This window comes from Populus alba, chromosome 18 (genome assembly GCF_005239225.2).
Source record: "Populus alba chromosome 18, ASM523922v2, whole genome shotgun sequence".
In the NCBI taxonomy this organism is placed as follows: domain Eukaryota; kingdom Viridiplantae; phylum Streptophyta; class Magnoliopsida; order Malpighiales; family Salicaceae; genus Populus; species Populus alba.
This window is the reverse complement of record NC_133301.1, coordinates 7,593,289-7,665,377: the sequence shown is the minus strand read 5'-3', so window position 1 is coordinate 7,665,377 and position 72,089 is coordinate 7,593,289. Positions and strand designations below refer to the sequence as shown.

Sequence of the window (72,089 nt, the reverse complement as noted above, 5' to 3'; positions counted from 1 at the left end):
AAGCTTCATCAACATACAACTTTGAGAACACAATGGAACAACTTTTTTTATATTTAAAAGTCTATATTTGGCAACTTTTTTCATTCTTTTCATCAAGTATCACTTTTTTTTTCATATAATTTCCAACCATAATCACATGAAATATCAACAAATATATGTTTTACCAATCTTTGGCCATGAGAAAAAGAAAACATGTAAAAAGTTAAGGCTTATAACATGGGTAAAGCAAAGAAAATATAAACAAGCTCAATAGGGCTCATTAATGATAATATGCTTCAAGTTGGATTTTTTGCTCAGTGGTTAAAATTTCTAATATCTTTATCATCTTTATGCACATATGTAATATGAATATAATCTTAACAAGACATGAAGAAAGTTCTAGAGATACATATCATTGAAAGAATACACACATCAAAGAATATATTGTTGAATGGTCAAAAGCTTACATTGACACAATACTATTAAGGCAACATGATATATTTTCAAACTCAATCCCTAAACTAAATAAACTTTAAAACTTGTATGCACACTCATTCATTTGATTTATATTTTCATCGATCTCAATAAATTCTCATATATAATATTTATATTCTCATTATCAATGAGAGTTCAATAGATAAAACTTAATACTTAAGGTTTGAAAACATTTTTTTTTCAAATGTTAATGGGTTTTTTTTCAAATAAAACATAGAGAAACAATAAAGAAAACCAAAATTCCCACCCCCACACTTAAACATAACATTGTCCTCAATGTTGAAATAAAAGAAAAAAGAGTAGAAAAGAATGGAAAACATAAATTAAAATATGAAAAATAAAAGATAAAGAAAAAAGAAAGCAAATCTGAATTTTTTTATATAAGTCAGGTTGCTTCCTAATAAGCATTTTTTTCTTATGTCATTGGATTGACTTATTTCATACTCATAGCTCATATATTGGTTCAACACTCTACAGAAGCGGTGAGTTATGTCATCTAAACTTCATAAAAAGTTTTCAATCAATGCCATTGACCATGAGCACTTTGTTTGTTTCTACACTTATAATATCAACTGCACCATAAGGAACAACATTAAAAATAATAAAGGGTCCAATCCAACGAGAGCACAACTTATCAAGAAAAAATTTCAAATATGAATGATAAAAAAGAACTTTGTCTCTAACATGAAACACCTTTTCTGTAATCATTCGAACATGAAGACTTCTGGTCTTTTCTTAGTAAATCCTTGTATTCTTATAGGCCTCATTTTGTATCCCTTCCAACTTTTACAATTAGAACTTCCTTGCAATCTCAGTAGCATCATAATCAAAGACGTCCTCATTTCTTTCTTTTTTTCTTTTTTTTTTTTCCCCTTAGCTATTGGATGGTTCATAACACCTCAATTAGAACTTCTCTTTCTTGACTTAGACTAGATTAACTTTTCTCATCTTAAACTCTCTCTCTCTCTCTCTCTCTCTCTCTCTCTCTATATATATATATATATATATATATATATATATATATATATATAGCTCAGGTATTTTAGATCATTGACCCGATTTTTAGTGTTATATATATATATAGATCTAAAATACCTGAAAATGATCTAAAATATCTGAACTATTTTTGTTATATATCATTTTCAGGTATTTAGATCATTGACCCGATTTTTAGTGTTATATATATATATATATATATATATATATATTGGCATTCTCTCAAGCTTGGCTCTCATTGTTTCTTGCCTTACCCCTCTATTTATAAGCAAGGATGAAAGCTTCTAGAACCTTTCTTAGTGGAATGATCATGCATGTTATTCCTTTTAGGTCAATCTCAACCATTCACTTTGATTTTACGCTTTGGTCAAACATCCTTCTTCTTTTAATTTATGTAATTGATGGATTTTGAGTTATATCTATGAGTTAAATAATTGTGCTCATATCTAATTACATTTGTCTGTGAATTTATTGAATGAGAATTGAATAATCAAGAACTAAATTGTATGAATTAAACTGTAAAAGCTCTATTTTATTCTTGAATTGCATGGTATGGCAAGTGGATATGGGCTTAAAGTCAATGTTTTCATTTATTTTTAGATTTTATGTTTAAAGTTTTTACACTTGCATTTAATTCTATGGTGTGATAGTTGGGTATAGACTTAAAGGCCAATATATTTATTTTCTTGGATTTTAGGTTATGTATTTTTAAATTTGTATTTTTTGGTAAGTGGTGTGAGCCTAAAAATCCAAGTTGAAATTTACTTTTGTTTTCTTGGATATGGGTCATTAATTTGGTAATGGGTTTCAAGTCTAAGCTGCTTCCTTCTCAAATGGATTGTAATGATCCAATGCTTTTTTAAATTAGAGATTGAGATTTCTTCAATATCAAAATCAATATACCTAGAATTAATAGAACAGGCCTGCCAATCAACATCCAAACTAGGATAGACAATTGAACAACACAATAAATTTTCTAGAGTTAAAAATAAATGGTAATTTCATTATGAAAGTATGTTAGAATAAATGTGATCTTTATCCTAATTGTACAATCAATCCATGGCCACAACTCTTACAACTAATGTTAGGTTTTTTTTTTTTAATTTTTATTTAAGAAAAAATAAGCGCTAATATTACTTATACGAACTATCTTTTCAGCAAGTGAGATAATGTTAATAATCTCTTAAATTTAGTGTAAAAGAATATTTATTAGTTTATTAAAATAATCACTAATAAATTTATTTTATTATACTATGCAAAACTAAGAAGACAAATAATCATATCAATAGGTTGACCATGCTTCAAGCGAAAGGAATGGTCATCTTGATAGACGACTAAAAAGAAAAAAAAAAAAGAAAAAAGGGAGGAAATAATCATCTTAACATTTTGACCATTTGAACCTATTGTTTTCACCGCTTAAAAAGGTTCCTTTGTGTTCATAGACGTGTAAATCATTTTTTAAATCTTATTTAAATTCATTATAACCCATCGATGTGAGACTTGAGGTAACATTCTTCCCTTTTAAAGACGACACATCATTATCACAATCAAGGATCGAGCCTTGGACGACGAAAGATTCTAAAGAAGGTTTCCATCGGTTCAAGAGGCAGTTCTCACTATTTCCCGGCGAGGGTTCCTTTTGAAATCGTAATAAAATTGAATATAAAAGTTTTTTGGGCTTTTGCATTCATTCTGTGCAAGAATCGATAAACAAAATAATAAAAAATTGGATCCAATGGATCATCCTAAATATTTAACTTTATGAAATCTAACCCTAGAATCCCTCTAATCAAACCCCATAAATCAATATTCTAATCAAAATTCCATGGATCGATCGAATCTTACTATTCCATAACACAATAATATCATATGGATAGTCTTACTATATCATAACACAATAATCTAACAATTATTTCAATAGTAATTGCCGGCAAAACTAAAAATAAATAAAAATAAAAATTGAAAGGGTCATCTCTCACTATGGTGAACAACTGCTAAACTAAAGGAAATGAATGGTCTCATGATAGGGTCACCACCAATAAAAAAAAATAAGAAAAAGAAAAAAAATAGTCATTACATCTCCACATGTAAACTACTTGCGAAACTAATGTCATCTCAACTCTGCAAAGTTTAAGATGAAGAATGATCATCTAAATAGTATGATTGCCTGTAAGACCGTCAGCTTCATAGGGTGATTGATTATCTATGATGCTAAAGGAAAGGAGTCGTTATCTCGACAAAGAGACTATATATGTAGAGTATTTTAAAAAGAAAATTCTCATCTTGACAGGGCAATATCTTATAGAATATTCTGAAAATTAAAGTTTATTAAGTTATTAAAATATGCCCTTAGTTTTAACAACACTTGTACATAAATTCGAAGCTTGATGAAAGCTTCTTGGCTCTATATAAATTTTCTTGAAATTTTGAAAGATATGTTTGCTACCAGAATTTCTCTATTTTATCGATGAAATAATACGTCGATATTTAGATATTGATTCTGTCAAAATAACTTCTAACAATAAAATCACGTAAGATTATTGTTTGTCAAAAAACTTATTGCCAGTGTTTTTTATTATGTCAATCATTTCATTGATAATATTATCAATAATAAAATTATAGTTGTTGGCGTCATTCTGTCCGTAATACCATCGATGAGCATATCATATTACCAACATAAAATATTGTTTGTAACTTTGTCGGTGAATACATGTTGTCAATGACATTTGCTATAATTTTTTTTCAACTCTTTGGAATTCTCCGAGGGATTTATTTCATTGATGATTTTGTCTATCATATTGAGTGGCATTTCAAGTAAAGTTTTTTCAACTTTCTGGAACTTTTCGATAGAATTAGTTCATTAGTAAGTCCATGAATAATCTATTTAAATTTCTTTAAAAAATATGTATAATAAACAAAGTAGAAAAAATTAAAATAAAAAACCAAATATTTATTAGAGATTTTAAAATCCATCATTTTAAATAAAATTCAACTAAAAGAGAGGTTGAAAGAGAAGGAGATGGTGGGTCTTTATCCAGATCAAAGGGGGTAATGAGAATATTTATTAGAGATTTTTAAATCCATCATTTTAAATACAATTCAACTAAAAAAAAGGGGTTGAAAGAGGAGGAGGTGGCGAGTCTTTATTGAGATCAAAGGGGCAATGAGAATATTTATTAGAGATTTTAAAATTCATCATTTTAAAAACAATTCAACTAAAAGAGAGGAGTTAAAAGAGAAGGAGGTGGCGGGTCTTTATCAAGATCAGAGGGGGCAATGAAGTGGACCACATACACCACCCATGTATAATTTCAATTCCATGTACAATTGCTAGAGTTCAATTGTCACAATACTAAGTCATTTTGTCTCAACATTAAGATGGGTCGTCTAAAACTTGTTGGTTAAAAATCGCCTAGAACTGATTATAAGCATCCAACGATTGAAACAGTATGAGTTATCTACAAATCCTCGGCCGTAGTGTTTGAGATACTATAAACTTAATTTCTATTTGGTCCACCAGATGATCCTACCTTTAACCACAAATCCGAATCAAGTTTTGGATGGGTCGAGGGATTGACCCCATATCTCTCCTACAACCGAGTGTTATATGTTTCCTGGAAAAAAACAAAACAAAACAAAACAAGTTAACATTTTTTAAAAAAATAATAACTTAAGAAAAAAATTGTTAAAATCCAACTTGCCACAAACTTGTGAGCTCAATTATCCACAAGTTGTTGCACCCCTTTTCGATGGTCAACATTTCATACATGAGTTTCTACAAAAAAAAAAAAAAAAAAAACCTTGTCTTGGTTTGCATTCAAGAGTCGAAGCCTGCAAAAGGAAATCGCTATTTGTTAAATATTTTCATATAAAACAACAATATAAAAAAATAGATGTAATAAAAATAGAGTCTTACAATCCGCTTCGCATGTAAAATGAATAGAATGGATTCACTAGTGTGTGTGTGTGTAGGGTAATTAAACCATGAATGTTCATGTTTTGGTTATCCTCACCGAAATGCAACCACCACACAAAACACTTGGACATCACATGCTGGATGTAATTTGCCCATATAGCCTCCAAGACATGCAATGGTCTGAAATATCTCCAAAAATAGCCAAAAGACATTTTAGTATATATATTTTTTTTTTTTTCATCTCATACAAAAAAATCACACAACTTATATGGTAGAAATGAATTATAAGTTAAGATAATTAAAAATAAATTTAGTATTTAAATAAAAAAATAAAAAAAATTAAATTCAATCTTACCTAATTGCATTATTCTCTCAAACCCTCTTAACAACAATGTTGTCAACCTTATCATTGCAAAACCTTTCCTTGCAAGTCAAATTTTTAAAAGAATTAGTTCATTAAAATTAATAAACTAACTGAATTAACATAATAAAAAAAAACATTTAAGTATATACTAACCTTAAACTTTCTAAATATTACATCAATCATGGGTTTCCATTTAAGGTTTTTAGGAATCTAACTCTATTGAAACAATGGCACTTCCATCAATGATTTCATCATCGATGTTATCGTGTAGGCACCCTTGATATTTGTAAACCTAAAATTCAATTTATTAATTGAAATTAATTTTTCAAAAACTATTAATTGTTCTTTATTTTTTTTAATCATACAGGAAAGGCAAAAAAAACTTAAATTTTGTGGTCGGGCTTCCATTGGGCAATGTACTTCCTAGTGTATACATCTCACTCTAAATAGACCCCCCTCGATAAAGCACATCGCACTCGATGAGCCTACATCAAGAGAGGTTATTTGCGCCTTAGGTGTCTATTCATGGTTGGCACCTAACGACTCATGGTCATTAAAATAACTGTTATAAGAACTAGTAGTGCTCTTATTCGTATGATACATAAATAACTTTTTCCTTTGTATCTACTCAAATTAAAGGATTAAAAAAAGTAATAACATTCCTATTTAAAAAAATGATAGCACATTCTTTATACGAGAGACTACTTACAATTTAACAACTTGCATATACGCCTCATTAACATGTAGTCACAAACTGATTAATTTTATTTAAAACAAGTCCTTCTTCCAATCGATTTCTAAATAAATAAATAAATAAATAAAGCCCCATAAAAATATAAGGAATTAACCAAGGTATTATGTTTTCTAACAATTTGGCTAATTTTCTAGAATTTCCTATAATTATATAAACTAACAATCTAGCCAATTTTTTACAAAAATTTTAAAAAAAATTCATATCTCCATCACACAAATTTTATTTTGCATATTTATATTTTCCACACACATGTTGCATTACAAGCAACCTGCGACAATTTCTATTGAATTTCTTACAATTTTAAAATAAAATTGATTTTATATGAGTAATTTTAAATTACTTTTAAAATTAACATGTTTTCTACCAAGTTATTTGTATATATATATTAATTTCACAACAATATAAATTACCGTTTTAACCAAAAATAAATTACATAACTAACATAAATTCAATTTACAAAATAAAATATTTAATTAAAATTTTACATTAATGAAAACAAAATTAACTCCCTATAACAAATAAAATATATATAACCTCAAATAAATTTTACATAATTTAAAATAAATTTATCTTTTACCCAATATGCATTTCCCTCCTATAATGACAATTTATATTTCATAAAAACATATTGACAATATTTTTTTAAAAAAAATAACCTTACTGGTGTTGATGGAGCGAGAGAGGAAGAGATTGAGAGTGGAAAAAAAAATGATCAACCCATAAACCTTGGCAAACAAAATAATAAAAAAAAAAAAAAAGGAAATTTACCTGGTATGGAGTGTTCTCATGTGAGGATGGAGTGAGGAAAAAAAACAAATGAGATGGAATAAGGAGAGGATGAGAATGGTGATAGAGAGAAAATAAAGGGAGAGGTTATAGAGAGAGTTTGAGAGGAAGAGAGAAGATGGGTTGGTGTTTTAAAGTAAGGGATTCTGGTTTTTTAATTGGGGCTCCCAACAGAATTATCGATAGACATTAAAAAATTATATTTTTTTTTAATTTCCATCAATAATTCTATTTATAATTAAGAATTAAACTTTCAATTTAACCTGAAATTTTCCAAACCCCTAAAAAAATATTCATCAATGAATTTTCAGTCTGCTAGTGATTCATTTAGTAATTGTCAATGGTATAGGGGTGTAATTTTTTTCTTACTCTCTGGAACTTTCCAACATAGTTAATCCATCGGTGATTTCATCTATAATTTTGTCATCATCATGTCCATCATAATCTTGTACATTGAGTTGTTGCTCATCCATATCATCATATTCATCAATTTTGTAAATCCACTAATTATCAATATATCATTCAACTCCTCAGCATCAACATCAATAAAAGTATTTTCAGCGATAAGAAAACTTGAATTTTCTTTGAAGTAGGTAGATGAAGCAACTCAGTATGGATTAACTAACTCATCAAGTTGAAAAATATCATCTCTCACATTAACTCCATCATTACCATCATGAACAACTTGAATATGACCCCTAGGTTTGGTTTTCATTACAAACAATCAATCAACCCTAGAATGATGCTTTCTAAGAGAAGGAGTGTTTATGTTATAAACTTGTTGACATTGCTTGGTGAAAACAAAAACAACATCAATATTATGAAACTTGACCTTTGTATTAATTTTAACCAAACCATGATGGGGATCTACTCTGATTCTTTTATCGGTGGTATCATACCAATAACATTTGAATAAAAAGATTGTTTTGCTTGCTATGATATTGCAATTTAATCAACTTTTCTAACTTCTCATAATAATTAACTTCAAACTCATTAAAAATCGATCCCTTAACACAACCTCCATGGTTATGTTTTTCTACCCTAACCATACTCTTCAGTACGAAAGATATGCCCATTGATGAAATACTCATTTCAGCATTTCACTTTTCTTTCAGGATCCAAATATAGTAAATTCAAAATACCAATATCATTCCCTCCCATTTAGGGGTGAGCAAAAAAACCGAATAACCGATTAAACTGAGAAAATTGGAAAAAAATTAACAAAAACATCAAACCAAAAAAAAAAAAAAAACTTAATTAACCGATTAGAAAATCACAAAACATTTCCAGTTTGGTTCGGGTTTAGTTTCATTTTCCAAAGTCTGAAACCGATTGAATCGAACCAAACTGGCCCAATTCAACTAGGCTAGCACTTGAAAAAAAACAAGTATAGGTAGCATACTTTCTTTTAACCCTAAACTTAAATCAGCATTCTCAGTCGCCCCCTCTCCCTGCTCTCTGTCTCTCATCTCTCAAATTTGTCTTATTCTTCTCAGATAACAAAAATCTCTCTTTCGAAAACCAAATATTCTATACATCTTTGCAATCAGCCAATCTTCCTAGCTTCAAATCAATTAGTGATGAATCCTGACTATTAGATTCCATAAGAGAATTCGAATGATTGGACCTAGATTCCATTGATGAATTGGAGCTAATCATACAATTAGAAGAGCCTACTACTACGTTACTTGAATCAATACCAACACAACTACCACCAAAAATCCCTAGAACCGTTTTGCTACCATAAAAGGGTTTTCTTGGGATTTTAAAGATACCAAGATCTAAAGACTCTGCACTCTCAACCGCTTCTGTATCAAATCCTATCGATGCTTTTCTTGTCTCATGCTTTATCTCTCATCTCTCAAATCTATTTTCTTCTCCTCCATGCTCTTTGATGATTTTACATTTCAATAACTTTTGATTTTCTCTTTGTTTTTTTTGCAGTCAAATTACTTCTTTTCTTTCCTTTCCTTTTGTTTTGCATATTTTTTCGCTAGGTTTAACTTCTGGGTAAGGATCTATCGAAACAAAAATTAGAGTTAATTTTCTGGAAAATGGAAGAAAATACAAAAATAAAAATGTTAGAAAATGTGGTCAATATAAAACCCATAAAAAACTCAACCAGAATAATTTTAGTTTAAACCGGTTTGGAAACGAAAAAAAAAACAAGTCAAACCAAGATTAATCGGTTTGAACCGGTTTTCGGTTCAGTTCGGTTCAAAAACTTTAAAAAAACAATAATTTTGGTTTGGTTGTTTATTTTGGTCCAAAACCAGATCGGACCGAACCAAACTGAAAATACCCAGCCCTACTCCCAATTGATAAATATTGTACAGGATTACAATCGTTAACATTTTAATAGAAAGGTGTAATGAAATTAAGTTTTATGAGATAAGAATAATTAAGCATCAATATCAATAAATTAGTCATCTTGTAATTAAAAAATCTGAAATTCAGTCAAGTGTGAGTTTTGAGATAGTAAAAATTGACGATGTTGCCTACAAAAAATTCTTCAATATATCATTTTATGAGAGTATAAGAGAAAAAATGTTCAAAAATAATGACATGTTAATTATTATATTTACTAAATAAAAGGTCTAAATAGCACATAATTGTGTGCTTATCTAAATTTGATTTATGTTAAGTATCTTCTCCTCACTGCATTTTTTGGTATAGGTCATCCAAGATCAAAAAATATTGACAAATTTCCACTTAAAAGACATTTTTCCACTGTCATCATGTCTTGAAACGCGTTTGATTCTTGCTTCAAGTGAAGCTCGAAGTAGCACGAGATAAATATTGAGATCTCTTTAATAATATAAGCCTTGTATATCGAAGCCTCAATATGCACATTGATTTTTACTTCTCTCTTAAGGTTGAACAAGTATCTGCATGGAATTAAATGAATGTTTTAATTTTTTTTTTTAAGACAATATAAATTTATTTAGGATGCATATATAATCCCTAACCTCTTGAATAGATACATCCATCTGTATTGAACAGGGCCTTCAACGTTTTTCTCAAATGATAAATGTATGGGTAGATATTACATTGAATTGAAGAAAGATGGAGAGAATATCATCTCAAGTTTGCAAATTGTCTAAATGATATTCATTTCAAACCTCTCCATGTGTTGAGTATGCAACCTGTTATAGCATATATATCTCTAAAAAAAATGACTGGTCTTTGTGAGTGCATCTCATATCCCTTTTAGCAATAAATCCCAATAAGCAAGTGAAATAAGTGCTTGCATAAACACTTGGCAGTCATGACTCTTTATTTTATAAAATTTACAATCCTTTAAATTCATCAATCTAGATATGTTTGAAGCATGTCCATCAGAAAAACATGGACTCTTAAGTCATTGGTAGACAAAGTAATTATGCATTCTTATCTAAGGCGAAGTGGGCTTAATTTGGACATGACGACTTATGACCCATCATAAACCAACTTCATATTCTTACGGTAACAAAACAAAGGTATATTTATTATAGCCTTCATGTTGTCATTTGCCTTTCCTTTCATGTTCATAATCATGTTAAAAATATTTTTAAATACGTTCTTTTTAATATGCATAACATTAAAATTATGGAAAAGAAGATTATCTTCCAATAAAGAAGCTCCTAAAAACACTTTACTTGATTTAATTATGGGTCACACCAAAGCTAAGAAACTTTTATTTATCGGATTGAAAATCAAATATAATGTCATTGTATTATGACACTATGTCATACAATTCTTCACTCGACAGTATTAGCGGTGCAACATCCCTTTCAACTTTACCAACAAAGAAGTCATTTTTGTTCTTTTTATACTTGAGATTGGTTGGAAAGAACAGCCATTGGCAATTAAAAAGAAGAAGAAGAAGCTTTTACCACTATTTGTTAATGTGAAGGCCTTGTTTTTTTTTTTAAACAGTATGGACATACTAACTTTCCATGCATGCTCCAACAAAAAACCATTCAATACATAGAAAAATGATTGATAGTCCACATCAAAGCTGCTTTTACCTAAGAATTTTGTTTCCTCGAGATATTATAAGTCAAAGTCATTGATGACCATAACTGCTTCAACTTGTCAATCAATGATCGAAGACAAACATCTATATTCTAACATCGACTATTAGGATCAGTTATAACCACATATAAAAATATAAACATCGGTCTCATACATATCCCTAGTAACAAGTTGTAAGTTATGAGTATCATTGACCAACAAGAATAAGGAGTAGCAAATGGCCCGAATGGATTGAATCTGACTGTATACAAACCAAGACACGTGTTCCTTGATTCCATTGAAAACTGAGGATACACACTATTAAAATGTTTTTAGGCTTCACCATTGGAAGGGTGCATCATCAATCCATCCACCATATCATGTGAATGATGTAATGTCATGTGTTCAACTGTCTTTGGTGACATAAACAACCTTTGTAGCCTAGGTGTGGTTGGAAAGAGAAGTATTAAGTTTTCTATATGCGACAAAAGTCATTCCCCTACTAGTTTTGAGTTTATAATGAGCATGGTCACAAGTTCTACACTCGGTCAAATATGTATTTTCAAGATAGCACAATGTGCAAAAGTTTGGACACATGTTAATTTTCTGTTTTCTTAGGTCAAGAGGTTTTATCATAGATTTAGCAGCATAAAAGTTCTAGCCTATTCCTTTCAGGTAAAATGCTTCACACTCATTCGACAATTATATCGTAACTGACCTCCCTTAGCCCATGCTCTGACCTAATGGTGAACACATGTCTAATGACCAATAATTTATTGTAATTTGTGCACCCATCTCATAATGGTTTGTCAAAGTCTTTCAAAAGATCAAAAAACATGGTCGTGTCTGCATTTGGTTTTTCATCCATGATTGAACATTCACTTACATAACTTTCATTCATTCATATCACACCAATAACAATATTCCTGTAAGGACTACCATTGTCATCTACAACTCCATACACATTGTTAGAACTAGAAGTTGACTTGACCATACTTTTTATCATGGTCTCGTAAGAAACATATGGTTCTCCATGTGTAAACCAACATAAGTACCTTAAATCTTTTTTTGTAAAAGATGCATCATTATAACATCGGATTGAGAAAAATTTTATTTTTACACCTCTTACACAAACATCTAATGCCGCCTTTATTGATATTTATTGGATTAGATAGTGCGTAATTAATAAAACTCTCAACTCCATCACAATAATCCATCCTGCGTAACCCTTTGGGTGAAACTCGATATATCAAGAAAGATCATCCATTACTTATATTAAACTCATATAGAATATTGATGACAACATGTATTAATTATGTGAACTAAATAAATTAGCTAACATTAGTTTAACTCAAACTTCTTAAATCAATTTTAATAGTACTCTTAAATCATTATCAATTTTCTACAAAAAATTAAATTCCTCCATATTTACCAAAATTTTCAACTCAACAGTAATTGACAAAATATGAAACATACTCATTAAATAAGTCATTATTTACTTCATTACAAAACATCTAAGTCATAAAATCAAAATCAATTTCATCAAATTACAACTTTTTAAAATCCCAAACAAACCCTAATATGTACAAATCATGCTTTTATATAGCAAATCTATATGGGACAAAGCTATAATACAAGTAAACACACAAAAAAATACATATAGTACATCAAACTGCCATAAAAATTCAAATTGAGTTCAAACAAAAAATGAGTAATTTTGCTTACTTGATGTGGCGAATCCACAAAAAAAAAACAAAATTAAACTAGAACAAAGATGCTGACATACAGAGTGTTGTGATGACCGGATTTGTGATGATAAGAGTTTGATTTGTGATAAAATGAGGGGTTTTGTTGTTATTTACAGGGGAAATGAAGGGAAATGGGAGAGGGGAAGAGGGGGGTTCACCCACCAGGTCATAACTTAAATATTATCATAGATATTAGCGACGTGTTTATTTTATCGGCAATACCTTCTATAAGCATGACACATCAATTTTATTTTATTTTTTATTTCTTCGTTTCCCACATTTTTCATAACTTTTAACTAGGTAATGTTTCGAGTTTTATCCCACGCACTTTGCAAATTTAGACTATCAAAGAAGAACCTGAGAAATAAATAACTTGGTATCGTGATTACTAATTTTTTTTGGAAGATAACTGATTTTATTAAAAGAAAGCTACCACTTTTATTCTAGCATTTGAAATACACTTTTGTGTTGGTGTGAAAAGCGATCCAAGTCTTGGATTATAATAAATAAATTGTAGTCGTATTTAAGAATTATTTGATTTGGAAATCCCAAGGTACTAGTAATTAAGAAGAGGTGGGGGATTTGGTTGATAACCTTGATGTGTTGCTCATCATTATTTAATAAATAATCCATTTCGAGTTGTTTTTTCTTCTCACAATATTATTTTATTAATGTAGGCAAGAGCATCCTCTCACATCTTGCAGGAGCTTTTTAATAACAAATAAGAGACCATCGGATCCAAGCATTGCATTGAATGGGTACAGAGACCACTAGAGTAGTTTCTTTTTCCCAAGAGACAGACAGTCGTTCTTGCGCATGTCATAAAGTAGTTAACTGTTTAATGGTCTCTGGTTGAGTCAATCTCACTTGCAGGGTGTTTTCATATAAAAGTCACATTTCTTATTAAATGTTAAAGATGCTGATTCAAATCATTTGAACATGATCATGTATTAATTGAATTTTCAAAAACTAAACGTATAAGAAAATAATATAGGAAATTCAAGATCCAATATACCAAATTAGTTATTACAAAAGCTACTAAAATTCTTTACTCCAAAAGGCCCGAACTCAAGTTCAAGTTTTTTTTTTTTTTTTTCTCTCCTACCTGATTGAAAGATAGTTTAATATTATATATAAAAAGATTCCAAGCATGGGGCTGACAAAGAAAAATAAAGGTTAGGATTTATGTCATGTTTAACAATAAAGATGTTGTGAGCATAGATGGTAATAATTATATTTAGAGTTTTTTTTTTTATTCGGCACAATGAAAAATTAGAAAAATGACAAGTTTAGAATGTATTTAAGGAAATAGCACACTTTGGTAACTTACCAACAAAATACGGTCAAAATGTGTTTTTCAACCTCAATTTCTTGCCACAAAAAAACCAATCTAGAATTCATAATTTACAAATCTACACGCTTCACAATTTATTAAAATTAACTATTTATAATTCATAATTAAACATAATGACACATAACATTTGATTAAATTTAAATTAAATTAATATTTTTTTTATAAAACCAAAGCATATAATCTAAATACATTTAAAAAATCACCTTAGTTCATGAACAGGTATACAACACCTCAACTTGTTTAACTCACTGATAGATTTATATCGCTCATAAAGAGGATGAGAACCGACAAGGACTATGAAATGATCCATTAGAGATTTTGACTGAGTTATTTACATGATCAAGGGTCAAGAATATTAAAGAGCTGGTTTTGGGTTTGATTTTTCGTAATACATAGTTTTCTACTAATAAACGTAATTTCTAATCTAATTGTTGGATTTGTCTATAATTTGACCAATAAATTTCAAAGACTTTGTTTTATATAGAATTAGAATTTTATAGCATTAAAAGTGTGGAAAGGTCTTATGATAAAATCTAGAAGTTATTATGCAAGAATAGTATTATTTTTTTAATTGATTTTAAATTATTTTTTTTATTTATGAATTTTATATAATACAGCTTTTTTTTTTATTTTGCATGGATTCCTTGTGTGGAATGGACATATAGGCAGCAGCCTGAGGAATTATTTAAGCAAGTGGTTTCTTTATCTAACAAGTCAAAGTTCCAATATTGATTAAGGATTCCAAGTCATCAGCTTTTCCATGTGTTTCTCGAGGGAATAAAATCCGCAATTCAAGGGGACCAAAGTGAGCACATCACATATTTATGCAGGGGAGGTTTGTTTCTGCAACTTGTTTGGGGTCATGTGTGGCAGCAGTGTTATTTATTATAGTTTTGTATTTTTATTATTTATTTTATAAACTTTGAGTTATTTTATTTGAGTTTTAATTTCAGTTCATTAGTCTATTAGAGTTAAGTTTATTTTGATACTATAAATATTTTTTTGTAAGGATTATTATTTAGATTGAATTATTATTGATTTTGCATCAACTTTTATATGCTTGTACGAGAATTGCTCACATCTATTGGTTCTTTATTAAACAGTCTTGAACTTATTAAAGATCACTTGTCTTTCTAATGTATTTTCTTATACTTTTAATTCACGATTTCTTATGATTGTTGGGTTGGAGTCTTCATTCCAATAATTTCGGTGTCTTAATTTAGATAATCATTGTTTTAAGTTTTTGGTATCCTTAAATATGATTTTAAGTGCATTATTGGCTATAACACATCCTATCTCATCAAGTCCTTCACAAGTAGTGGTATGCTACTATTTAAGCCTCTCATAATAAATAATGCACATAATGAATGCATTAATTTGCACTTGCCATTGAGATTATTGTCATTGTGGATAGAGAGAGAGAGAGAGAGGGTGGTGGTGTCGCACCTACTAGTTTGTGGATTCGCAATGGGGGAGAGAAGGGTGGGTCGATCACTGTAGAAGAAAAGGGTCATGAAGGAGAAGAGACACGAGGAAAGAAAAGGAAGGGAAAGGGAACAGGAATGGGAACGGGGTTTTAATCTTATATGAGTCGTAAGCGACGTGTACGACTCACAAGTTGTAGATATTGCATGCAACTCGCCAAATTATTTTATCTTTGTAAATATTTTTTAATAATGTCATTTTCCTTTTTTTATTACTGTGCTAAATTCAGAAAGAAGAAAGGAAAAAAAAAACCCTTACATGTAAATAAGAATGTCATGTCAACCAATATATGCTCCCAAACCCTATTTAAATAAAAGCTAAATAGGTGGACTACGACCAATTTTTTCCAACATAAAAAAGGATGTTGAGACGATGTAGTTCTACAAAAAACAAAAGAAATTCAAGATTCGGGTTATTGACTTGATTGGGTTTAATAAGCTTGAGTAATTTAATAATATGAATAAAAAAATACAATGATAAAAGAATCCGACTCAAAACCATTTGAGTTAGCATGTCAAACTTGTGACATGATTATGATACCAAAATAATCTCATTGAAAGCAAGTTGAATAAAACTATGAAACTCAATTATCTACAATCCAATGTTGAAGGAAAAAACTAAAACACAATTTTAAATTTAAAAAAAAAAAAAACAAATCAAATCGGGTTAACCTATTAGCATCACAACCATGGATTTAAGATTGGGATAACCCTATAAAAAAATAATATAAAAAAAGCTAATAGAAAAAAGCACGAATACAAACTCTTAATCAATCAAATGCTGAAAGATAAAATGTAAAAAAAAAAATTAATTTTAAGAAATCAAATGTTGAAGGATTGTATTTGATAACAAAGCAAAAACTAAGTTGGAACGTAATAACCTCATAAAAAGAAAAAAAAAATCAAAACTCAATTTCCAGCAAATAAAATATTGATGGATGAAATTAAAAAAAAAATCAAAAAATAGTTAGAAAAATTCTAACTCGAGCCCATCTTGGTCAGCATGCAAAATCTGCGATCTAATCATGATATTAAGGTAACCTCCTCGAAATAAAATCGAATAAAACTATGAAGTTCAATTATCAAACAACTCAATGTTAAAGGGAAAAGTTGAGCCAAAAATCAAATTTTTAAAAAAAGAACTTTGAAAAAAAAAATACCTAAGTTAACCTAGGTTAACCCACTAACATAGAATTGGGATAACCCTATAGAAAGAAAAGTGCAAAAACAAAAGGCATGGAGACTAATTCCAACCAAATAAAATATTGAAGGATGAGATTAAAAAAAAAAAAAAAAAACCTAACAAAAAGACCAAAGTCAACCAATGTAAACCTTCGAAACCCATGACTCTGGTCATGAGTTTGAAACTAACCTCATAAAAGGCAAACCTAAAAAAATAATGAAGAAAAATTCTCAATCAACAAAATATTAAAGGATGAAATTAAAAAAAAAATACAATCAAAAAAGGATAAAAAAAAATAAACAAAATAAATAGCAATAAAAAGAATAGGGGTCAAATTTGACATAAAAATAAATTTCAAATTTTAAGGGACGAAGTTGAAAACAAAATTCAATTAAAAAAAAGATGAGAAAAAAACATCAATCAAAGAAATGAGGATCAAATTTGATATAAAATTTAAATGAAACCAAATGATAATGGAGGAAATTGAAGAAAAAAAATAATCAAGAATATAAAAACAAAAACAAAACAAAATAAACAGTAATCAAAATAATGAGAACCAAATTTGATATAAAAATTAAATAAAATTGAATGATAAGGGATGAAATTGAAGAAAAAACAATCAATTAAAAATAAATAAATAATAACAAAAAAATAACAATCAAAAGAATAAATATCAAATTAGATACAAAAAAAATGACAAGATACCTTTATATTTTGGCATGCCACGCAAAACCTAAGGAGTGGAGAGATAAAAAAGTGAGGAGAAGAAAAAATATCAATCGAAGTTCAACCATTGTGGCACCATGAACACACGCTCAACCACTAGAAAGAAAAGGGTGAATTACTTTTGATTTTTAAATTATATTATATATTTATTAAAATATTAAATTGTTTCTCAATTAACTTGATTATAATTAAAAAAAAAAACTATTATAAGAATACAAATAAAAAAAAAACATTAGCTGCTAGTTTTTTTTTTTTTTTTACTTTAAGAGTAATTTAGTCATTGCATTGTACTTCAAAAATGTTAAAAGATTGATCTATATCTGATTAATTCAACAATGACTACTTATAGGTCATGAAAAAAACATTGACTATATTACCGTTAATAGCAAGTTCATTGATTTTTGTTAAGGATGACAAAGACATTATTATTCTATTACAACTCATAATGCTTTTGTGTTTATAATTAAACATGCTCACCTTTTAAAAAAATTGAGTGGAAGAACAATAACTTTAAAGTTATAGTTATGCAGCATAGGTGGAGTGTCATTGTATATTTTTCAAGTAAATTGATTTAGCATCTATGTTATTTTTTAAAATATTTTTTATTTAAAAATATATTAAAATAATATTTTTTTTATTTTTTATTTAAAAATACATCAAGATAATATTTTTTATTTTTAAAATTTTATTTTTAATATCAATACATCAAAACAATTTTAAATATTTAAAAAATAATTTTAAACAAAAATAATTCAAATTTTAACAATAAACGGGATCAAACCAACCGTATCATTGTTTTCAGTTCCCATGTCGTTAGTAACCCTATCATAAAAATCTTTTGTGTAAACCAACCATGATTTCCAAACTAGCCTAATTGTCATCCCTGGCACACTCACTGGGTGGGATTCAACCATTTTTTTACCTCATCATTGTCTCAAGACATTACAGGGATTCCAGAGTTTGAGTTACGCACTTGCTGTGTTGTTATCAACAGAAATTGCAATGTATTGTTAGCATCTAAACCAAAGTTCAGAGGGAACTAGATCCCAGATACAAAAACAAACAAGCAATAAGGTTACAGTAGCACCAAAATCATAAGCATCTAAGCACATTTACTGGGAACAAATTGAAAAATCCCAAGCCCCTCAACCAAGAATGGGGAAGATGCGGGTAACATGCTCTAAAGGAATGATATCTGCAGTGTTCTTCTTTAGCTCAGGATGGTTAAATTCATTACTGGATAGGACAATGAGTTGTACCTGCCCATGACCCTTCTCTAATGTCCAACCACAACTGGACACCTGTTGTTCCAGGAACTTGTCCAAGGATAGACCTTCAATGTTGATGGCCTGCCACATGCATGCCTAGTTAAGTAAGATTTTGGCATGGACGATATAACTAGAGTTGATATAGACATAGATATAGTTAAAAAGTGCACGAATCTTTCTCATCACATCAAATGAAATGGATGCAGAAGATAAACGCAAAGTATACGGGGAAAAAAAAAACCTTCAGCTAATCATCGAACGTTATACTTCATGTTTAAAAGAACTAATGACAAGCACGCTATTTTCAAAATCAGACACCATTTTACCTACCAGTACAGCAAAACTGTCACTAATTTAATGCAGGTCTGCGACATGTTTTCAGCTTTTCTAAATGATACAAGATTTCCACCACTGATTTCAATGTATCAAACAAACCACAGAACAGACACAAAAATAAAGCAAAGTTCAACATATATATTAAACAAGAATTTTCAAAGCATGAAATGGAAGCATACCTCAGCCAGCATAGACCTAGGAACCTTTTGATAAGTCAAAGAAAGTAGGTGAATTGCATAGGTTTGGATTGCTTGCTCAAAACCTGCATTCAGACCACTTATAAACCGAAGGACACGCTATACAAACAAACAAAAGAAAGTACACGAAGGCATCACCAATAACAGTGGGAACAATAAAATCACTAACTTGATAGCATAAGCAAGGGAAGTCAAACTCTCTTTATTTGTAGGGCAGAATGAAGAGCATGATTGTACGCTAATCAAAACTACCACAGCCTATAATTACCAACACAAGCAAATCCATGCATAAGCTCGCTTACATGACATATTTAACTCTAGCAATTTAGACCAGTTATATGCCAAAATACACAAACATACAAAAGAGATATAGAAGAAGGCATCACCGGCAACAGCAAGAGCCATATGATCACAGACTTGGTAACAAAAGCAAGAGAAAACAAACTCCCTTGACATGTGAAGAAGAAATGAGATGGGGAGAGAGATCACATGTGAAGAAGAAAGAAAACGAAGAAAATAAATGAAGAAGAAACAAACAAAAAGATGCACTTGATTCTTTGGAAAAGAATGGCTTGCCAAATGTGCCTCCAGCTCTATTTTGATGATACTTTTTAAATTTTAAAGCTCTAATTTGATTATCCTTTTTTATTTTTAAACCCTACTCTTTACTTTTACAAACTGTACCCTTAAATTATTTTTGGTGGTGAATAGAAAGAATATGGACAAATAGGTCAAAACACATCAATTAAAAAAAGGAAAAGAACATATATTTTGACCAGCACTCGCTTTAGCGCCTAGTGCTGCACTCTAGGCAAGCGCCTTGTTAAATCATCTCGCTTGGAAAAATAAAAGGTGCTGGGGTCTCGCGAGCGCAAAAGGCGCCTCTTGACAACACTGCATGTACTCTTGTTATTTGTAAAGATGATCTAAGACCCCTCAAGTATTAGTCCTTGAACGTTAATTACATGTCTATCTAGACAATTAGGCAACAGAGACAACAAAAGGGTATAGCTAAGGATAAGAAAGCCACTATCAGAAACTAACTCTTACCTGGGACGGCTTCAACTATGTGGCGATTCTTTGCAGCTTCATCCCAGAATTGACGGAACCTTCCTGTCTGCAAATGAAGACGTAGATGATTTATTATCCATTATTTCACACAAATGTACATGTCCAAGTCCAGTAACAGAGCAGAGATTACCTCCAAATAATGTGAGAGAACAATCAGTGTCTTGAACTGTTCCTCCATTTGCTGAAAAGTATATAAAATGAATAAAGAATTAAATAGATAACCAGCATACCATCTATGTTTTCAAAGGACCACTTCAACTCAACTCAGGAAAAAAAAAGTCTAAAAAACCGGACATTTGGATGTCATTTATTACATCACAATTCCCAGAGAACAAACTGCCTCCCCTTATTGTACTTGTCGGATTTGAATAATGTCAAAATGCATGATTTCACACAGGTTTACAGGAGCAAGGGGCAAAAAAAGAGAGAACATACCACTCGTTCTGGAATCAAAAGGAGACAAAGGCCAAAATCAGGAGCTGGCATTGCCATGAGTGCCTGTTCCAAAAAGGAGTTAGCAAGCATTACAATCTAATAAAGCATTTAAAATCATTTAAGCTTAAGGGCTTTGACCATCTAGACCTTAATGAGAATACGAGCCACAATCTGGGTGCTCATTCTCTCTGGCTCGAACTGCAATTGAGTAAAAAATAACAAAAGTAACAACAACAAAGCATAAACATTAATATTATCAAATCAAATTTAAGTAAGACAAGACTTAATAATACCTGATAGAGGCGAAGAAGGCAGAGATTTGCATCCAGACTGTATGTTAGCGAAGATACCTGTCAAATATTTTTTTCTCCTTAAAAACAGTGAAAAACGAAGAAAAGAGAAACAAAATAGAGAGAGAAAGAGACCTGTTCGTTAACGTAGTTTTCGAGATCGGGTAGGATGTCAGGATTGTAGGGATTGACGGCAACCAGCTGCTCCACTGTGTATGAGACTACCTCTTGATGTTGAGGTTTCTGAGGAGCCTCTCTTTCCCTTCCCATTTTTTTTACCTTTTTTTTAATTTCGATTTAATTTTTTATGACTTATTTATTATCTATCACTGATTCGATTTTTAATCTGTGAGATGGTTTTAAGAGAGCGAGAGGGATTGCGAACAGATGAATGGACGATGAAGAAGGTTTTCTTTAGGGCACAGAAAACGTTAACAATAAATTTCTTTAAAATACCTCTGTGCCCCCCTCCTCCCCCTCCTTTTTATTTTTCTTTTTTTTTATCCTTTTTTCCTTTTACAACCAGAATTATTTACTTATTATTATTATTGGATACAGGCAAGTACTTTTTTTTTAACCGAGGTGTCGGGTCAGCTTACGTGCACCACGACTAATTCTCAGGATCCACTGAACATCCTGCAAGCCCAGTAGACAGGTAAGGCACCGCGGGAGTGATAGGCTGGTACTCTTGAGGATCGAACTCAGGACAATCATAAAACAAGTCTTGCAGTTGACCACTAAGCTAGATTTTCAAGTATATATACAGGCACGTACTTATTTATTTTTTAGGGTGTGATCAAGCTCGGTCCATAATAAATATTACTTAACTCACTCGCATTTATATATAGATAAAATAATTTTAAAAAAATATATTTTAAAAAGTAATTAATTGGCATACTCTTAAATATTTCTTAAATAGAAGTTAGCGAGGTAAAGGGATTACTATAACGAACTAAAATGGACATCACTATAAAAAAATAAGGGGTTACTGTTGCCTTCTTTAGTACTTTGACATTTTCTAATCTCTAATACTCTGAGGAAGGAGTTGAACCGATGACCTCTTGCAAGTGTAAGGAACTCGCCACCACTAGAGTCTAGACTAGAGGCTTATTGGCCCCGTTTCCTTATTTCAGGTATCCCAGCTTTGGTATTCGGTGCCATAATGGATTTTCAAATTAAACTTGTCTAAATGCACCAGGCTGATGCGAGGGTGCCCTTGTAAAATCACTACATTAGAGAGATTTGGTCTCGATTAACATGTATAAAGATACATGTTATTTTGTTAGAAAAAAATGAGTTATTTTTTAAATGTTTATCCTACCTTCAAAACGATCTTTGTTATTTTTATATAGTTTTCCACTTTTAAATGTAAAACAATATCATTTTGATTTATCCATCAAGAATCTTGAATGTTTATTCAATATAATCTCATTTATATGTTATAACATATATTTGTCAGTGTATATTTCTTGGATTTAATTAGTTGGTTACACATGACATTGACTTTATTTATGTAAAAAATATATTTCTTATTAATAAATATATTATTTATCTTTGATATTCATTTATGTTTTATAAATGAGTCTATAGTAAATATAAAGTTCTTAGAATAAAAATTTATTGAAAAGAAAATTATAAAGTGGTTATAATTATGAGATTTTTATTGCATTAAAACATTATTTCTAAATATTCCTAGTTGATGCTCTATTAAGATTTAACATTAATTAGAGTAGTTGAAACTATTATATATTATGTTTTTTATGGAAAGAAAGTAGTTGTTCTTATAAGTTAAGGCATGAGGGATACTTGGAACTAATGTGAGGTGCTTCTCAAATGATATACACTGAATTGACCCGCATAAAGATTTTATACATAGAGATCACTTATGTCTATGAAAAGGTTCATATGTCAACACATGTCATTACTTGTTGTCATAATCAATGGTAACAAATAGATAAATATTAGGAGGTATTGCATGAATGATATGAAAGTATTTGAGTGATTAAGAGATGATTTATTACCCTAAGTGAATTGAAGAAAATGATTAACATATTCTCAAATAGTGTTGATTATGAAATCTTTACAAGAGATGGAACAAGATTTAAAGAGAGTTTCAAACCTTATTCAAAGAATCAATGATTATAGTGTTGAAAACAAACACGTTTGATATAGCATATATACTCAATGTTATAATGTCTAAATCAAAATTTCTTTATAAAGAGATAATAATTACATTAAAAAACTTGTCACTTAAAAGTTAAGTTAAACCGCTTATTATTTTTCTAATATTTGAAAAAACATGTCTATAATTTTGATATCTAACGTTTGATATGTTATAGTTATTTTTTGAACTTATACTCTTTTTAATTTGAACTGTTTGTCTTTAATCTTCTCTCCTAACATCAATGCTTCTTCTTCTTCCCCCAACATACACTCCTCCCTCTCCCCATCTCAAATTCATGATATATTTCTTGACGGTGCATTTGATCTTTCAAATATAAATTAGTCAATTTGTTGATTGATAATAAATTAAATTATTTAATTTATTTAATTATATTTTATTTAGGATGTTGCACGTGTGCAGCGTCACGACGAATATTCCACTTCATCTAGGTATTTGGCGTATATGAAATATAAGGAGACAAGGATTCCTTGTCTTTAATCAGTGGAAAGCAAGAAAGGGAGTCGCCACCTAGTATTTTGATCATTGGGAACCCTAACTAGTCTTAAAGATCGGGTACGAGGACTAGTTGCATAAATAAAAGGTATTAGCACCCCAAATATGCTTTACCTAAGGTAATCTGCATTGTTTGATTGTCTGATAAAAAGTTAAGGTGTTATTATATTTCTAATTGTTGTTCTATCTAAGGTTTAAGAAAAGTCCTCCTTAGTAAAGAGGTCCTTATCTTATTGGATAAAAAAATAACCGTTCTAACATCAATAAAAAGAAACTTTTTTTTTAATATCGGGAATATGTTTTACGTATAAATTCATAATTCAGATACTAAAAGAAAAGAAACAGAATATTTTTAAAATATTGGTTTAGTTCTCATGACTTTAATAAATTGGTTGTTAAAGCCAAAATGCATGCTAAAACATGTATTTTTTTTTGGATTTTCATTGTTTTTTGCTATTTTTTGTTTTTTTCAAAAATTTTATTAAAAAAATGAGTCAAAAATTGGGTAGCAATATAGGACATGACTTATATTTGGCCTAATATATTTGAGAACTTAATAGGTCACACACATAAAAATCATTAGTTATAAATTAAACAGAATAATTAATCAAGCATGATTGATTGTAAATAAGTTTTAGAAACTGAAGACTGGAATGTAATTAATATAGAGAATTACAACTCTAAACCTAGAAAAAACAAGAAAATACTTTGTTGCATAAATTTTTAAAACTATCATAAAATAATATATGTAATATTATTTAGGGGACAAAGTGGATGTTTTGATATTTATAGGGTTATTAAGTTTTCTCTATAAATAAATGTTATGCATTATATTTTCTACACAAAAAATATTATACACATTTCACCTATACAAATAGGCAGAAGAGTAGAGAAAAGAAAGAGTTAGCATATAAGGAATGGTGACTCCTCTCTCCTAAAAAGAGTTTTAGAAGGTTTCTTACTAATGATTTGTGTGGATTATTATTTTCATAACCCAATTTTTTTACCTTTGTTTTTTTTTTTTTTTTAAAAAAAAAAAGAAGTGTCATTTTGGTAACAATTATTTATTATACTCTGATTTTTGCTACAATGTATCTCTTCTTTTAATGGACATTGTAGCTAAAACCTTATCAAGTTTTCCTGTCTTATAATTGTAAAAAAACTTTATAGGTTGTAAATGGGTCTATAAGACCAAATTAAACTCAAATGGTAACATTAAGAGAGATATAAAGCTAGATTGGTAACCAATGGTTTCACACAAATAAAAAGCATTGACTACTATGATACATATTCCCCAATATATATATAAAAAAAAAGGATTCATTTATAATTAATAATGAATCTAGTAGCTCATTTTGATTTAGAGCTATACTAAATGGATATAAAGTCATTTTATGGATCAAAACAGACCTCCCGAAATTGGAATTTAAAATTTTATAATGTCGTTATTTTTATGGTTTTACCTTAGGGTTAGTGGAAGTAGATGCATTTCTTAGTTCAATATGTGAATGACATCTTACTTGCAACCAGTGATAAAGCTTTGCTAAAGAATACTAAATAATTTCTTTCGAAGAACTTTGAAATAAAAGATATGGGTAAAGCTAATTATGTTATTGACATAAAGATTCACAAAAACAGGTTTAAAAGGACATTATACATGTCTCATAAAGCCTATATTGAAAGAGTTATAAAGAAATTCAAGATGAGTGGGTGTAAAGCTAATGCAACACCCATAGTAAAAGGGTGATAAACTTATTCTAAGTTAATGTCTGAAAAATACTTAGAAAAGCAAGAAATGGAAAACATTACTTTATGTATCTTTGGTTGGCAATTTGATACCTAATTAGGTATGTAATAAGCATGATATAAGATTTGCAATAAGAATGCTTGATAGATATTAAAGTAATCTAGGAATTGTTTATTACAAAGCCTCCATGAAAATTCACTTTAGGATATATCTTCATGCTAGATAAAGGTGTGATACCATGAAAGAGTGTCAAATAAACGACTATTGGATCATCCATAATGAAGGCACAATTTATAACATGTTTTGAAGCAACTTCACAAGTAAAATGGTTAAAAAATTTCATAACAGAGCTTCAAGTTGTGGATTCAATAGCAAAGTCATTGACAGTTTATTGTGATAACTCAATGGTTGTTTTCTTCTTGAAAAACAACGAAAATGGAAATCATGGCAAACATATTAATATAAAGTATTTGGTTGTCCGAGATAAAATCAAGTAGTTATAATTGAACATGTAGCTATAGATGATATGATAGTTGATCCTATGATTAAAGATCACTTAATTATAGTGTTTGCTGAATATGTAGAGAGCATGGAATTATCCTAGTACATTTAAATTCTTGATTATTTTTAATAACTAGTTGATTGTCAATTAATAAGTGCACTTACAATTTTGCTTTTGTCCATTAGGATATGTGACCCAATAAATTCTATTTATGAAAGATTGTACATTTATAATACATGGTATGACATGTGTTTATACAAACAAAACCGTCATGATTTGTGTACTGTTTTTCATTCCAGTGTTAAGGTTCAAACATTGTTTTGGCCATATTTAGTTCTATAATTCTGAACTTCTATATTGTGTATATGAGCCAAGTGGAAGAATATAAGAGATCTAGAACTACAAATTAAACTAAATTAATTTTTACATTAAAAACAACAATCACACACACCAAGTCTGGCCAAGTATACATATATAATTAGAAAAGTCAAAATATTAATATCATTTGAAAAAAAAGAACTGAGAAAAATTTTTCAACTTAATATTTTGAATCAAAATTTCATGACATGAGTTTATTATAAATTATTTTTTCTTGAACCGTGGGTATGAAAATTGTTAGTATTTATATTCAAAGACACATGATTATAATGACTAGAATAACATACAAATAATCATCTAATGTAATCGAATTATTAAATAATTGATTATATATAATTATTAAAATTATTTTTTTAATATCCTAATATTAAAAAACTTCTACAATATTTTTAAACACCGACTGCAACCCAGCTATGGTAGTAGATTCAAGCATCCAAAATGTTTAAAAAAAGAAAAAAGAAAAAAAAAAAGATGAACAATCCAACTCCCAACAAAAAGCGAGAAGGTAAATCAGTGGAGATTCGAGGACGCTTGGAGTTCAAGAGAAGTCATATGAGGAACAACAAACAAATTGCAAGTCCCATCATCATTATTTATAAGGTTGTGCCCCCCCATAATAAATAAATAAATAAATTACCTTTTGCTTTACATGATAGTTTCAGGTCAACGACGGAACGATTTCTCAGCGGCCCATTTCTCTTCAAACCCGTATGTCTTTTGCCTGCTGAAAAATCATCAAATACTATATGCTATGCTAATACCGCCTTTTGTATCAATTAATTTATTCCTCCTTCATTCTTTCTCTATGCTTGTGGCTACTCGCATGAGTCATCAAGAGATGCCATACATTATATAATATGCTCATCTCTCGAAAATCTTATTTTATCCCAACACTACATAATCTCATTAAAAAAACAAGGTTAATTAAAACTAATATTGCCTATATTGTTAATTTAATATTGATGAACAAGCCTAACCACAATATAGATTAATTGTTAGTTAATAATATTAGTATTACTAAATAACTATTCCGTAGGTAAACAAATTTAAGTGAATAAATAGTTGAATACAAAAATTCAGATTTTAGCATCATTATGTTTAATGTCCAGCTTTACTTCTAAAATTTCAGCTTTGATGAGATCTTAAGTACAGGTTAGCAGATGGAATATGAAATTTTTTATTTATTGTTTTTTTTACTTGTAAACTTCTTATTTAGAGATGAATTTTTTTTTTTCTTATAATGCAATTAAATTCGTAGGTTAATAACTGGAGTATTTAATGATAGATTTTTCTAGTATGAATTACTTATTTATATTAATTTTTTTTGGTGTTTGGATTTACCAACACTAGTGCATGTTTTATATTTTTATTAAACTTGAATCTTTAGATTTACAGGATTTGTTTTCTTTCATGGGTTAACTCAGAGTGAAACTATTTTAGTACATACAATTAATGGCACGACTCTTTAAATTATTTTAGTACGTACTTTCATAGAGTGGAAATACGTTCCCAATTGTTCATCACGAAGAAGAAATTCCTGTGAACCTTCGTGTTGAAGAAACAGACCATCTCACCACCCGCAGATCCATCGGACCTTGTGCTGCACTTACTTTAACCCATTCCAGTTTTCAGAAGAGGTGGGCGTCGGCAATATCGCCACTAAATATCTGCTAGCTAGCTACCTAGAATTGAAGAGACGACCGAGGAAGGCGGGGAGGGTTCGTGATGTGACATCGATATATCTCCGGCAGTCAAGAAACTCCGGGTTGCTGGTGCACGGAAGTAGTTTGCGTCTCTGTCTCCCTCGAAAGGTTTGTAATAACTTGACGTTTACATATACTCTGCCGGAGGTGGACATCAATCATCCATGGAAATTACCGTAAATAAAATCCCAATTCTACAGCGAGTGGGAGCTCAATCATGCCTTGACTTTACGTTAAATGGGTTGTTAGGCGGACCAAACTACGAGCCTTCAAATTCAAAGGCAACGACCAGCTATAATTAGGTATGGAGGGGGGGTCCTACTCTTTTCTGCCAAACCTTTTTGGTTTGGAAAATGATGTGTCCTCTCCATGTGAAATTTGCTCGCCCACTGGCTACGAGATTGGTGGAAGATGTTTACGACCCGGTTACAGGGACATCTGCCTTGTTGGATGCGAGAGGCACCTCTTTGCTTGTTTTGAAACTTGGGTGGCCAACATAGAGTATTTGCTAGTCGAGCGGTCCGGACTTTGGACCGCCGTATTTAATTCATACGTGCTGCATGGTAGGTAGCCATGTGTCCATGTCCCCAATGCATTGAACATTCTCCTTCGAACAAAATGAAATGACTTGCTAGTATAATTTCTCCTTTTCTTCTTGTTATTTTTCTTACAAATAAATATACCTTTTTGGTTCTATTTTCTTTGTTTAATAAATATCAAAACCAATAATAACAAATATATATAGACAATTTATATTTATTTTATACAACAATGTGTTTTACCAAAAATTTAATTTTATACAACAATTTATCACAATCATAAAAGTAAGTCTTCATGATAAAAAAAAAAAAACATTATAGTAATTTTTATGTGAGTGTATTAAAAAATATAAGAATAACACATTGTTTATGTGTTGTCGTGAAAAACTTTTTGACAACATCATTAGACTCGAGCTAACTTGATATTACTTGATTAATTTGGTGGGTCCAAGCGTGATTTGGTCAAAACCTAATTTGATTTTTAAAAAATATTTTTAAGGTATCATCGTTTTAACTTAATATATAAATATTGAGATGATGATGTTCTGGATAGATCCGGATTAACCCGTCAAACTCATGATCTGAGTCATAAATACAATTGGGATGAATAATATTATTTTTTAAAATTTATTTTTTCATCTAATTATACGATAATAAAAATAAACATGCGCAAGAAAATCGTTGAATAAAATTTAAAAGAAAAGAAAAACAACATTTTGAATGACTGTAAAAAATAGTAATTATTAATGTTATAAAAAAGAATAATAATATCTTATTTTTAAAAAAATTAAAAATTGAATGGTATTTATTAAAATAATATCCCCAATAAATTTTTAATTAATTTACTTTAATAAATAATAAATAAAATTGAAGCAAAAACAAAGGCTGAAAAGAGGCAGCACCTAGCACATTTTTTTTAAAAAAACAAAAGTAAGGCACACATGTCTAGTTATTTCCACTTTTTTCTTAAAATGGAGAGTGACTCTTTTTTTTAATTGAGGTTTATTGAGACCAGACAATGTATTGTTCACTTGTTAAAAATAAACTTTGGTTTTTAGGGGGAAAAAAACTTATTTTCAATCTTTTTCCACTTAAAATATCTATGAAATCCTCTATAAACCTCAATAAACTCATATTTAACTTTAAAATACCTTTAATCAGTAAATAAAATAAAAATTAACACAGAAACAAATATGAGATATGATTTATTTTTCTAATAAGATGAGGAGTTAAAAACACTTAAAAAAAAACTCTTCTTATCAAATAAAATTCATTGATATTAAGATTAATTTTTTTGGTTATGAGAATGTAAATACCAAACTTTCTCTTTCACATACCATTTGTTTACATAATTATTGAATATATACATATATAATGACATAAATTTGATTAATGTGATTAAGTTACGAATGTCTTTTGAAATGCATTCATGTAATATTACATAATTTGTTTTATAAGAGCATTAGGCATATTTTTTTTATCCTATAAATAATAAATTAAATTATCTACTGCATTGATATTGATAAGTATAGTAAATGATAGATAGAATTAAATAGTTTGTATAAACCGGTCAAGAAATGACCTGGTTAAAATCCTATTTAATATTAAGAAAAAAAATCCATGTTTTCATTGTTACAGATATATATATATAATGATATTTTTTATTTATTTGAATTTGATCCGGTTAATTTATTAAAAGTGATTGGCCTTTAATAACTTAATTTTAGAATATTTTTTTATCTAACTATGCCACCTGACATGCACATGAAAGTCACAAGTTGTAGTTTCTTCCGATAGTAATATAATTATATTTTATCTAAAATTAGTAAACTCTTTGGATAAACCTTGATATCCATTATAAAAGTATTGTTTTTGATGCCTTAATTTAAGTTTGTTCTCTTTTTTTCTTTTTCATTACTGAAAAATAATCTAATTATTGCAATGATTGGTATACTTTAATTAATTAAAAAAGATAATTAAAATTTTTCTTTATAATAATAGTAATATGTGATATTGATAACTATAATAAGTGATGGAAACATTATTTATAAATTATTAGCCTCCATGATTCTTAAGTTTTAGGTATTTTACTTCTTTTACTTCTTCTTTTTTCCGCTTTATTTAGAACAGTAAATCCCAATAATTCAACATGAGTTTGTTCTCAGAGGAAAAATACTTCAATTTAAAAAAATCAAAATTCCATTAAATCTCCCATGCCTCTAGTATTGATAATGCTATAGAAATTTCGCCACATGTTTTAAAGCATTACTAAATATCATGCTCGTGTGCCATCGCGAGCTTGAGGCATGCTAGTACATTGCTATGGAATTGGGAAAAAAAATTATAAAAATATTTTTTTTTTATTTACACAGTTGTTTGTAAATTATTTAATTAAATAGGTGCTTAAGTTTTTTTTTATTTATATTTATGCTTTTTTTTTATGTAAAACAACACGATGAAAAATTTTATATGTTCAATTTTTATAACGTATTAGTATTTTCAATTTGATTATTATTCTTATGATTTTTTTTTCGATTTCACCCTTCAATTCAAGTTGATAGTGCATTTTTATTTTCATTTTGGTTATTTTCTTTCTTAAATTTGTATTTTTTTATTAATGCCTTTTTATATGTATTTTTAAAATTATTTTTAAATTTATGCTTTAATTAATGCCTCTTCTTTGTTATTGTTTCTGGTTTTTTAGCATCTTTTAATAGAAATTAGTTTTTTTTAATTATAATTAGCGTGTTTAATTTATTAAAAGATTAATATGATTTATTTGTAATTTTTTTATATTTTATATAGATTAAATATTTATTTATTAATTATATTTTTAATACATGCAGTTTTGAATAATAGTTTTTCCTTTTAATTTATTCTATAAAATATTTTATGTGTGTGTCAATTTTTGTTATAAATTAATTTTAATAAATAAATTTATTGATATATTTTTTTAACTTTTTTAATAAATATTTTCCCCTTATTATTGTGATGATTTTTTATATATATTTTTTTAATTTGCCATCTTTTTTTGTAATAAAACTTAAATAATGCTAGCTTAATTGATTTAGATTATAATCAAAGTTATTGAATTTTGTTTTAAAATACCTGCTATGTATAAATATTTTATTAAAAAATAATATGGATATGCTGCGTCGTGCAGAGACAAGTCTAATAACTTCTAAACACGTGTTGTGTTGAAAAAGAAGAAATCTAGATACCATGGGTCCAAAAGCAGAAATGTGGTAGCCAATGGATTTTCTGAACTTTGAAGCAGCTGTGCTCTGTCTGTCACCACGGTCCTCTACTATTACAAATTATGGAATATAAAATCTAAGTAGATAGTATAGAAGCAACAGCTTGAAATTCTTTTAGTTTTTTTTTTTTAATAGAATAGTTATTATAGATTTATATAATTATTAATTTTAAAATTTATAAAATTAATTAAAATAAGCGTAAATTTACTTGAATATTCATATTAATTATAATAAAAATTATGAAGTATGGAGTAGCAGTACGAATTTCTCTAAAAAGAGAAATGTGAAAAACGAAAATAAATGAAACAAATTGGAAATGCTTTCTAATAAATTAAGCAGTTCTTGTCGGTGCATGATGCCACCTCAGTCATGTCCTATCCAACGGCGATGCAAACTTCGCTGTCCCGCACTTTTTTCATAGGACGAGGTGAAGTTTAGCGTATCTTTTTTTTTTTTTAAAAAAAAAAATTAAATTGTTATTTTTTTATATTTTATATTATTTTAATTTTATATTTTTATATTATTTTAATATATTACATCAAAAATATTTTTTTAATATATTTTTATAAAACATATTTTAAAAAAACATAAAATATCCGTAAATTAACTCAACTTTCCGTTCTATTTTTATTTCTCATCTAAGAGAAGGAGAAAGAGAGCGAGTGCTGGTTTATACTTAATATTTATTTAGAGTATTTTTAGATATTTATATAATATTAATTAAAACTCAAGTATTTACATAAATATTTTTTATTATTTAATATATATATATATATATATATATATGTATGTATTATGTTATAAGGACATGCATCTTGTATTAAATTTAAATTAGTTTAATAATATTCGTATTTTACTCATCAATTATTAAAGAAATCACCCACTTAAATTGAGGCACGTATCCATTTCCTGGAAAAATTACCATACCTAAGTTGACCCACCATCGTCCCTAGACCGGCTGTAGTGCCACCGCCCCTGTAAATAAAAATCTTTTTATTATTTAATTATAGCCTAACCGATAAAGCAATGTGATTATTTCTAGAAGATACTGTTTAAATTCCACAAAGCTTAAAATTATTAAAAATTTAATATAATTATTAACTTCAATTTATAAGATTAAACAATATAAATACATATTTATCTAAATATCTATATTAATAAAAAATATTTTTATTATCTTATATATTCATCTAATGGAGAGGATTATAATGTACCTCTAAAATAAGGCGGCAGCAGTTGAGAGTTTCGAGACGTTTAATGATTATTTTTTTTAAATTATTTATTAAAAAATTATTTTTAATATTAACATGTTAAAATAATTTAAAGAACGTTTGGGAAAACAAACCGTGTTTCATAAAAATTCAAATTTTTTTTATTAAAAATTAATTTTTTTATGTGTTTTGGATTGTTTTGATGAGCTGATTTGAAAAATAAATTTTTTTTAAAAAATAAAAAAATATTATTTTAATATATTTCAGCATGAAAAACACTTTAAAAAATAATTACAATTACAACTCTAAAACATCCTAAATTTTTAAAATTTACTTAACCACGCAATAGAACTTAAATAATAGAACCCCAGCAACCTAAGAATACTTGTCAATGCATAGAAGGACGGACACCTTCTAGTTCTTAAAACCAACAAAAGGAAGCAAAGTAGATCTCGGAGTCAAAAACCAGAGGAAACCATAGAAATTAGAAACACAAATAATAATAATAATAAAATTAATGTATCTAGAGGCTTAAGAAATCAAATTAAGAGAAAAAAGTGGCGTTTTATTTTTCATTGTGCCCTCTCTCAGCAGACAAGTAGAATGATGAGAGAGAGAGAGAGAGAGAGTATATGACAACATTGACCACGGGGGAAGAGAGAAGCGGTTTTGTGAAAGGAACAATGAAACCACAGGAAGGTAAAGCGGTAATGATATATTTCACGAATACTAACTGGAACAACAATTTTTTAAATCAAATTAAACGGCCACGAGTGCAAGGCCGTCTTCTCCGTGTATAAAAGGGTCTCCTTCTTCTCTCTTTTCCCATCTTCACTTGCAAACTTCTCCTTTGCATTCTTTCTTTCTTGCGTTCTGTGTGTTCGTTGTGATTTGTGTTCATTCTTCTTGTCTATTAGCTTGCCCCCCCGTCCGACTGCTTTCTGTATTTATTCTGGCATTAAACTTAAGGTAAAGATCCCTCAACTTTCCCAATCAATTTATTCTGTATTTATGTGATCTCGAGGGATCTTCCTCTTGGATGCGCTTTTTATTTATTCTTCCTGCTCCTTCTTACCTTGAAAATGTTTTTTGTTTTTTTAATTAGCTCAACAAATCAAAAATATTCACATAATAACACAGCTCGAAAGAAATCTGATACGGTTTTAACTTGTTGTTCTTTCAAAATCATAACAGTTCATGCATGCTGATAGTTTACCATGTCATGAAATCAAATCCCAGCATCCTTTTCCATAGCCAAAGAAAGAGCAGTATCATGCTTACAAGGTCTTTGCTTGCTTATGAAGGCCACTGAAACATCATCATCGTCATAACCATGATAGAACCCGCCTGCTGCCGGCATTGAAAACATCATCACTAGTGTCTCTACATTAAAAAACACCCACTGTCTTATTTCCTATTTTTTTACTCTTGAAATGTATTCCGGCCTGAGCTCCTCGGGCTCCACTGATGGCAACTGCCGTATATATATATATTTCCCTGTTGGCTACATCAACCTGTTAATACCGTATAAATAGATAATATTAATATATAGAATTCATGTGTCTTTCCGAGGTTAAGCGATGCCGTGTAAATAATATTAATATCTTTGAATCAGTTTTTATATTAATTAAAATTATTTTTTTCAAAGTAATTTTAAGAGCGCCTTTTCAACATCCATTTAGGTTTTTTTTTTTTAAATAATAAATCTCTCTTTACATTAATCCTAAAGTTTGAACTTAGTAAATTGAAAAAAAGGAAAATACCTTTTTAACCAATATAGAATCAATGAACATCACTAGTTTGCTTGAAAAAATAAAAGTAAAAAATCTAATAAGACATTTCTAAATCGTCCTTATCCGCAAATCACTACATTAGTATAGTATCTTGAAACATAAGCAAGGATCATGCAAGTTTAAAATAATTAAACTTAAAAGTACTCTAACGTGTGCGTCATTCATTCATTCTGCATAAAACTCTCCACAAAATCTAGCCTTTGCATCATTCATTCTACTTCATTTTATTTTTTCCTCTAATGGTTTCGATTGATTTTTCTTTCTTAGAGTCTGGTCTTTTAGTTCAACTTAACATGCTTTAGGCTCGTATTTAGAAAAAAAATAAAAATAAAAAAGTATGCAGATCATGATTCTGCAAAATACTGAACTAGTGTTCTGATGAATTAACATGTAGCATATATAATGGTGGAAGAACTAGAGCGCAGTTGGGCTGCCATGACCAAAAGAAACTTCGACTGATTATAAATGTCAAAACTTGGGCCCATTCTTTGGTTTCTGTCTGTTGTTTTATGCCATGGCAAAACTCTGCTATTTTTTCAACGTTCAACGTTGAATGGGAGAGGTTTAAATTCTATTGTTATGTCTAAACTACGTGGTTGTTATCTATATCTGACCGAACATTCAAGCTTTTGGTATTCCACAAGAAGGGTTTTCTCTCTTCTTTCTTTTCGTAATTGTACTGTGTTTAATTTGTTTCTTGCCCAATAATCTTCTCTGCTTCAAACTAACTCTAATTGTTCGATCTCTTGCGTTATTTTAGACATGTGTAATCACCATTCACTGTTCAAAAAATGGTTGGTGAGGTGAGGTGGTAGGTTTTGAAGTCTTCTAGAATAGTGTGGTTTCTCTGTTGCTCTTGACTTCTTCTTGTAGATCATTATTGACTGGCTAAGCTATCCATACCCCCCCCCCTCCCCTACAAATAATATTGAATTGTTGCTGGTCTTAATTCCTATTATCTGTTATTACTCCCACTGATTGCTTTCTGTTTCTCTTAAGGAGCTATGGCTGAACGTGCTCTTACTCGTGTCCATAGCATTCGTGAACGTGTAGATGAGACTCTCAAGGCTCATCGCAATGAAATTGTTGCGTTACTCACAAGGTAACCATTGCTTTCTTTTTTTTTTTTTTTTTTTGTTTATGATTTACGGAGCGCTGTGTGTGTGTGCCTATTTAGGGCGTGTAGATTTATGACTGAAAATCTTGGACCTTTTGAGTTATAGGATCGAAAGTAAGGGAAAAGGAATTCTCCAACACCACCAGATTGTTGCTGAGTTTGAAGCAATTCCTGAAGACACCAGGAAAACATTGGCAGGCGGTGCTTTTGCTGAAGTTCTCAGATCCACACAGGTGACCTTGATCTCACTTGCATTCTTATCTTTCTCATGCTATGCAGAATTTTCTCCTGACTGTTTGTTTGGTTGATTCTGTTGGTTTTAGGAAGCAATTGTTGTGCCTCCATGGATTGCTCTTGCTCTGCGCCCGAGGCCTGGTGTCTGGGAGTACATTAGACTGAATGTCCAAGCACTTGTTGTTGAGGATTTGCGTGTTGCTGAGTATCTTCATTTCAAGGAGGAGCTTGTTGATGGAGGGTAAGTCAGAGTATTGATTTGATGCTATTATTTTAATTTACTTCTCCCAATTTCAATGTTCTGTACGTGCCTTTTGCTTTTCAAGAGCTGTATATCTTGACAATGTTGGTTGATCTAATAATGCAGCTGCAACGGCAACTTCGTGCTTGAATTGGACTTCGAACCATTCAATGCATCTTTCCCTCGCCCAACTCTTTCAAAGTATATTGGTAATGGTGTTGAGTTCCTCAATCGCCATCTTTCGGCTAAGTTGTTCCATGACAAGGAAAGCCTGCATCCCCTGCTTGCATTTCTCAAAGTGCACTGTCACAAGGGGAAGGTATGCTTGATACAATATCTGATTTCCAGCATTTAGAATAACTCCTAGGATAACCAACACAAATGAAAACTCAAAGTCTTTGATCCCATTTTGCTTTCATCAAACTATAGGATATAAGCAGCCGATGTTTTTATTAGAATCTTGTAATTTCTTACTATCATTATTTTAGAATCTTAAGTTTAACCAAGGACTGCATATTGCAGAACTAGATCCTGTAAAACCTGATGGCATATTGTGTATTCTTGTGCAGAATATGATGCTGAATGACAGAATTCGTAACCTAGATTCTCTGCAATATGTTCTGAGAAAGGCTGAGGAGTTTCTGTCTGCTCTGAAACCTGATACTCCATATTCTCAATTTGAACACAAGTTCCAGGAGATTGGCTTGGAGAGAGGATGGGGTGATACTGCTGAGCGTGTTCTTGAGATGATTCGACTTCTTTTGGATCTTCTTGAGGCACCAGATCCCTGCACTCTCGAAACATTCCTAGGCAGAATTCCTATGGTTTTCAATGTTGTGATTATGTCCCCTCATGGATACTTTGCCCAAGACAATGTTTTGGGGTATCCTGATACTGGAGGCCAGGTTATTCACAATCCTACTTTTCTCTCTTTCTTCGTGCTCACTCTGTTAAAACCTTGCCTGATCTGGCTAGCATTTTGCTTTATACTAGGTTGTTTACATTTTGGATCAAGTCCGTGCCTTGGAGAATGAAATGCTTCAGCGTATCAAGAAGCAAGGACTTGATATTACCCCCCGAATTCTCATTGTAAGTTCAAGCCTTAAGGAGTATTTTACCTGTTTTTCTTCTTTTATAATTTTATTACATTCTTTGGTGCTTAAGATGTGCTTTCTCATGTTTACAGATTACTCGACTACTCCCTGATGCAGCAGGAACCACTTGTGGTCAACGTTTGGAGAAAGTGTATGGATCTGAGCATTGTGATATTCTTCGAGTTCCCTTCAGAGATGGAAAGGGTATGGTCCGCAAATGGATCTCTCGCTTTGAAGTGTGGCCATACCTAGAAACTTTCACCGAGGTCTATTTCCTTATTGTTTTCCCAAAATAATCCTTATTTTTCAAAGTCCTGCATTTAATTTCATGTGCTGAGATAATATCTTGTTTTTCAGGACGTTGCTGCTGAAATTGCTAAGGAGTTGCAGGGCAAGCCTGATCTTATCATTGGAAATTACAGTGATGGAAACATCGTTGCCTCCTTGTTAGCACACAAATTAGGTGTTACAGAGGTTTGACCTGACCTTTTCTTGTCTTTGCACCATCCTTTTCTTCCACCTGTTGCACAAGCAAATTAACAATTCTCCATGTTGTTGCAGTGCACCATTGCGCATGCTCTAGAAAAAACAAAGTATCCAGACTCAGATATATACTGGAAGAAGTTTGATGAAAAGTACCACTTCTCATGCCAGTTTACAGCTGATCTTTTTGCAATGAACCATACAGATTTCATTATCACCAGCACATTCCAAGAGATTGCTGGAAGGTGATATTATGTCTCCCCTGATTATTATTCTTGTAGTAGAATGCTTCTTCTATTGCATCTAACATGTAATGTTCCACCATTTCAGCAAGGATACTGTTGGACAGTATGAAAGCCACACTGCTTTCACTCTCCCTGGCCTCTATAGAGTTGTTCATGGTATTGATGTCTTTGATCCCAAATTCAACATTGTATCCCCTGGCGCTGATGAGAGCATATACTTCCCCTACACTGACGAGAAACGTAGGTTGACTTCTTTCCATCCAGAAATTGACGAGCTTCTTTACAGCCCTGTTGAGAATGAAGAGCACTTGTGAGTTTCTATCTCTTCTACTTCCACATAAATTTCTTATGTTGTTTTTGGATAAATGCCTGGATAAAGAAAAGATGTATGTTGCTCATAACTTGTTTTGTTATTCAACAGATGTGTGCTAAAAGACCGAAACAAACCAATTCTATTTACCATGGCAAGGCTGGACAGAGTTAAGAATTTATCTGGTCTTGTAGAATGGTATGGAAAGAACACCAAGCTACGTGAATTAGTTAATCTTGTTGTAGTTGGTGGAGATAGAAGAAAGGAGTCTAAAGATCTGGAAGAGCAAGCTGAGATGAAGAAAATGTACAGTCACATTGAGAAATACAACTTGAATGGGCAGTTCAGATGGATTTCTTCTCAGATGAACCGTGTGAGGAATGGAGAGCTTTACCGTTACATTTGTGATACCAAGGGAGCTTTCGTGCAGCCTGCTTTGTACGAGGCTTTTGGATTGACAGTTGTTGAGGCCATGACTTGTGGTTTGCCAACTTTTGCTACTTGCAATGGTGGTCCTGCTGAGATCATCGTGCATGGAAAATCCGGATTCCACATCGATCCTTATCATGGCGAGCAGGCTGCTGAGCTCCTTGTTGACTTCTTTGAGAAGTGCAAGGTTGATCCCACTCACTGGGACAAAATCTCCCACGGAGGTCTGCAACGAATCCAAGAGAAGTAAGCTCACTGTCTTCTCTCCTTAAACTTTGTCCTTCCAAGTTGTTAAAACGACTAAACTGTCTTTCATTGTTTGCTTTCACAGGTATACCTGGCAAATCTACTCTCAAAGGCTCCTGACGCTCACAGGAGTTTATGGATTCTGGAAGCATGTTTCGAACCTTGATCGTCTTGAGAGCCGTCGGTACATGGAAATGTTCTATGCACTCAAATACCGTAAATTGGTAAGCATTCTTCTCCAATCTACAGGGTGTTAAAGCATTTATGATTTACCATCCACCACTCTCGCAAGAGTTTATTTGATGAATATTCTTTCATAACATTTCAGGCTGAGTCTGTTCCTTTGACTAAGGAGTGAATGTAACTGAAGAAATGGAGGAAACACGGGTTGGTTTCGGTTTGGAGACAACCAGAATAATGTTCATTTCACAATTGTAATGTGACAAGAAAGGCTTTGATTTCATTTTTATTTATTGCTTTCCATTGTATCTTTTTTCCTTTTCATTCTGCGGCATTGCTTGCACTTCGGCTGCTGAGCCCATTGAATTTCAGTAAAGAAGTAAAGATTGTGTTTCTTTGGGTTTATCCATCATCTGCTTTCTATCCATTCTTGCAATGGAATTCATGGGAATTGATCCAACATCAACTTCCTTATTTCTCCTCTATGCCTATGATTGGCAAATGATGAGTGTGCTGCCTCATTTTCGACATAAAATCAAGTGGTTTGCCAAGCTTTGTACTGCTCTTCCACAGAATAGCTCAAAGGGAGCTGAAACTTTTCTTAACGAGTTGTCCATGGTGCAATTTGGAGACACAGCCAACTTTTTTTTTTTTTTTTAAATTGTTTGCACAGATGGGTAAGACGTAGATAAAATTGAACTACTTCTTCCCACATGCATAATAAACCCATTAGCAGACCTTCCTTAACTACATATCTCCTGTTATCATCATCAAGCTCTCCTCTTCTAAATGCTTTACCAAGACTGGATTTTTGGCCCCTTTCTAAGATATAAATCTGGAAAGGTTCAACACGAGAAGGGAAACAAAAATCATGGCAAAGATAGGAGTAAATCCATTGAGAATTTGACGATTATTATTAGCAAATTGATGGCAGATGTGTAAAAGTAAATTATTTATTAATAACAGAGATAGGTGTAATCATTACTTATAAATCAAATCAATAGGACCATTGATGCCAGGTGAGCTAACAGTGCTGGTATCAGTTTTCATGGGTGAGAAAAACAAAATCGGCTTTAGGTTTTCTTAAAGAATTTTTTAATATTGGGTTATTTTAATTTTGTGATCTAGGATTGGGGTTAGTAAGTTAATTTAAATTTGCTCGTTCTTGTATATGGTTATTTAGGTTGACTCATATCAAATTTTTTATATTTAATTGAATAAAAATTAAATAATATTTTTTTTTCACTTTTGAATAAAAGCTTTTTTTTATATTATTATATTTTTTTATAAATATATCTTGAGTTATTGATAAAAAAACATGTTTACAATAACTAAATATTTTACAGGAAATATCATCATACTCGTAGGATAGTGCGGGTTCCATCTAATATTTACTAATTTTAAATTTTATAACAAAATAAATCCTAGCGTATGCTCTGTTTTTCATTTTTTTTTGGGTAGATTATTCAAACCTTTAACTTGCATCTCACTCTTCAAAACACTATTTGATTTATGATAAGACTAAAAAAAGAATGATTTTTTAGTCCAAAAAACCAAATTCAAAGAAATGATTGTGTAATTTGTTTTGAGGTAGAACCTATCAAAGGATTTTAATGGATATCTTGAAGATTATTATTGTCGCGTGCACAATATTAAAAATGATAAGTTAAGCATTAATCACTTATTATAATGATTACTTGAGATTGCAAAAACTTTATAAAAAACCAAAAACAAGTATAAAAATCAATTTTAAACTTATTTACTTAAAGTATAAAATAAAAGAAAAGAAAAAAAAAAAGCCAAGGAAAAAAAATGAAAATGAAAAGAAGTAAAAAAGAAAACAGAGAAAGGTACTTCACTGTTCATACAGGGCAGAACAACTACAGTAAAAAAAATCAGAGGCAACTGTTTCGCACACATAAAATCTTGAGTCTGCAAAGAAATGGCATCCAGAGCAATTTTTACTTTCTACTTGTTCTGAAAGAAGAAGGAAAGGAGGGGGTCTTAGCTAGTAATGTCAGTTTTGCACTCCCATCTTTAACCAAAAAAATAAAAAATGACAGCTCGTATACATTAATTATATTTCTACAGATTTAGTTCTTCAATATACAAGAGTAAATTAACTGAAACTTCAACATCTTAAACACTGTATATTTGGAAAGCATATGGAAAATGGGATGCGATGAACTTTTTATGACACAGATTGTTAACTGGATGGCAAGACGCATTGGGATCTTGGCCCCAGTTTTATACTTCTTTCGGTAACTATTTGCACAACAGAAGTCTAATAAAAGCAAGCTTACCACAAATTCTAATGAATGCTGGCAACTTCATAAGATATATATATATATATATATATATATAACAAATACTAGTTGTGCAATTTTGCTTAACATACAAGTCTGTCTTATATTAGACATAAAACGTAAGATCACATCCCGAAACACAGAACAGAAGGGTAAAATCTAAATACCCCCGCCTGAAAACACATCTGCGAATCTAACTACAATTTCCTATTATTTATTTATTTTTTTTATAAAAAGGGACAAAAGAAGAGCTATACGTGCCTGCAAGGACAACCTGCTTTAGACCCCGAATCAGTCCTAAAATCTGGACCAAACAGACCAGTGCGATTACTCTTCAACAGTAAAAGCATCTTCAGCTGCAAAATCACCTCAGAAACTTCAGTGATAGAGGTGACAATACTAAAGACAAGCAATTCATGGATCACACGGTGGTAGTGGGTGCATTTTTATCTTCAACAAATAAATAAATAACCCTTACCGGGGCCTTCATCTTCATGGTCCTTTGGATGGTTCTCCATGCACTGTAGGAGAAACTTAAAGGTCTCAATTTCACAAGGGATAGTAAGCGCACCATTATGATCAAACCCAAACTCCTCTTCAACCTTTACCAGCAAAACCTTGAACAGGGAGTGGCTAAGGTAGCTAGTTGGGATGATAAACCTCCGAAGCTCTGGTCCAACATAAACCGCCAGATACCCTTTGGGTACATCAGCTGGCGGTTCTGGACTGTGGCAACTCTCCTCATCAGAATCACAACACTTAACACTGTTCAGCCTGTTATTTATTGCTGGCGGAATGCCACAGGAGGGTTGATCCGAGGGAGGCCTGGGTAGGCTGGTTTCTTTTGAGCCGATCGTTACAGATTGCCACTTTTGGAGAATTTCCTTTAGCCTAACAATCTGGCGAATTCCAGTCAACTTGCTGCCACTATTGTCATCCATTTCTAAATGTTTACCACAACAGTGAAAAATATCCCAGAATTGAATTCAGAGTGTTTGTTTCCAGACATACAAGTCACATCATATGATCTTCCACTGCATTTCCATGCAATAGGCATGCAAATGTTAATAAGAAGTCATAAAAAAGTTCAGTAATTCAATTATCACGCAACCTCTCACGAACAAAGAATTATCCACATCAAATGCTAAAATTTGTAATTAACTAGGCAATCAAAGTTTATGATCAGGTCAATTTCTAGTGTACAAAGTGCTATCCATGTTATAATATCAACAAGTTTCAGAACTACAACTACCAGATTAGCTCACAAAACATTCTCGTGTCAAATGTTTGTCATCTGTTAGGCACAAAACATTCTCAAGAGCCAAACTGGAGTGTAGAAGAGCCCCAAAGCTCTTATACGAGAAACCAAAAATGAAATAATCAAGACACAACTTCCCATCATACCTCCAAATTTATAAGGCAGAGAGCATTCATACCTCCCTCAGTTGATCCAATTTCTTTGTATCACTCTCACAGAATATGAACTCAGAATTAACAACATACAAATCTTCCATGCATAAAAGTGCTTTGATTGAAAAGCAACATCACCGAATTAAACTATCAACTTCTTAGTTTAATGCTATAGATTACAGAGCCTACAGGGGTGATTGGAAACGCAAAAAACTGGTTTTTATTAAGAAATGCTACTTAAAACAAGAAATGTTCTTCAACAAGTTAACAGTACAAGATCTGTTAGATTCTTTATTCTGAAAAGGTCCAGAGAATATTTTAGAGCAGGCCAAACCAATATTGCCAAGGATTTCAACCACTCCTTTGAACTATAGAGCGAAAATAAAGCTATCTTCCGATTCTACAAACAAAACAGAAGGAGAGAGGGCCTTGACTATAGCATGATAAGAGAAACATACATACTGATCTGTTCATGTCACTAAACAGGACTGATTTAAGTACTCTGATGTCTATCCTTCATAAAGAAACAAGTACTGGCATTTAAAATCAAAATGAAGCTTATTTTATCGACTAGAATTATATTTCTTGTATTATATTTAGATCTAGAAATTCAATTAATTGACTCTTCGTGACATTCTCCAGCTGAGAATCATCCAGGCAATCTAGTTTTGTCTAGAACATGAAGAAAATCATCCAATAGATTTAAAAGGTTGAGATCTTACTCTATCAAAGGTAGAAATTGAAAATAATAATTTCACAAATCAAAACCACCATACAAAGGCATAATAATCTCAACAATGGGACCCATCTATGCTGCTGGTGGTATGGATATAAAATTTTCAATTCTCTACATAAATTGCTGGGCATTCATAAAAATGTTCACTATGGCCTGTATTCATTCTAGCTGGCAATCGTTGATTACTAATTCGGTAAGTTTTCAAGATTGAATTTAATAAAAAAACATAACAAAACACAAATTTCTTTTACATCATTAAACATATAAATTCTGTATCTTTTCCCAACCACAGTTGTCACAATTATCAACATAAGATCTCTAAGTAAAAAAAAAATGTCTCTTTCAGATAAAGAATTCAACTTTCGCATCATATGATATCCCTCGTCAGCTTAAGCCTCGTACATGAAGTAATATATACAGACAAATAAAAAAAATATCCCTCAAAATTCAAGACATAAGACAAACAAGGCACCATTAATATTAATAAATCAAGTTTTGGATCCAAATAACAAGGTTTTGTAAACTCATTTGTTTGCATGCATGCATATACGTACCTGTACAAGAAATCAAATGCTGCGAACAGGGAGGAGAAACGCCATAATTGGAGGTTTCAGGAGCTGGGAAAGAAAACTGAAAGCGACAGAGAGAGAGAGAGATTTCCAAAAGAAAAATAAAAAGAAGGGAAGAAAAGGGAATGGAAAATTTTGTTCTCTTTATCTATCTACGGTACTATTATTCTATATTTATTTATCTATAAAATCCCAAAGCAAGCGAATAATTGAGAATCCGTGTTTTAAATTTCTTTTAATACTTGTTAATAATGCAAGAATGGAAAGTTGTCGTGGCTGCACCGCCGCTTTCGCTTCGGTCTTTTTTTCGATTCTATAAAACAAAAGGGAAGCAAAACTGCGAAACAAATCAGTGTTTTGTTTTGTAGTAGAATCCAATGCAAGGAAAGTGGAGAGGAGGAAATGTAAGGAAAGGAATAGGATTGGATACAGATTGCGTAGTTGTAGGAGGCTTTTTTTTTTTTTTTTTTTTTTTTTAGCATAGTTAAAAAAAAAAAGATAAAGTAATACAATAGATAAAAATATTTGAGATATTTTATAATTTTATGAGCCATAATTGCTATTTGTGATTTTTATTTTGCATATAACATCTACGACATACGAGTTCTAGATAATATTAATAACTTTATTTGAAATTAATACCCATTGTTCCTCTCTCTTTCTTTTCACCACAAAACACCATGGGATCACCCATCTCTCTCTAGCTCAAGATCCCCCCCCCCACTCCTCATTGTGGCTCTATCAATTTTCAGCTAATACATCCACTACCAATCACCATCATCACTCACATTCTACATTTAGAGTTATATTGAATGTTTTTCCTTTATTATTTGATGTACTTTATGATAATGTGTGTTAATTTGATTTCTAATATTAGGATTTTGAATTATGAATTTTTTAAAAAATTTAGGGTTTTTGTAATTAGGTTAAATAGATATAATTTGAGTTGATAATTAGTATTTTTTTTAATAATCAATGATTTTGGATTGTTGTTGATTGTGAATTAACAAAAATTATTTGTTAGAATTAATGTTGATTTAGGTTAAATTATGGATTATACCAAATTAAGTATAAAATAAGATAATTGCCTATGAAATACATGAATTTGATTAATAATTTTTTTATGGTAGCGAAATTTGATGATTGTAGGTGTTTGCCGATTAATTCATGTTATACTCAATGTCTTCCCCTTCATTACCTCGATTAAGATAATATATAACAATATCAAAGGATGACTTTCCTACCCTTAAAATGTAGGTGTTCTTATCTCCAAATAAGTGTCATTAAATGACTTTCCTACCCTTAAAATGGGATATGTAACCAATTCATTTCAAGGATGTAAAAACTTACTTAAGTCATATGATATGTGATTTTAACTCCTTTTCTATTTTTATACCTCCATTTTACAAATCTTTAGCTTAACACTCCCTATCCTGCTAACTTAACCATCGAAAGTCCCATACTTGTAGAAAGAACTTCTATGTTTATAGGTCAAATAAATTCCATATTCTCTAAGACAAAAGATGACTCAACGAGGAAACTTGTACCTTATTAACTCACTCGTCCACATTTCTTTTTATTAGTTGGTTCATGGGTTGTTGAAGGACTAATATGTGCGATCATTTCTCAAGTGGTTTAATGCTTTCATACGTCCTTATATTCTTAGTTTTGTGTTTAAAGGATATATGAAGTATTTTTCTATCTTAACATCAACATTATCCTATCGTTATATTAGTACGTACATCATCTTTCCAGCAGTTGGTTTTACTAACATCGTTAAACATTGAAAAGTTTTTGTGCTCAAAACATGAAATTTCTTGTTAGTGTCCATTTTTGTCCCTAAAATTTCTTATAGTGTTTATCTTGTTCTCTTACTTTATTTTTTGAACAACTCTTTCATTGAATTTTTTTTATCATCAAGTTTTATAGAAAATAATATTTAGTTTGTGAATAAATTTCTTTTAATTAATTCCATATATGTCAAATTAGAAACCCGGTCAAAATTAGTTAAATAATTAAAATAAACTTATGAACAATAGATATATACTAGGGCTGATGCCTAAGCTTCTTTGCCAATCGAATCAAAATCCAATTATAGCATAAAATATTTGAAATCAAGAAATAAAAACCTTTACATTAGATCAAATTAATCAATCACTATATGTGTTAATATATACAAAAACAAATTGGTGTGGCTTGTTTATTCTAATAGGTTAAGAGCAAATTGGTCGCCTTGTTCAAATAACAATCTGGTTAAAAAACAATTCACATTGTTATCATTTTAACCTCTAGCTAGCTCCAAATTAAATGTGAAACAACATATTGTCAAACGATTAAACCATAAAAAATATAGGAAGTGAAATGAAAATATGGTGACATATTGTACTAACTTGGATTAACAGATAAAATTTACACCCGAGTAATGGACTCGACCATAATGAATTAACCTGATTCAATACTTTTTTTCTTTGATTAAAATGTATACAAGATTTAGGGAGTGATATGAAAATATAGCGACATATTGTACTAATTCGGATTAACAAGCAAAATTTACACTTAGGTAATGAACTTGACCACAATGAGTTAACCTGATTGGATAATTTTTTTTTTCTTTCTTTTTCCTTCTCTTATTCTCTTTCTAGTTAGGCCTTGACTAGGTATTAATTGATTATGAGTCAAATTAAATTTGAAATTAAATTGAAGAGTTATTAAAGAATTAAAGATGAAATTGAAAAAAAAATTCAATATAAAAAAAATTTCCCAAGTAAAAACAAATAGAAATTAAAAGAATAAGGATCAAATTTGACATAAAAATAAAATGAAATCAAACATGGAGTGATGAAATTGAAAAACAAATTCAATCAAGAAAAAAAATTCAAAATAAAATAAATAGTAATAAAAAAAATAGGAACCAAATCTGATAGATAAAAAAATCAAGAGAATGGAATCAAAACAAAATTTTAATTTTATAAATCATTATTATTAAAACAAATAGTAAAAAAAAATATGGATCAAATCTGAAGGCAAAAAAATTAAAGGGCTACTTTAAAATCTTATAGGTTTAGGTGCAAAAATCAAGAAAAAGGTTAAACAAAAGGCCTCAGGCCAAACTGGAGGTCTGTACGCCACACAAGCTGCCTAGTGATGGAGGAGTCGTCAAAACGATTAAAACACCACACTAGAAGACATTGTTTAGTCGTCAAACTTCTTCTCACACTACACTTGAATAACGTGGCGTTTGAAAGTAAAAGACTAAATTGCCCCATTCAACTTGATTATAATAATTAAAAAAAAAACATAATAAAAATACTAAAAATCCCTTGTATTTTTATTGCGAGTTTGCATGTGGAATGAATATTTTTGAACATTTTTCTAGGTCTCCATCCTGTTGCCATTTTTATTATGTTTCTAAATACACCAACTCAAAATAAATTGCAATTAGGTGACAATTGTGTAACCCCATAAAATTGGAACTCTACAGAAAATCAGACATGCACCCCCAAACGTAGCCTCTAAGAGCTATATAGTATTAATCCAAGCGCAATTCATTGACCTTCCTCAAGTTTTGAATTATAAATTTGATGAGTTAATTTAAAATAAAATTATTTTATTTTTTAATCAAAATAATATTATTTTAAGAATTATATTTATAGTTTTAATTATATTATAGATATTATAAATTGATTTACCTAATAGTTATATTAAGTTAATTTTAAATTTATATTACAAATTAGATTAAGGAAATTATCGGATTGATCCATAAAATCAAACCGATTTAATAATATTATTACAAGAAACATAGCAATTAAAGGTTGCGTGCAGCCAGCAATTGTCCACGCCAAAAAGCGAATCCATTTTCTGCAACTCCTTCCCAAATCATGATGGAGCACACCTCCTTCTCGTTTGAGTGTTTTTTGAAATGTAATAGTGATTATGAAGTATTTTTTATTTAAAAATATATTAAAATAATATATATTTTTTTATTTTTTAAAAATTATTTTTAATATTAATATATTAAAATGATTTGAAAATGTAAAAAAATTAATTTTAAAATATAATTAAAATTTTTTAAAAAAAACTCAATCTGAACCGTGTTTTCAAAACACCAATGAATACTGCCGACAACTGAACAAATGTAAAGATAACTGAAACCAAAAACAAGGAAAAAGTTCTTAAACGTTGTTTGTTCTTGCTGTTTCCTTATCCTGGTAGAAATGGTTTCTATTTCTCTGCCTAACCACTCTCTACCCTCTCTACTTCCCACTCATAAACCCAAAAACCTATCTTCTCAAAACCTCCCAATTCTGTCCAAGTCATCACGGTCACAGTTCTATGGCCTCAAGTTTTCCCATTCTAGTTCTCTGCCATTCCCATCTTCTTCTAGTTCAGTGAAGACTACCATTTTTGCCAAGGTACATTTTGCTTCGTAATGAAAACTACATGCTTTAAAGCTTTCATTTTGTTGATTGATTGGTTTTGGGGATGTCTTTATTTTTAAGGTAAACAAAGGACAGGTGCCACCGTCCTTCACATTGAAAGATCAGGATGGAAAGACGGTGTCCCTCTCCAAATTCAAAGGGAAGCCTGTGGTTGTCTACTTTTACCCAGCTGATGAAAGCCCTAGCTGCACGAAACAGGTAACTAGATCTGTGTTACTTCAAAGGCTTTCATTTTTATTCATGGGGAGGCAACCAAGCATAGATAAGATAATGTAGGCGAGAGGGAGAAAATAATTGCATTTGATTATCATCACAAGATGTCATTGGGAGCTTGATTTCCAGGACCAAGAATCTGCAAGTTTTCCCCATAATATACATATAAAACATGTTTAGCAGGCACGGCTAAGGAAGTTTAGTGATCGGTTTTAATAGCTTAAAAGACATTAATTTGCGATTGTGTGTGTTGCTCCTCGATTGCTTCGAAGGCCCTAGTCAATTTAGAAAGGCTTTGTTTAGGATTTTTAACTAGGAAAAAAAGCTAATTACTGAAAAATTGATGAGAAGAGACATAGGTTGGAATGATCATCAATCAAAGGCATCTTTAGGTAGTGAATATATACACTAAAAATGAAGTATTTCTGCAGGCTTGTGCTTTCAGGGATTCTTATGAGAAGTTCAAGAAAGCAGGGGCTGAGGTTGTTGGAATTAGTGGTGATGATCCATCATCGCACAAGGTAAAAGCAAGCTGCTTTTTATTTGTTTTATTTGTTTTTTTTAATCTCAAAGCAGGTTAATAATAGAAAATTATAATTCTATGTCCCTTTTCAACCCTCATAAGGATGACATATTTACTGAGCAACTCGTGCAACAAAATTTAATCCACTGTGTAGTTTTACTCACAGTTGCAGTGAGTGATTAATTAATCTGAATTAGTTATGTGTTCTTTATTTATTATACGAAATGCTAAATCGACGTAATGCAGAACAAATGCCGGTTAGGATGAGATGATGCTAACAAAAACTGCAATGATTCTTAGGCATTTGCCAAAAACAACAGACTTCCATTTACACTGCTGAGCGACGAAGGCAACAAGATAAGGAAAGAGTGGGGAGTGCCAGCAGACCTGTTCGGAGCATTACCTGGGAGACAGACATATGTTCTAGACAAGAATGGGATGGTCCAGCTGATCTACAACAACCAGTTCCAACCTGAAAAGCATATTGATGAAACCCTGAAACTACTTCAAAGCCTTTGAGCCAACATTCCATGTTGTCTGGCTCTTCTTTCACCTTCCCCCCAGCCAATCTGTTTCTTGATGGTTCGAAATTCTTGTAGTGGCCAGTCCCTCGCTATTGCAAGCTATTATCTCGGTTCAGACCCTCAGTTTCATGTAATAGAGATGCTGTTCTTGCCTTCTCTTTGTATTTAAATAATTGCTGAAAAAGCCGGTTGTCATAGCATACCGGAAATATATATATATATAGGTTCAATTGTTGAGCCGGACCTGTCAAAGTTTTTACAGGGTGTTTGGTGTGAACCTCAAACAGGAAAGAGGGGCAACATTGGACCTGTCAAAGTTTGTCCATCCATTTCATTTCAAATGCTGAATGCAGAGGACTAGTTTTTCAAACATGCTCCTTTAGATGGTCCTGTTCTTGTAAAATGCTTTTTGCGAGTAACTTACTTTTTTTTACCAGGTCCGCAATCGTTGTGGTCAGATTTCTGAGCAATTCAGGAAGCAAAAGCCTTTTCTTTTTCCTTGAAATTGCTTTCGGGTGAAACAATTCTCCCCTTTTGCAAAATGCGTAGCCTTCAATGAAGTTCACAGAGGAAATATGACTATAAACTTGCAAATCGTTTGTCTTTCTAAAATTTCCTTCCATTAGAGCCAATCGCTTGGCATTTTAGAACTTCAAACCAAAACAAAGAACTGCGTGTGTCAATATGTGCTCATCAGTGGTCGTATTATAGCACCTTAAAATTTGGTATTAATAAAGTTTTTGGTGATGGTTATTGCATATTAGCAATATAACATTTAATCAGATGAAAATTGTTAAGGTATACTATACTCCATAACACATCACTAAGGAATGGGAAAAAAAAATTGAAGACTGAAAATCAAACACTTATATGTGAGATATAACATAACTATCTCCTTGTCTAAGAGCTAGTTTATATGCTCTCTTACCGTCAAATTCTCTGCCATCATTAAATCCCATCAGCTGTTACCGATAATCTGCAAAAACATCAGCGGAACAAATTTCAAAATCATTCCTCATCCTTGATTGGAGTTTATCATGTACCAACTTACGCATTATATATTATTGTTACTGATATCGCTAAAAGAATAAGGGTTTGCTTCATTGTTCATATTAACATATAAACAGTGCTGATATAATCATGGGACTTGAAGTGCACTCAAACTCTTCCATTAATTAAATTAATGGGATCAGAAAGTTTTTTGATAACTCAGCTTAAGGATATACATAAAATCAATAAATTCATCATCTCAAGGATGAATTCTATAAATAAAAAATTTGATAAATCTTACCAATTAGATCTTTTGAAAATAATCAAAGATGGAAACTCCTCACCAATCAACTTTGTCTAAGTTGAAGAGCTCATCTCTATGAATAATATATCGAAATCTCTATTTAATTGGATGATAAATCACTATCTTAATGATTAAGGTATAAAGACGAAGAACACTCTTTTTCTTCACTTTCTCTCCATTATTTTTGCCAAAAAGCTCTCACATTTTGAAAATAAGTCAAAGTTAGCTTTTTATATCCAATCACCTGTATGACCTAAAAAGGTTTTAGGTTTTTATCCGTCTTTTTTCATAATTTTATATAGGTTATGGTCCAAAAGAGGAGGGATGAAACCCAATAATTCTCCCCCTCCTGACTCATTTAGGGTTCTTCGTCAAGCCTATTTGTTTTTTTATAGAATTCAAACTTTTTTTATATATATATATAAATACTTGGTCATTTTTTTGGCGTGGACAATGTCGAATGGCGAATTAGCCTCTTGGATCAAGAGGATTTTTAAATGTATTGGGATAAATTATAAAATTATGATTTGAAAGGTTCAAGAATCGTCACCTAGTATTATGATTACTAGAAAACTTAATGGTCCGCGAGAGTTTAGGTAAGAGGATTGGTTGTGTATAGAAAAAACACATTACTCCTAATACACCCTACCTATAGTAAGTTGCATTGTTGATTGATTGTATTTTTTTTTTCTAAGTCATGTTTATATTCATTGGTCTTTCTAAGTTTTGAAAAAGATCATTTTTGGTAAAGAAATCTTTATCTTATCAGACTAAAACCTAACCATTCTAAAGTCTAAAATTTTAATGATGCATTTATCTCTATTTTTGTATCTTTAATACATAGGGATATACTTTATAGTGTAAATTCATACCTCTAAATATTAAACTCTACAAGTAATTCATAACAATTTATTTTTGTCAATTCATTTAATTTAATATCGAGAATATGCATTACTGATATGGATTAGCCAACGAACACCAAGGACCCATTACACATTTCAAATGGGTCCATCACAAGGTTCAAAGCAAAGACACTGAAAGAAGTACTGAATTGACTGATTATGCAAGTTTTGGCTAAGACTGAACTCGAGGATCTTTTGGAGCATTAAGAGGAGGCCTTAATGTATTTATTCTATATGTAAGAAGGACCCAATCCACCCTTATTTAGACCATGAAGTTTTGGTAACAAGGCTGTCAATTTTGTATTAGTTTCGACTGGCCTTGTTTTGTGATGTTTCCATGTGTTTTATGAATTCCTATCTAGTTTTAAATTAAAATCAATAAATGTGCAAGTGGCCGAACTCACATAGGCCTTTTCGTTTCTATATGGTTGAAACCTACCATTATGGTTAACATCCAAATCATTGGTTATCTCATCTATATTTTTGTCTATAGATTCTTCTAGAGATGAATTAGCTCATCTCTCAAATCTTCTTTTTAAACCCCTATGGTCTAGCCCATATAAAAGACTATTGTGAAAAGAGAAGACATATCACCCTCAATATATCATACTTATGGTAAGCTGAGTTATTGTTTATTCTAAATCACGTTTCTATTCGTTAGTCTATCTAAAGTTTGAGAAAATTCCTTCTTAATAAGAAGATTCCTATCTTATCAAGTAAAAAGCTAGTCGTTTTAAAATCTATAATAGTACATCCAAGTTTTAAAAAAAGTCTTTATCGGTATAAAGATTCTTATCTAATCTAATCAAAAACTAATTATTCTAAAGGTCAAGAAATAAAACAGTTTTTGTTTGAAATTTTAGTCAAATCTTAATGGATAATCACAAACTTGTTGTGATGCCTATTAAATGATTTTTGTATTCTTCAAAGTATGATGAAAATGCAATTTCTAATTTTTTTGTATAAGAAATTGAACATGAAATTTTAGAATTTGGCCATATGTATGACAATATATATAGGAGAAAACTGAGTATTTTTTTAATATTGGGTTCGTATCTTACATTATAAATTTACTACTCAATATTAAACAATTTTTTAGAAAACATGAAAGAAGACCATAAATAAATTCAAAATGATCCCTAGTTTTTTTTCTTTTTTGGAATTTTCTAAAATAATTTAAAATCCCGTTTTGGCTAAATATTAAAATAAAAACATGTTAAGAAACTAAAGGAAAGGGATAAGGGTGTGCTTATTAAATATATTCATGACTCAGGGGCTAAGTTGGTTGGGCCTAAAGCCCAAGTTTAACCCAGTTAGTTGGATTGACTAAAAGTTCAATTATTTTTTTATATGAGGATGGGATGGACCAGTCAACCCATGTAGGATGGACCCAGCCATCTTAACCTTTGCTGGCAAAAGCCAACAGCAAGACATGAATTAAATAATATATTATATAAAAATACTTTTTATTGTTTCATTAAATTATCTACAATTTCATTACATATAAAATTTATCCGATAAGAACTACAGTTTTTCATAATTTTTTGAGTGTGCCAATAAAATTAGATAAAATATTATCAGGAATAAAATTGAGATTATAATGCGAATAAATTTAATTCATGCTAAACTAGTTTTTTTAAAAAAAAATTATTGTTCAGGTGAATATAAACAGTAATTCACTACATTATTTTTTCAAAATAAAAAATACTCACTTTTAAAAAATAAACAGTACAATAAAAACAACCGAGAACTGCTTTAAATTTTTTAATTTTACCAGGGTTTTAGACGCAAAATGCATTGAACCATAAAAAATAAATTGCGTTTTCAACTTTACCAGAAGCAACCACGCAAACAAATTCACGTCTTACATGTAACAAAGAGGCAAAGTGCAGTAGAAGGGCAGATTACTTGGCGCTGGGGAGGAAAGCGTTGGAGGTTTGCCACGAAGATGGTGGAGAGTCTAATAAAGTTCACAACTGTTCATAGTGGTGGCTGAGGAGGTTGTCACGGAGGAGAGACTGTTGTTCTGCCACTGGATAGGAGGAGGGAAGTTGGTGGAGTCCATTTCTGTTGGTCACACAATAAAGAAGGTTGGTGTGGCTGAGAAGAAAAGGTCGTCGCTGCTAGAGAGAAAACTATTTTGAATCAGGTGGTTGCTGAAGATCACAAATGAAGGGAGAGTCGCTGCTCTATGGTAGGGCTATGACATTACTGAAATTGTTGCAATAGTAAAGGGGTGTTATATGGTTCTATTCTTCGATTTTTTTGTCCTTTTAGGTGCTAGAGTGGATCGTCCCAATTTATAAGGGATGTTGGCTCCCATTTAGAGCCAAATCTGGACCATTGAGTCCTCTAGGATTAATCCCAACTATAGATGCCGAGCCAAAGCAAAGCAGTAGTCTCCAACCAGGTTGTCAAAGGCTAGACGAGTCAGTGGTTTTGGATCGATGTTATAGTGGCTACGAGGGGAACCACTCGGTAGTACGACGTCAGGTCTACTAGATGGTGTGATAGAGCATTAAATGCTCCACAAGAAAGGACCCCCTGCCAGCTCCCCACGGGAGAAATGAAGAAGAAAATAAACAGTAATACCAAAACAACATCGTTTTGTTCATTTTACAAAAAGGTATCTGATCTTCCATTTACGTTAAATTTGGCACATTTGGGCTGATTTCTCAAAGTTTCTTTCAATTAAGTCCCGGGTCATGTCAATTTGGACCCTCAAATTTTGATGCTTTTTTTAACATAGCCCCTCGTTGGTGTGTCTTTAATTTCATCCTCAATTAATTTTCAAACTTTTAATTTCTTTAAGTTTACCCTTGATGTTAATCAATTTCGTCTCTTAATATGCGCGCCTCTTCTACCTTAATCATTGGTTTTGGACTTTTTTTATTTAACTTTTAATTGATCTAAAAACTTTTTTTTCTTGCATTTTGTCTCTATTTTCAAATAATTAACTTTTAGAAATTAAATTTGACCATCTAAAATTTTAATCTTCTTAATTAAGCTTAAATTAAACTTTCAAACTTAATTTTTCACCAATCAAGTCCTTGATTAATCCTTGTGCTTAATTAATTCACCAATCTTCTTAATCCTTGCATTTAGTTTACCCTTAATAAAATTATTTTGACCCATTTAAAAGTCTAATTAAATTTTTACATTTAATTAATTCTTTTAATTTGATTCTTAATTAATTCTTTAATTAGATCTATAATTAAATCAAATTGACTAATAAAAAAATCTAATTAAATTCTTATACACAAGTTCATTCAATATTTTAATGTATTTTTAATATAAAAAAATATGTTAAAAAAATAACCACTATCATTGCAACATCAAATACAAATGCTAGATGATAAATTGAGTTGATGCAGTCCAGCAAAACCTGAATACTAGACTCGGGTAAGAAACGATAAGAGCGCGTGAGGTTTCAGACACTCACTCCTGTTTAGACGCCTCAAGGCCAAAACAAAAGAAAAAGAAAATTCTAGAAGTCTCTCTTATCATATCTCATAATAAAACCCACTCTCTCTACATCCACACTATACTAGGGTTTTTATCTTTCTCTACTCTGTCCTGCGTATTTTTCTCAAACTCAAACGAGGTGCTGATGATGTTCTCTCTCATACCCTGTTTTAGATTTAATTAACTGCAGTGATAATTGTTAATGATAATCATCTTGTTATTGTTTTTGTTACTTTATCTGATTTGTTTTTGTTTTGTTGAGATTACTATCAGGGGCTAAAGAAATAATGGCAACAGCACAGTTGACAGCATTCTCAATTTCGGTTTCAGCAAGGAACTTGTCTTCCTTTGAAGGATTAAGAGCTTCAAGTGTCAAGTTTGCTTCATTTAAACCACTTGTTGGTGTTGGTCTTCCTCTCTCTCGACGCTCTTTTCAGGGCTTGGTCGTTAAAGCTGCCACTGTTGTCGCTCCCAAGGTTTATAATAATTTATTTATTTGAAGCAGTGTATGTATGCTTAGCCTGCTTTCGTGTTTCCTGTTTTTGGTTTCTAGTAACTGTAGAAACTTTGTTTGTTTCATTTCTTGAGTTTTGAAATTAAAACGTTTTATTTATTATTATTGGATTCGCTGGGAATTGGATTTGTTTTGGTGTATTTTCTCATACCTTTATTGGGTTTTTGCTATATATTTTTCATTAATGCTTTGGTGAGTTTTTTCGTCCTCTCTCAAAAATACTCTTTTATTTTTTATTTATTTTTTTCAATTTTATCCACAGTTTTTCTGATTTCATTTTGTTTAATTTGCTTCTTTTGGGTTTGAATGCTTTTAATAGCTTGTCTGATTTAATGGTACTTCATTTCTGTAGTACACTTCCATTACGCCTTTGGGTGACAGGGTGATGGTGAAGATCAAGACTGTTGAGGAGAAGACTGAGAGTGGCATCTTACTTCCATCTTCTGCTCAAAGCAAGCCTCAAGGTGGTGAGGTGGTTGCTGTTGGAGAAGGGAAGACTATTGGAAAGGCAAAGCTGGACATTTCTGTTAAGGTTATTTTTGTAGATTAGATGCTTTCTAATTCTCCTGTATGCGTACTGTCTTCCTGAATTACTCACTCGGTTGGTGTTTTTCTTTTATAGACTGGCACCCAGGTTGTGTATTCCAAGTATGCTGGGACTGAGGTGGAGTTTGATGGTTCAAGTCACCTTATACTGAAGGAGGATGATATTGTTGGCATCCTTGAGACAGATGATATCAAGGATCTTAAGCCTCTGAATGATAGAGTATTCATAAAGGTACATTACCCTCCACTGTCCATTGGTTTGGTGCCGTATGGATTAGCAGTGTTCTTGTGATGCTGTTTGTCTTTGGAGGCCGGTTGATTTTTAAATCTTTAGTTATGAAAAAAAGTAATTGCTCTTGGCTGTTTGGAGTGTGGTGGCATGTATAATCTTCATGGTTGTATGAGAACTTGAAGGTTCACAATAATTTGTTATTATGGGTTTGATTGTAGGTTGCCGAGGCAGAGGAGAAAACTGCTGGAGGCTTGTTGCTAACAGAGGCCACTAAAGAGAAACCTTCTATTGGCACGGTGAGATCAAGTGTTTCTTACATTTGTCACATGCATCACTGGAAATGTTCCATCTGTTTATGATGAATATACTGATGCTTCTTGATGAACAGGTGATAGCAGTTGGACCTGGACCACTTGATGAGGAAGGTAACAGGAAGGCACTATCCGTGTCCCCAGGAAACACAGTTTTGTACTCCAAGTATGCAGGGAATGACTTCAAAGGGAGTGATGGTTCCAACTACATCGCTTTGAGAGCTTCCGATGTAATGGCTATACTCTCTTAGTTGTCCATTGCAATATGCTTCACTATCTGGAATTTTGTAGTTGAGTTGCCCAAAGGCTTATGGATTGTGATTATAGTCTTTGAATCTAATTTGAATTGCTGCATTGTTTGAGTCAATTGTGGCGAATTCTTTCAAGGATTTCTGGCTGACACCCGCAGCGTAGGCGGGGTGGGTGGGGGTGGATATCTTCTGAGAGGGGTATGGATGGTAATATTAAATTAAACGCACTTGTTGAAGGAATTCCCCCCCTGCTTCTATGCGTAAAAACACACTTGGCTATGTTTTGAGGGATAAATTCTACAGCGTATCAAAGTTCACCACTAGGTCGCTGAAAGACCAGCTGCACGTGAATTTCACCTATGAGAGAGACCATTAGTTACATCAGCTGGTAGAAACACTGCTCCTTGACAAAAAAAAAAAAAAAAAGTGTCCAAGTGTTGATAATTAGAGATTGTTAACCGTGATAGCATTTACAAGAACGTTAAATTGTTGTTAGCACCATATCTATGGCAAGAGCTCGACTGCAGGCAGCAAGATAATGAAATTAGTGTGTCCCATCTTCCATTGTGATGATACGTTTCCCTTTGACAGGAACGCCTAGGATAGCTGCCAGCGGCAAAAAAAGGTTAACCACTAGCTCAAATACCCCACCTGAACCATTTATCTGTTAAACGAGGCGGCTGAATTATCATCATACTGCCCCCCTCCAGACATTCCCACTGTCACTGCCACTACAAGCTTGATTGGGAACTGGCACATTACCGAGATCTCCATCCAAGCTCATCTGTTGCACTTCAGCAGATGACAGTATTTTTATGCTCTGAACACAGCTCATGAACTCCCTGAAAGCAATTTCAAAACGCATATTTGAGAATTAAGCAGGTCTTAGAGGACAAACAGAAGTAACTTAAAGTACTGAGGTTCAGGACTTACTCCCAGGGATCGTCACCAACAAGTAATATGTCATTTTCGCGATCAACATATACCAGTTTCCAATCTGAACTTTGTGGATCTTCTAGTTGCCCTTCAATGCCAAACATTTGGGCCAGATCATGTCTAAGCTCGTCATAACCTTTATGACAGGTGATGTCAATAGATCTTCCAACTGAGCCACGCTTTTGGACCTTCACGAATTTGAACTAGTGTTAGGATATTTACTCGAGTAAGAGCAAACTTATCTACAGTGGAATAATATTTGTTGAAGAAGATTTTGATAGTTTACTAGTCATATATTGTCACTTAAAGTCTAGATAACTTAGTCACGAACCTCAGTGCATTAATTCTTTTCTAGGCAAGAACTTCTCAGAGAGATTGAACGAGAGAGGGAAAACGACAAACCTTTGTATATGTACGCATTCGTTGATTCTGGTTGGTCCAGACTCCATTGTTCAAAATCCCAGTATCATTGATGGCAATGTCGTTTGAACCACCAGGCTTGGAATGTATGTTTGATACACCAAATGACTGAGCGCTAATTGCAGCAGTGGACAACTCCATGTTGATATCTTGTGCGGTATCACCATAATTAACGAGCAAGTTCTGAAGATCCTTTTGAGAGTCATATTCCCTTGATAATAGAGTATCAGGTGCAAATGCATCGTTATTAGATGCAGGATGTGATTGGACATCGCCATCCAAGCCAAAGGTTGGGACTGAGAAATTCTGCTGGATGGTACCAGCATCTAGGCAATACGATGTTCCAGAAGACGAAGCTTCCAATTGATCAGTCACAGCACCTTTATATTTTAGTTGGTCTAGACCTTTCAAGCTGGGAAACTCATTCTTGATGCGAATTTCAGACTTGCTTTGGAGTTCCTGAACAAGATTACTTGCAGGCTCAGTAGCTGAATCACCCATCAACATGGCTGGAGCTTGTTGGTTTCTGTTCAGGAAATTTAGTGGAGAAATCTGCCAATTATTAGTAGAAGGTGAGGTTGAACAAGATGGCGCTTCTCCATCTGTAATACTTGAATGGTATCTAACTGCCATGGTTGCGTTCTGCATGCCTTGGAGCTGGTTCATAGGAAAAGATTGTGTTTGCATGAGTGCTGCTGCTGTTGAGAAGCTGTTGCTGCCAAGTGGCTGCTGATTCTGTGTCAGAGGTGACTGATTAAGTTGCTGGTTTTGCTGATGGGTCTGCTGCAGCTGCTGTAGCTTCTGAGACTGCAGAAGTAAGCTTTCAGGGGAAAGCAGCTCCTGCTGCTGCTGTAAGTTCTGTAGCAACTGTAAGTGAAGCTGTTGCTCAGAGTTGTCAGGCTGTGATAGTTGCTGTATTTGTTGATGTGGCTGTGGCTGCACCCTCTGTGATGGGTTTTGTTGTAACAGGAGTGGGGACTGTTGCAACTGTGTCTGTTGTCTGTGAGAGAAGTTAGATTGCTGCTCCATTTGTTGATGAAACTGCGAGTCTTGTGGTAAAGAGGTCAGCTGATATGAACTTTTATTAGAAGGGATGCTTTGGGATTGGATATTGCTTGCCAGTAACTGCTGTTGTTGCTGCTGCTGCTGGGAGTATACAAACGGTTTCTGAAAATTCTGATTTGGGATCTGATTAGGGGAAACCACACCGTCATTTAAGGCAGGTGGTTGGAAAATCTGCTGCTGCAGCTGTTGAAGCCGTTGCCATTGTGGTGGCAGTTGTTGTGGCTGCAGCTGTGGCTGTTGCTGTGGTTGATGCTGATGCTCATTATGTTGCTCTTGAGAAATAGACTGCTGCAGCTGTGCTGCAGCTGTTGGGAATAAGGTGGCTGCTGTTGGTTAATGGGAGTCTGCAATAATTGCTGCAGCTGCTGTTGTTGAGTCCATGCCATTGGTGGCCGAGGTAACTGACCGACTTGGTTTTCTGAATTTGTTTTGTTAAATCGTATGCTTGGAGCAGATAGGCCAGGAGCTTGAAAATTCAAAAAATTTGATGGATCATCAGTGCTAAGGTTTTTCTGCAGGTCATTGGAAGGAACCATTGGTGGGAAGAATCCTGATTGAGCAGCTGGAAACTGATTATTTTGCTGCATGCTCATCCATTGAACTAAGCTCAAACCAGGAAAGATTGAGCTTGCGGCATCCTTCTTGCCAAATTCATCTCCAAGCCAAGGCATAACTCTTTTAAAAGCATTCTCTGTATCAGACTCGTCATCTGCAAATGAACTACAAAAGATTATTCATGCAGCAATCTCTAGTGGAAACAGATGATGAGTTAACTATCAAGGATAGTAATAGAGTAAGTGGACAAATGTTGGTCTATTTAACATTCAGCTTCATAGGATATATTGATTTTTTTGGATATACTGGACCTGACATATTGAATCCATTTATAGATTTTAAATTCCAGATAGGAAAACTAGTTGAATACCAAGCAATATAGTATTTCACCCCTTAACATCCAATCATCATAAGAGAATCAAAATGAGTTCAGCACTATTTCTGAACACAACTAAGACATCACTAGTTATAATACAGTGACAGGAAAAACATGGAAGAAAATATAACTGAAGCTTCTAGCCATTTGAAACCTCCAAGATTAATTGTAAAATGCAATAAGAGAAATTTGCAGCAGGTGAAAATATTATGTTGTAAAATATAAAAGAGGGGTAGTTGATGACTTTACTTGGCATCCCTGGCTGCTTAGGGATCTTTGGTCTGAAAAATGGAGGTGGACATATGTAGAAAGGAGTTACAACAGGCTCAATCTCCCAAATCGAAACTCTGTTTGGCCGTTCACTGGCAGTTGATTCATCCCACCCAACCTATCACAATTGAGAATTGGTTGGGTTAACTAAATAATTAGACATTTGATTTATACATGTGAGAAATATCACAATAAAAAAAGTTAGGTATGCACTTAAGATGAGTCTAGGAAAATAATCTAACTAGTAAAACAAAAATCAATAGCAACAAAGTATTATCCAGAGAATTAAAATCAAGGTCTGGCAGAGAAGGATCATGTTTTCAGACACTAAGTTCTATAAACAAAGCTCAAGCATGCCTCTAAAAAATAGTTCTTAGAGACTTTCTGTTAGAACTGGGCCAATTGTTACACAAGAACGCACAATACAACTGGGCCAATTGTTACACAAGAACGCGCAATACAACTAAGTTTACATAACCACCATATCATATGAAATGTACAAGCAGCCAATGATACCTGAAGATTGCGCCACTGTGAATTTTTCCAGCGCACTGGATCCAAATCACTGATTCCAGTGATTGTACCCATGTATCTACGCACTCCTGACTCTTCAGTCGTAAACATCATTCTAAATCTCATGCCAAGTGATCCTTGCGTATACATAGCTTTATTATACTTGGAGAAGGGGATCACAAACTCAGAAGGGCTTGCACTATTTAAATCAATTATATTTGTTAGGCCATGCCTTTGGCTTCATGAATTACCATTTTCTATTGACCAGATAAATTGTGAATTTGTGATAACAGCATAAACAAGTTCGAGCAGTACCTTGGGTTGTAAAATATAGTAAATGGGCTGTTGTTTGCAGCAGCATGAGCTGCAGCAGCAAGAATTCCAATATGCATACTATCACTGGATATGAGTGACGAAGAGAGAGCTGGTTGTTGTCTATTAGCATGCCTTATACCCAAGAGAAGCTGTGATTTTTCATCTCTACATCAAACCATATTATCTCATCTTAAGAGGATGATAATCTAAGAGGATGATAATCTAGCATAAAATATTTCTTGTCAAACAGTCAATCTCATACCTTATGAATAGAACGGAATCACCTGTGAAAATTCTTTTTGTGCTGACAAAGACACTCCAGCCTGTAGTGAGCAGGTGCCTTTTGGGTTGCCCTATGATCAAGGAACTTACAGTTTAATGCCCTTTCTGCTGGTTTCCGAATTAAAATAAATCAAATATGTAAAAAGCTCCTCAAAATATTTAATCAAATCCATAAAAAGATTTAAACTATTCTTCATATGGCATCAGTTATACTAAAGCAGATTGAATTTTCATTTTCTATTTGTGAACAAATATAGACATCAATGTTAACATTGGAACTCCAATTTTACAAATTTCACTGGTTCAGAACCACTTCATAAGGATCCAGGAAAAGCACATGTATATATCCACGGATGAATTTAGAAGAAACACCTTTTCACTTCCGTTTGGCGACCTTACTCAAATATTTGACAATGATGTAGGATAGAGTAGTCTATGTATAAAAAAAGAGGCCATACCTCGATAAATATGCCTAAATGTCCATGTATTATCATGCAAGTCTCTGGCTACCAGCTCTTGAGCAGGTGGTTGCATTGAAAAGTCCTATTCAATATAATCAATGGTAAGCATTTGGAAGGCAGATGCAGACACAGGATCCATAAATATTAAATTTAGTAAAATTTGAAAAGATTGCACACACTAGAGGGGGGAAAATCTTCTCAGCTGCTCGACGAGGTACAAAAAATCCACCATGAGTACTTGTGTCACTAGCTGTAAGAGTTTTGCAGAAGAACTCTGTAGGTTGCCTGCTTTGCTTTAGCCCCAGGTCAGATGCCAGTAATGCTTCCTTGTCATACTGTAGAGCAGATATTTTAATCAATCTTCCACATGAGTACACTCATTTATGTCCTGGAATATAACAAGCAAAAATTAAATAGCTGACCTACTTTGCTTACTGGTTGAAGGGTCATTTGTGCATAGACCTCGTCAGTTTCCACATCAGCCTGGGTGAACATATACAATAATCATCAAATATGCAACTTTGGATTATCAAAATTATGTTCCAGACCAGCAAACCAGATTTCATAAACTGATTCTTCTCAAGCAAGACAATCCAAGGCATGCAAGAACACCAGCTCTTCACAATATGCACCCCAGCTTCAAGCAAATCATTTTTTTTTAAAGATATTTAATTATTTTAAACATCTGTGCAGAACAATGGAGGCTTCCGTACATGCAATGTGACATTATGAAGCATGCAAATCAGCTTGGAAGTAAGGTTGGGGTAACTTGGTACGAAATCAGTCTCCTTTTGCATTGAAGCTGCAACCTGAAAGTTTTAGTATCAAAGAAACTTTCATTAAAAACGACAATCAGAGTAGCTGTTCCGTTAGATTTAGTGAAGGCAACATACCTGCTCACTGTGACCTTGAGGGAAGTAAACTACAAGGCTTCCAACTGGAGGCAAGGAAACCAGTGGCCCAGCACAAGCATGCCACAACTCTGAATTGATACTCTTTCTTTCTCCTGTTCTCAAAACCAATATCAAACAAATCTAAAATTGATTGAGCTATAAGAATATAAAATATATTTCTTATAACCAACTCAGTCTTTCTGAAAATGCAAATTAAATATAATTACCCAAAAGCCAGTTTTTTTTTTTTTTTTTCCTGTCTCTGAAGATTACATGTTCGATCATGATCATGCATTATATCAACCACACAGAATTTATCTCCAGTGGCATTAAAAGCAACTTTTTGAGTATGTCTTCCCAGTATATTTTCAGCTCCATTGCTTGCTTATTCTTGTCATTAAGATTTTATGAATGTAAAAGACCTCGTGTGAGTTTTTCTTGTCAGACTGAAAACAAGTTGTCATTAGATTCAGCAGTGAAAATAGAGAAATTCAAGAACTTGAAATGGAAGGAAATTTCAAGATTCAGAAAATCTAAAATTCGGTTGAATAATATAGAATAGACTGCATAAAAACGTAGATACAGATTAAAATGGAATCCTTGAGGTGTTGATCTTAACAACAAACTTGTAGACGGTACATATCTCCTTGCATAACTTCTAGTGCTGTACGAAAATTCAAAATCTTCCAAACGAAAAAACCATACGAGATGCCAAAAAAGTGAGATTCAAGTAAATGATCTACCAACTAAAAATCCCAATACTAATGTGCATGCCATATTGAAATCTTTGATGTTCACCAAGTGTAAGAGATAAGAACAATAGTAGTTTTCACATAAAGAAAAAAAAACGGGGGGGGGGGGGGGCAATAAAAATACCATCACTGTGAATAAAATCTCAACCTTCAATCAACTATACATGCTAAGAAAAATAGAAAAAAAAATAGTAAAAAAAATCACCAGATTTACCCTCTCTAATCTTCACCAGAACAAAACGAAGCATAAGCTTAGGTATAAAGAAGTAACCATGAAAATCAAACCAGCAAACAATAAAACAGCTATAACACCAACATGTATCAAGGAAATGGATTTTGGATAAAGATACCTACCTTCTGCAGAATTTGGCAAGAACCCATTTGAAGGAACCTTCATTCTTGCAGATATGAATAATCTTTTTTCCAATCAACTGTTCTCTTCCACACTGGTTATAACCGTCCAACTCAAACCCAACTCCTGTTTGTTAAGTTTTAAGTTCTAACTACGTAGCCATTGCAACTATGTGAAGCATCACTTATCTTCAAATGCTCAAAAAGAGAGAAAAAATCACCTCTAAACAAAGAAATCCAACCCCAACAAAGTCACTCACCTAACAAACAAAACCAAACTAAAAAGGGAAACAAACTTTGTTTGCTCAGCTAACAAAATGAGGAATCCCATTTTCAGTTGATTTAAGTTTGCAGGGATCGAAGATAGATGAAAGCTGAATTGTCGCTGAGAAATCAGAGGTAGCAGAAGTAAAAGGCTAACGCGTTTCATGGAAAGTTATTTTTTCACTGCTTGAAAAGTAGATGAACAAAAAATATTTTTTAAATATAATTTAGTTTGGTTTTTTTAAAAATATTTATATTTATTTTAGATAAAAAAAATATTTTTAAAAAATTATAAAAAATTTAAAAATAACATATTATTTATTAATTATATCAATTTTAGTTATCAAATTTTTAATTTCTATATGTTTTATTTTTTTAATTACATCTCTTAAAATTTAATTAAATTTGGTTTTTATATTAATTTTAATCCCTTTTTTATTATTATTTATTTTTTTCTTATTTCTTTATTTATCATCTTTATTATTTTGATTGCTATTTATTTTATTTAAAATAATTTATAAAATTATATTTTTTTATTTCATTATTTTTAAACTTTTTTATCTGCTAGATTTGGTTTTTATTATTTTTTTATTGTTATTTATTTTATTTAAAATAATTTTAATGAAATTAAATTTATTTTTTCAATTTAATTTTTATTCAACCTTTTAATTTATAAGATTTGTTTCTTATTTTTTTAATAAACTTTTAAAAAATAAAATATTAATAAATTATTTTCCAACTCATTTTTCATGACATGGTTCAAACACTAAAAATATTTTCTAATTTATTTTTCATAACATTATCAAATATTAAAAAATAATTTACTTTTTAAATAAATTATTTTTTAAAAAACAAACAGCGCATAAAATAAAGACATCTTTCTTATTTATGTCAACTAAACAAACCTTAGTAATTTTAACACGGCTGATTTTCCTACTTTTACAATCAGCATGGCACGGTACCTGCAACTCTGGCTTCATCTCCTTCGAGTGTAATTTCTATGTTATGAATGGCCAAGATTATGGACACACCAGTTAAGGTAGTTTATTTTTTAATCAATCAAAACCTCTTTTCAAACCATACAAGCTTGTTAAATACATTAAGGTTATGTTTTGGTTTTACAGCATTTTAGCGTGCTGTTTCATATATATATATAATTAAAAATATTAATTCAACAAATATAATTTTAATTTAAATATAAAGATAAATTAACTTAAAATTATACCATTCAAATTTTAAACACAAGAAAAAAGTGTTAAATTGATAAACCCAATCGACTTGACGCATCCAAAACAACTTAAATGACTGGTAAAAATATAGTTTAACTAAAAAAAATCAAGACAACATCTTTTTAAAAAAATATTAAGACGGCAACATATTCAATCAACTTTTGTCAACCTTTCACATCTACGACCTTGGTCATGAGACCATGATAACCTCAAATAAAACAAATAAAAATAAATTATGAAGTTTAATTCTCAATAAACTCTTTGTTTAATGATGAAATTGAAAAAAAAAATCAATAAAAAAAACAACACATTAAAATGACCTAAGTTTACTCGAGTTAACTTATGAATCTCGTGACTCGGGTCATAAAACTAGGATAACTTTATAGAAAACAAATCAAAACAAATGGCAAAGTTTAATTCATAATAAAACAAATGTTGAAGATGTTAAATGATGGATCTAGAAAAAATAGTCCATTAAAAATAGATAAAAAAAAAAAAAACTCGTTTCTAGGTTAATCTGTTAAACCCGTGACATGAATCAGGAGAGTGAGATAACCACAAAAAAAAATCGCAATATATTATGAAGTCTAAAATCCAATAGATCAAGTGTTGGAGGATGAAATTAGAGAGAAAAAACATAATATTTTTAAAGGAAAAAAAAATATTATTTGGTTGGAACGTTCCGAGTGAAATTTCTAGAGAAGGCCAAGATTCTGAGTAAGATGAAATCTATTTATCTTGTTTTATTTTTTCAACTGAAACAAGATATACTTGTCATTCCAAGTAGAACAAAATAGAATTGATAACATTTATGTCAACTAGCTAGAGTTGTTTTTGTTTTTTTAGCACTATAAATAAAAAAAAAAAATGGTAAAATAACTTAGTTCATAAAATATTTATAGAAATAATATAATTTAAAAAGTCGTGAGTCTCCTATATAACTCGTGAATCGCATGCAATTTCAAACTAATATTGTCAATTTTGTTCTATTCTAGTTGGAATGGCCAGTATAGCTCATGCCATTTCAAAAAAACAAAACAAAGTGGAACAAATTTCATCTTACTCAGGATTTTGGGTTATTCTAGATTTCTCACCCAAATTTTAGTCAAGATGTTTTGGGTTTACTTTATTTGTTCTATTCCGAATAAAAGTTTAAAAAAACTAAAGTGTGATTTTATTATCTATAAAGTAAAGTAAAGAGACATGACCAAAAGCTAAAATCTAAACCCTTAATTTTATCAATCTCTCACTTATACTCTCTTAAAAAACCAAGACTCTAAGAATCTAGTCTCTACTCTCTACATATCAATTCTTTTTAATATTTCATCTCCTTAATTTTATTGATTCTCTCCATCGATTACCTTTTCCTTTGTAGAGTTTTCATTTTGGTAATAATACTCTAGAACTTCAATAGTTTACAATTTGAGTTCTTAGTAAATGTTGTAATGTAACTAGATGTGAGAAAAATTAGAGTATATTTGAATTCATCCATTCTAATAGGTAAAATAAGATAGAGCACAAGAGACTAAGTGATTTGGTCTTTGTTCGACATGATTTGAGAATTCAATTAAGGTAAAATATTAATATTAATATTAATATTAACATATATTACATAACTTGTTTTGGCCCTGCCACCAAGAAAGAAATTGAAAATGATGTTTAAGACAAAAAATGATTTTTATAAAGAAAATAAACTTTTTCAAAGGACAACTGAACTACAATGTTTAAAATGACCAAAACTAAGTTTAACAAGTCAAAATTGCTCAAAATCAAGTTACTAAGGTCAAATATGTTATTTTCTAGTCAAAACCAAGTTTCCCCTTTAATTTAGCCAAAACCATCATTTTATAGTCAAAATTGAGTTTATTGTGTCGAATTACCAATGTAAAAAATGTCATTTTGTAATCAAAATTAGACATGCAATTAAATTTGGCCAAAAACCATCATTTTATTGTTAAAACTGAGTTTGGCGGGTCAAAACTAGTCAAAAATATTTATTTAGGTCAAAATCATAATATCATAGTCAAAACATTTTTCAATGGAAAAAAATAATTTTTTGTGTGGCTAAAAAGGTCTTTTTAACATTGATTTTAGATTTGTCCGTATGTTTACATAAAAAAGAGAGAGAGAGAGAGAGAGAGAGAGAGAGAGAATTAAAGTAGGCCCACATTGAGAGATGCACTGGTTATAAATAGCTAGTGCATAAACATATAGGGGGTTAAAAATTTTTGTAATTCTATCATTTTTTTTCCATGCACCTTTTTCCCCCTCAAAATAGTCCCAACCATTCAATCAAGTAGTCCAAATGGACCATAACCACTAGATCAAAGCCTAATGTGAGCTCACCCACACAAAACTAGAGCCTCAAATCGATCCTAATTGACAGATCAAACTAAAATACATCTCAACTATTGGAACAAATAAGCTTTATCTAAACTCTCCTACATTTGATTCAACCCCCAACAAGTCAGAGTCATTAGTTCAATTTCAAATTTGTTAGATCTTGATCATTAGATCAAATAAAATATAATTTGAATTGTCCTTAGCAAAAGATCTCACATATCTACTATAGGTTTCATCGCATCAGATCACTTGCCAAAAAATCATGGGCATCAAATCACTTTAAATGCAGTTCAAATATGTACAATTAGATTAAATGATACAAATTTGGACCAGTTAACCAAACAAGCTTAAGGATTTAGCATAGCCTATGTCACACCTAATCCTAACCTCGATCTTCTTTTCCACCCAATTAATGATCAAATCAATTATTGTATCTTCATCATCTGACCATAAAAAAAAAAAAAAAAAAGTCTTTTCTTACCAACAATATCCCACAGTGATTCACCAACGCCTCTAAAATTGACATGAGAATGTTAAAAACATTGTTCAACCAAATTGAAGCTTTGTAGCAACTGATCTCCCTACTAGTTAGTCGTGAGTTACACAACTAACATTAATAGATGTATGAGATTAGGATCTTTATGGTGGGTTAGTCAACACACCATCATCTCATCAAAATCCCCAATAATGATGCGTGAATAGTAAAATGATAGACTTATAATATCATCATCTAACTACGGGCATGACGATAATTTCATCTAGACCTGGGAGTATTTTGGTAATTTTTCAAATCTTATTTTTTTTGTAATTACATTTTAAGTGTATTTGTAGATATTTGATTGAATGAAAGCCCGTGGCACATTGTAGCTCACCAAACGGAAGGGTTTTGAGACTTTGAGTAATTTTGAGGACAAGCAATGTTTCATGACATAGCTAGGAGGATGATATTATGATTTTATTTTGAGAATTATCCAAGATGAGTGATGCTCCTGGTGTTTAATGAATCAAGGGTTGAATAATTGATTGATTGTTGATTTACATAATTGATAATTTAATTAATTGATGTCACACATGATTACTTGATAATTTATTGATTGATTATGTACAATGTGTCTAAAAAAAACTTTCAAGTAAAATCCAAAATCTTGCATTATGATTGTGAATATATGAGTTAAATTATAATAGGAGATAACTAGATAAATATTGATCGACACTAGATGTGTAGGTTGATTGTTTGATTATTTTTACATCTTAATTACTATTATGAGATGAATTTCAAGGATTATCGAATTGATTTGAAAATCTTGTGTTTAATTGGTTCACCCATGAGTGGTTCGTTTTTTATCTATGAGTTTTTGAAAATCACCTCACATTTTATCTAAAGAAATTTTCTTGTTAAGATTCCTTTATATATTTGCAATGAGTTTTAAAATGGATCATGGAAAATTATATTAATTAAAGTTAGATATATGGACAGAGACTAATAAATTAAAGTCGGATGTATGTTGGAAGACTAATTGTATAAATTAAATTCATTCATATGGATGGAGATAAATGTTATAAATTAAAGTTGGTTGCATTGACGAAGACTATTTATGTAAATTAAAGTTAGCTGCATAAGCGATGATGAATTGTGTAAAATCAAGTTAGTCATAATGGCGTGGGTTAAAGAATGTGAAATAAATCGATAATGCATAGTTAACATAAAGTATCTATTAAGAGTACTGGAATGATTTGATAAATTCAATCATCTCAAAAGAAAAGCCATGATTATGAAATTGAGTGAATAAAATCCATGATTAAGTTAAAGTCTAAGTTAAAAACAAGTATATTGAATAGATTAAAAGAATACAATCATCTTAAAAACACAACCCATGATCATTGAAATGAATTAATGAATCCATAAGTAAAATAAGGAATTGAAGCATGAGTAATAATTATTAAAATTGATTTGATGAATGAGTCATCTTAAAGCAAAAGCCATGATATTGGAATTGAGTTAATGATTTTTATAATTAAGTTAAAGCCCAAGTTAAGGGTATACATATTGAATATATTAAATGAATACAGTCATCTTAAAAAAGATCCATGATCATTGAAATGAATTAATGACTTTATAAGTAGAGAGAGAGAGAGAGAGAGAGAGAGAGAGAGAGAGAGAGAGAGAGAGAGATGGAGAATTAAAGCAAGGGTAATAATAATTATTAAAATTGATTTGATGAATTTGATCATCTTAAAGAAAAATCAATGATTATTGAATTGAGTTAATGAAACTTATAATTTAATTAGAGTCTAAGCTATGGGTATGACTATTAAATTGATTAAATGAATGCAATCATTTTAAAACATGACACTTGATCAATTAAATGGATTCATGACTTCATAAGTAAAAAGAGAAATTTAAGAACAAGTAATAAGTATTAAATCATATCCATCCATTGGATGAATTAAAGAAAGATTTGTGTTTATTGAAAAGGATTAGTGAATCTCATAAAGAAGTTAAGGCTTAAGTTAAGGGTATAAAATTGGATAAATGAATACTTCTATCTTAACGCATTAGTCATAAATAAATGAAACTAAAAGTTGAATTAAAGCATGAGTTAAGGGTATTGAAAGTGACCACTGAATCCATAACTTCATTAAATCATGAGTTATGAGTATTGTTTGAGATTAATGAATCCCTATTTGAATTAAAAAAAAAAAAACAAAATATGATTATTGGAATGAATTAATGAATAAGATTGGTGTAAGGCACAAGCTATGATCATTGGGATAAATTAATGAATGAATACATGATATAAACCACAAGCTAAGAGTATTGAAATGAATCAAGAAATGCGGTTAACTCAAGGCTCGAGTTTTGATTATTTTAAATGAATTTTTGAACACATATTTGATGAAAATTTTAAGGTATTCATAATGGTGATAACCTAATGTGTATAATGAAAGAAATAATACTTGATTGATTAATGAAGGGAATACAACAAATTAAAAACTTGACATTGATTTAAATATGCTTGAAAAAGAAATAATGATATTGTGTTTATTCCCAAGGTTGTAGTAAA

The 72,089-nt window shown here is 31.4% G+C and overlaps 6 protein-coding genes and 1 long non-coding RNA gene across 9 annotated transcripts; 3 read left to right on the top strand and 4 right to left on the bottom strand.

Annotated features, from left to right (window-relative positions):
• Positions 1-18,762: 18,762 nt before the first annotated feature.
• Positions 18,763-21,816, bottom strand: LOC118056702 (eukaryotic translation initiation factor 3 subunit K). Of its 2 annotated transcripts, none has more exons than XM_035069008.2 (8): positions 21,514-21,816; positions 21,382-21,438; positions 21,236-21,286; positions 21,089-21,151; positions 20,784-20,834; positions 20,633-20,699; positions 19,565-19,647; positions 18,763-19,145 (listed from the first exon to the last, which is right to left on the bottom strand). In XM_035069008.2, exons 1-8 carry the CDS (start codon positions 21,646-21,648, stop codon positions 18,927-18,929), a joined length of 726 nt encoding a protein of 241 aa, XP_034924899.1. In that variant the 5' UTR covers positions 21,649-21,816; the 3' UTR covers positions 18,763-18,926. The 2 variants fall into 2 exon arrangements, with proteins under 2 accessions (XP_034924899.1, XP_034924900.1); XM_035069009.2 differs by having other exon boundaries at positions 18,763-19,130; positions 21,514-21,815.
• Positions 21,817-34,172: 12,356 nt separating this feature from the next.
• LOC118056701 (sucrose synthase) lies at positions 34,173-40,176 on the top strand. Its single transcript, XM_035069006.2, has 14 exons — positions 34,173-34,361; positions 36,185-36,287; positions 36,409-36,535; positions 36,626-36,777; positions 36,904-37,096; positions 37,347-37,682; positions 37,771-37,866; positions 37,964-38,137; positions 38,229-38,345; positions 38,433-38,599; positions 38,685-38,909; positions 39,021-39,584; positions 39,670-39,808; positions 39,913-40,176. The coding sequence occupies exons 2-14, from the start codon at positions 36,190-36,192 to the stop codon at positions 39,940-39,942; spliced, it is 2,418 nt and encodes an 805-aa protein (XP_034924897.1). The 5' UTR covers positions 34,173-34,361; positions 36,185-36,189; the 3' UTR covers positions 39,943-40,176.
• A 2,066-nt stretch (positions 40,177-42,242) lies between these two features.
• Positions 42,243-45,217, bottom strand: LOC118056700 (protein SMALL AUXIN UP-REGULATED RNA 12-like). The gene is made up of 3 exons (XM_035069005.2): positions 44,771-45,217; positions 42,549-43,104; positions 42,243-42,426 (listed from the first exon to the last, which is right to left on the bottom strand). The coding sequence occupies exons 2-3, from the start codon at positions 43,009-43,011 to the stop codon at positions 42,398-42,400; spliced, it is 492 nt and encodes a 163-aa protein (XP_034924896.1). The 5' UTR covers positions 43,012-43,104; positions 44,771-45,217; the 3' UTR covers positions 42,243-42,397.
• Positions 45,218-48,907: 3,690 nt separating this feature from the next.
• Positions 48,908-50,729, top strand: LOC118056699 (peroxiredoxin Q, chloroplastic). Its single transcript, XM_035069004.2, has 4 exons — positions 48,908-49,197; positions 49,285-49,422; positions 49,869-49,958; positions 50,261-50,729. Exons 1-4 carry the CDS (start codon positions 49,000-49,002, stop codon positions 50,477-50,479), a joined length of 645 nt encoding a protein of 214 aa, XP_034924895.1. The 5' UTR covers positions 48,908-48,999; the 3' UTR covers positions 50,480-50,729.
• LOC140954943 (uncharacterized) lies at positions 50,230-51,959 on the bottom strand. Its single transcript, XR_012168625.1, has 2 exons — positions 51,776-51,959; positions 50,230-51,460 (listed from the first exon to the last, which is right to left on the bottom strand). It is a non-coding gene; the product is annotated as an uncharacterized lncRNA (long non-coding RNA).
• Positions 51,960-56,124: 4,165 nt separating this feature from the next.
• LOC118056697 (20 kDa chaperonin, chloroplastic) lies at positions 56,125-58,115 on the top strand. 2 transcript variants are annotated; one of them, XM_035069001.1, is made up of 6 exons: positions 56,125-56,284; positions 56,419-56,621; positions 57,012-57,191; positions 57,282-57,437; positions 57,656-57,733; positions 57,826-58,115. In XM_035069001.1, exons 2-6 carry the CDS (start codon positions 56,433-56,435, stop codon positions 57,997-57,999), a joined length of 777 nt encoding a protein of 258 aa, XP_034924892.1. In that variant the 5' UTR covers positions 56,125-56,284; positions 56,419-56,432; the 3' UTR covers positions 58,000-58,115. The 2 variants fall into 2 exon arrangements, with proteins under 2 accessions (XP_034924892.1, XP_034924893.1); XM_035069002.2 differs by having other exon boundaries at positions 56,136-56,284; positions 56,408-56,621.
• A 297-nt stretch (positions 58,116-58,412) lies between these two features.
• Positions 58,413-65,640, bottom strand: LOC118056698 (auxin response factor 19-like). Its single transcript, XM_035069003.2, is given in 15 exon segments — positions 58,413-58,701; positions 58,703-58,841; positions 58,933-59,123; positions 59,338-60,696; positions 60,783-61,129; positions 61,601-61,739; positions 62,138-62,333; positions 62,450-62,614; positions 62,712-62,802; positions 63,190-63,274; positions 63,372-63,527; positions 63,619-63,675; positions 63,906-64,001; positions 64,086-64,198; positions 65,192-65,640. Coding segments are annotated over 15 exon segments (3,219 nt in total). The 5' UTR covers positions 65,235-65,640; the 3' UTR covers positions 58,413-58,659.
• Positions 65,641-72,089: the final 6,449 nt, after the last annotated feature.

Coding starts and splice junctions, on each gene's coding strand:
- LOC118056702 (XM_035069008.2), bottom strand. CDS start 21,648: ATGGGAAGGGAAAGAGAGGCTCCTCAGAAACCTCAACATCAAGAGGTA. Junction 21,152..21,235: donor TGGCTCGTATTCTCATTAAG/GTCTAGATGGTC, acceptor TTTTTGGAACAG/GCACTCATGGCAATGCCAGC. Junction 20,835..21,088: donor TTTTGATTCCAGAACGAGTG/GTATGTTCTCTC, acceptor TATACTTTTCAG/CAAATGGAGGAACAGTTCAA.
- LOC118056701 (XM_035069006.2), top strand. CDS start 36,190: ATGGCTGAACGTGCTCTTACTCGTGTCCATAGCATTCGTGAACGTGTA. Junction 38,138..38,228: donor ACCTAGAAACTTTCACCGAG/GTCTATTTCCTT, acceptor CTTGTTTTTCAG/GACGTTGCTGCTGAAATTGC. Junction 39,585..39,669: donor CTGCAACGAATCCAAGAGAA/GTAAGCTCACTG, acceptor TTGCTTTCACAG/GTATACCTGGCAAATCTACT.
- LOC118056700 (XM_035069005.2), bottom strand. CDS start 43,011: ATGGATGACAATAGTGGCAGCAAGTTGACTGGAATTCGCCAGATTGTT. Junction 42,427..42,548: donor CCATGAAGATGAAGGCCCCG/GTAAGGGTTATT, acceptor GTGATTTTGCAG/CTGAAGATGCTTTTACTGTT.
- LOC118056699 (XM_035069004.2), top strand. CDS start 49,000: ATGGTTTCTATTTCTCTGCCTAACCACTCTCTACCCTCTCTACTTCCC. Junction 49,198..49,284: donor AGACTACCATTTTTGCCAAG/GTACATTTTGCT, acceptor TTTATTTTTAAG/GTAAACAAAGGACAGGTGCC. Junction 49,423..49,868: donor GCCCTAGCTGCACGAAACAG/GTAACTAGATCT, acceptor GTATTTCTGCAG/GCTTGTGCTTTCAGGGATTC.
- LOC118056697 (XM_035069001.1), top strand. CDS start 56,433: ATGGCAACAGCACAGTTGACAGCATTCTCAATTTCGGTTTCAGCAAGG. Junction 56,622..57,011: donor CCACTGTTGTCGCTCCCAAG/GTTTATAATAAT, acceptor TCATTTCTGTAG/TACACTTCCATTACGCCTTT. Junction 57,734..57,825: donor AGAAACCTTCTATTGGCACG/GTGAGATCAAGT, acceptor CTTGATGAACAG/GTGATAGCAGTTGGACCTGG.